Source organism: Vipera berus, assembly GCF_964194415.1.
Source record: "Vipera berus genome assembly, chromosome: 2".
Classification (NCBI taxonomy): Eukaryota; Metazoa; Chordata; class Lepidosauria; order Squamata; family Viperidae; genus Vipera; species Vipera berus.
The window spans coordinates 51,588,037-51,645,655 of NC_138203.1; the positions used below are offsets into that span (position 1 = coordinate 51,588,037).

At 39.5% G+C, this 57,619-nt stretch overlaps 1 protein-coding gene across 1 annotated transcript; it reads left to right on the forward strand.

Moving 5' to 3' along the window:
• Positions 1-12,880: 12,880 nt before the first annotated feature.
• LVRN (laeverin) lies at positions 12,881-57,228 on the forward strand (the record flags this gene model as incomplete). Its single annotated transcript, XM_081319818.1, has 20 exons — positions 12,881-13,521; positions 22,402-22,544; positions 24,809-24,984; positions 25,498-25,624; positions 28,023-28,177; positions 30,857-30,970; positions 31,861-31,998; positions 32,252-32,317; positions 32,396-32,461; positions 34,993-35,153; positions 37,401-37,474; positions 38,249-38,388; positions 39,377-39,432; positions 42,219-42,372; positions 45,947-46,041; positions 48,526-48,633; positions 49,434-49,604; positions 50,684-50,815; positions 54,608-54,662; positions 56,669-57,228. The coding sequence occupies 20 exons, from the start codon at positions 12,881-12,883 to the stop codon at positions 56,813-56,815; spliced, it is 2,919 nt and encodes a 972-aa protein (XP_081175944.1). The 3' UTR covers positions 56,816-57,228.
• Positions 57,229-57,619: the final 391 nt, after the last annotated feature.

Here is a 57,619-nt window from a genome sequence, read left to right on the forward strand (position 1 = left end):
GCATTTAATAACTGAAAACATTTGTACATTTTTTCATTTAAACAATATAAAAGTAAAGTGTATACAGATCCAGCCATAATAAGTGAGGAAGAGAGAATTCTAGTATGGCTCAGAAAAAGAGATGTAGAAATTCTGTACCAGAATTAACTATTTAGGATGAAACTTCTGCCCGTGATACCTTATATGTGAGACTTGTATGGACAACTATGTGTCAGAACTTTTATTGCTAGCTATTGAAGTGTGGGAAATGAAAAAAGGGGAAGGGATAAAAAAATCTTGCAATGCACATTTTTATAATCAATTTCCATTTCCTAGCCATTTACTATGGGCTGTCAATTTGCGTTTAGTTTCTGTTTTCTGCCTTCGTATTCCTTTTCATTATTTGTCCCCTATCTGTGTCACATCCTAATGTCCCAATCTTTACCATGCTATTACCCGAGTCACCCCAGTTGCTTACAAACATTTGAAACACTTACCCCAAGATATCTGAGTTGCCTATTTATTACAGTTTTGGAGAGCTATAAAAAACATGCCTCTTGGGAAAGATATTTTGGGGGTGAGTATGCTCATGCTACCTGGATGGTGATGCATAATTAGTTATCAGTGTATTAATAGAAGTTTGTTTTTAAATTTCTGATATTAATAGTCTAGTTCATTCAGAGTCTGCAGAAATAGAGAAGCTATAACAATATATAACTCTAAGGAAACTCCAATTGAAAGATCTCCATAAAAATCAAAATCATTGGATTTTAATGAAGTATGAGTTGGTTATATTAAATTGAGTTAGATGGGTAGTTCAAGGTGTTAGTTATGACGTACAAAGCCCTTCATGGCATGGGTCCGGATTACCTACGGCAACACCTGCGACCGGCGTCAACGTCCCTCCGTCCAGTGCGCTCCCACAGAGAGGGCCTCCTCAGGGTGCCGCCGATCAAAGAATGCCGATTGGCGACCCCCAGGGGGAGAGCGTTCTCTGTGGGCGTGCCAGACCTTTGGAACAGCTTACTGGTTGAGCTCCGGACGGCCCCCGACCTTCGCTCCTTCCGGCGCGATCTTAAAACATTCTTTTTCGAAGAAGCTGGCCTGGTCTGACGGGATGGGGTTGGGTTTTTTAAAATTAGTTTTTAACTTAATATGTATTGATTTTATGGGCATGATGTTTAATTGGTTTTTAATGGTTTTTTAATTTTTGTATCTGATTTTTATTGTGTATTGCCCTGTTCACCGCCCTGAGTCCTTCGGGAGAAGGGCGGTATAGAAATCAAATTATTAAATTAAATTAAATTAAATTAGTGTTTGCCCTGTCCTCCCAACAGTGGTCCATCTAATAATCAAAGCTGCTTGAGTGCAAAGCAGACTGAAATTGGTCTGCAGAATCCATCTGGATATTTTCTCAGCTTGAATTATTATACTGATGACAACTATGAATTTTGGCATCCAGAAGTCAAATGCCCTCTCTAGCAGACACACATATACAGTGTAAAACCTTTATTTGCCTTTTGGTCTTTGGCCCTGGATGATCTAGATAAATTTTGTATTTTTCTTTAGTTCTCCTAGCATCAATCACCTTTTCCTTTTCCTATTTTATATGGATTATTTCATTTTATGAAATACAGGGTACTAATGTTTTTAAAAATGAAGTTTTGAGGAAAGGACTTTTATTTGGTTAGCAATTACACATTGCTCATCTTAGTTAAGAAATGAAGATCTTGTTTTTGAATCCGAATACAGTGGGTTAGGACGCTGAGCTTGTCGATCAGAAGGTCGGCAGTTTGGTGGGTCAAATCCCGAGTGCCGCGTAGCAGAGTGAGTGCCTGTTACTCGTCCCAGCTTCTGCCAACCTAGCAGTTCAAAAGCACGTAAAAATGCAAGTAGAAAAATAGGGACCACTACGGTGGGAAGGTAACAGTGTTCCATGCGCTTTTGGCGTCTAGTCATGCCGGCCACATGACCACGGAGATGTCCTCGGACAAGCACTGGCTCTTCGGCTTTGAAACGGAGATGAGCACCGGCCCCTAGAGTTGGAAACAACTAACACGCATGTGCGGGGGAACCTTTACCTTTACCTTAACTTTGGAAGAAATCAAAGTTGTAACAACTACAAAAGTTTCTGAATGTTTGCAATTGCTCTAGGTAACTGGCTCTAGATAAGCCTAAGCTGCAGCATATACAGATGAGGTTTGCGTATTAGACTACATCCCATTTTGATTTAACTAAAGTTTATTAAATAAATCACAGTGATTGGATTCTGGAATATGCCCTAAAGCAGTGATGGCAAACCTTTTAGAGAACGAGTGCCCAAACTGCCAGCCAAAACCCCCTTACGTATCGTCGGGTGCCGGGTGCGCATGGCCCATTGGGTGGGCGTGGCTGCGGTGGTAACGGCAGACTGGGTGGGACTAAAAAGTTCAATCAATCAACTCCAACTTTGCAAGATCTTTTTTTTCCCCACGAGAAGTTGAAGTTGATTGATTGACCTTTTTTTTTTTGCACGCAGCAGCGGAGGCCTAAAGCGAAAAGGTTTTATAAAACCCAGCTGAAGGCCTAGGAGTGAGGCAACACCGTGGGTGCCCACAGAGAGGGCTCTGTGTGCCACCTGTGGCACATGTGCCATAGGTTTGCCACCACGGCCCTAAAGCAAACAAATTGCATTATGGCTAAACATGTACAAACCCGTCAAGATGTTTTTCTAATTTCTCTTATTTTGCTACATCTGAGCCCCCTGTTCTAAAATATAGCCAGCCATTTTCTGAAGTTAAATTATATTTCAATGAAATACTTCTTGATCCATCCCACATTTTTACTCTTAGTTTTTTTCATGAATTCTATCACTTAGTGGGTGGTCAAAAATTACAAACCTGACCTAAACAACTTCATTTGTCAAACAGAAACACAACACCCACTTTCTATGGTTTCCTTTTCCTAGTTACAAAATAATTACAATTGCTTTTCTCTGTAAAACTAAACTTTTGAGCATGTGCCTGCTGCCCATATTTGGCAAAGAGAAATACACACACACACACACACACACAAATTGTATGAGCATATTTAAACCCCTTATTTTAATATTGCGAACTATTAAAACTGTTTATTTTCCTTTTATAAATGCAAGTTAGAAAGATATGATAGCTTGTGTTTATTGGATTAGGGCCAAAAACCAGACCTGGAAAGCAGGAGATGCCTGGATTTATAGATGCTCTGAGACTCTTAAATACTGTCATTTTTCTAGTTCATCTTTGACCTAGTTCAAATATTATGTATGTTTAATCATTTCAGTGTGTCCATATGTAGAAGTACTTTTACATGCAATCCAAATGTGTATTTGCAGGTGCCAATTTCATTTAATAATGTTATGCATGTAGGATTTCCTGACCTTCCATTACAGACTACTTTTTGGTGTCAGAGTTATGCTCCAGGACTTCTAGCTTGTGAAAATGGAAACATATGTTTCAATTTCAAAAGGAGAACACTCTTGTATAGTCAGCTAACGAGCATCCTTTTCCAGAAACTGCTCGTTTTCTACAGCTTAATATTTAATGTAGTAAATATTTGCAAACAATAGTTCAAAATTGCAGGATTCAATTTTGGGAAGAGGTGGCACAGTGGTAAGAATGCAGTATTGCAGGCTAATTCTGCTGACTGCCAGCAGTTCAATTCACACCAGCTGGGATATCTCCCTTGGATGATTCCCCAGATACCTCCTTAGATGTCAGCAAAGGGGAGGTTGAGTCCATTCCTGGCATGTCAGGAACTGAGTTGATTGATGATTCTGAATGGCTGTCCGGAAGGCATTTGGCTGAGGCTCCAGCTGGGGAAAGCTTACGGCAGCAGACAGCCAGCAAAGAGGAGGAAGGGAAACTGCCTTCTGCACCTGATCCAAGAAGTCGTAGGGCAGAGAAAAGGTAGGAGCAGAGAAGGTCAGACAGACTATCTGAGAGGAGAAAGCCCCGCCTTCTTGATGGGCTGCACTGGAAGCTGGCTTTTTATCACAGCATACAGATGGAGGCGTTGCTGGGAATAACATGTTTGTTTTCTAACTGTGTGTTTGGTTGTCGTGATTCCTGCTCAACTCTGTATTGACATCATGTTGGAATTGAACAGTGCCTTGGAGACAACTTTTTTTTTTCCCCGTGAACTCTCTTATGTCTGGATTTAGGTTTTGTCTAGTGGATTTAAGTTTGTCTGGTGGAGTTACTTGAGCAACTTGCAAGTGCCTTGTGGACTATTGGGCATTGCTCTGTAAACTAACCTTGGTCTGCTTGTGGCTGGACTTGATTGGGACAGTTCTGGGTTTTTGGTGAATGGAATTGCTGGGGAATATTAATAAACTCACTAAAGCACAGTTATGTGTATGTGTGAGTGAGCGGGGCAACACACTGTCTCAAGGTTGACTCAGCCTTCCATCCTTCAAAGGTCGGTAAAATGAGGACCCAGAATGTTGAGGGCAATAGGCTGACTCTGTAATCCACTTAAAGAGGGCTGTAAAGCACTGTGAAGCGGTGCTATTATGCTATTGCTATTGCGATCCTCTACCACACATTCTGGTAGAGAAAAGTTCCCTGAGGATGGGTTCCAGCATGAGTCGGAAAGCTCAGAAGACTAAACCTCTAGTCCTAGTGACTGATCCAGATTGGATCCTGCAACATTATCCTGGGACACGTATATTTGCCTTCATTTGTGAGTTCAAAATTACCTGCAAATCGGTATTGGCTCTCCCTAGGAAAGAGTGATGGACCAGCTGAACCAACCTTCTCCATGTTTCTTCTCTGGATGACCCTGCCTGTTGCTAAGCAGAGAATAGTAGGTGATAAGCAGATCTGATGCTTAATTAAAAGACTAGAAGAAACCTTAACTGCAAGTGCTTTAAAGTGCAACAATGGAGCATTTCAAAAGTCAATAGATAAGACTAGATAAGTCTTAGATTTATGCAATACAAGCAGGTTTGTTATCTTTCAAACCTCTGTAGTCCAGATGCTGAAGCAACATAAAGCATTATGGGAATATAACAGTTGGCTAGTGATATCAGAATATATGGCTTTCTTTTGCTGTTGAAGTATATTTAATTAACTGAATAAGCATTCCTGATTCCTGAATATCCCAGTATAGCATGACATTTAGCTGGGGCTGTGATTAGATATTCAGAAACTTGTGACTTTGTTTGCCTAATGTAGTGGGTATAAAACAAAAATAGCTCACCCAAGGATAGTGTGTGCTGCTTTGGCGATTACTCCCTTACACCCTTCTTTGCACATAAATAAAGCTTTAAAAATGTTTCCACCTCTGGTATGTTTTGATTGGGCCCGGTGCACTCCTCCAGTGCTCCTGGGATAACAAAAGGAGATATTTTTCTTGGCACTAACCTGCATAATACTTAAACAGTTTCTAGGGGGCAATAAAAATGGCTTCCCTTGATGCTGTACTCTCTAAAACCCTGAACATTATGATTGTTTTGACTAAGGAACCCAATTCAACCTCTTGGTTGCTCTTTTTTTGTATCTTTTCCAATTCTGCAGTGTATTCTTGAAGAAGCCGCAATCATAGCTGTACAAAGTTTTGCAAATTAGTTGTTTTGGAAATGTGAATATTAGCAGCGTGTATTTATTTACATAATCATTTATATATCTGCTGTCAAATTTGTAGCTTGTTTACAATTATAAAACATAGTAAGTTAAACCACAATTAAACTCTCAGGATTGCATTCCATCTAATTGGTTTTTTGTTTATCTAAAGCCTTGCAAAGGAACAGAATTTTACAGCCTTTTAAAATGTTAACATTATAGGGACATTCTGACTTCAGGAAACAAGCTGGCCTCCGGTCTACCTCCCTCCAGCCTGGTTGCTTGGCCGGTTGGTACCTATAGTGCTCTAGCTCAGAGGCCCCCAACCTTTTGGGCACCAGCGACTGGCTCCATGGAAAGAGTATTTTCTGTGGACCAGAGGGAGTGTGATTTTGTGTGCTGCCTGCAACTCGTGGATGGGGCTTTCCTTGTTTGTGCGTACCAGTTGCTGGCATGCTGCAGACCTGTACTGGTCCACAGACTGGGAGTTGGGGACCCCTGCTCTAGCCTAGCGGGCATACACTGGGTAGGCAGATTTTTCACCCAAAGAAGGCAGTCCCACAACTAGTGAGGACACAAACAATAAGGGGCATTATAGGTAACTGTAGAGATTGAAGAAGGGTTAGGCCAACTTTACATTTAAAAATAATTTACTTAAGCTGCTGATGCTGAATAAGGATAAAATGAAGGAGCTTGAATTCACCCTATCCATTTCTACCTGATGGATTTTATTAGAACAGTTGAGGTTTACAATGTGACTGAAATTAACTCAAATGAATGAGGTAAAAGTATAGAATACGTTTCCTCAAAATCACAGTTCATCTTGCTCTTTGTTATCAGAACTAAAGGCATAAGGTTTTTATAATCAGACACAAATTCACAAAATGTTTAATTAAAAATAAGTATGTTCTCAATCCAAACCCAAATGTTACCTTTAAATTATGTTCATAAAATGGATAATTAGGAGGCATGGTACATTTTACAAATTATGCACATCTTGCTAAAATATCCTTACTGCATGCATTCTAAAACTGTCTTTTAGTTGAATGCTATCATTTACAAGAAATATTTGATAAATACAACTAATATTTCAAATGGATTTTTTCCTCAGAAAATTTGCATCCCCATTTGCTGAGGGCAGATGTTTGCTTAGTTCTCATTTTCCCAACTCATTTTAGTCTATTTTGCCTTATGTCAGAAATAATGCCTACTTTTCCAAACATAGATAAGTTTGTAAACAGTATTTCTGGTATTCTTGTTGTTAGTCAAGCATTAATAGAAATGTTTAGTGTATAGGTAATTGGTAAGGTTAATCCCCCTTCTTAAAAATTGGAGCTCCTGTTGGTTACCATCATCTTTATGTATCAGTAAGGATTGACTGAAAAAGTTAAATAAGGAAGTTAGAACAGTAATCTACCACTCTCTACTGAATTTTAGAGTTCCACTGAGCCAGATTCCAACTGCTTCAATTCTTTTCACTTGTGCCATGAACAATAATAATAAGGCCAGTTGAGGAGGGACTTTGAGATTATGGGCAGGTTATGTATCACTAGAGATGATGCTCAATAAGTTGTAAACATGTTTGTACCATTCTTGGATGACACCAATTGCTCTCCTGCCCAGAATCACTTTATGGATCTGAATTGACAACAAGATGCCAAAACCGAGAATTTTTCTTTTTCTCATATGTTATCAAAGTCTTCCAAATGGGTCTTCTGCGCCATGAGCTTCTTTTTAAATAGAGTCTATCAGTTGCCCTGTATTTCCTGTCCAAGCCTCCAAGAAAAAAAGAGGACAAATAACTGGAAAAGCATTACATAAATCACAATCCATGTCTGGCAGCACAAAATATATCTCCCAAGCACCTCTTGGCTCTGTAGCCCAGCCATACCTACTTCTACTTACCTGCCTAGTGGAGAAGAAGCTCATGATTTACGATCCAGTGTTCTGATAAAAAGGCTCATGTAATATCACACCATTTCTGGAGGAAAGGGAGAGAGGGGCATTGTTTTCCATTGGAGAAAAGGGAGAGAGGGGCATTGTTTTCCCAAAATGGTTGGATTCATTATCCCTGTTCACCAAATTGTTACTTTTTTTTAACGGTGCAGAAGAAAGGAGAAATCATCTGGTGTTCTATTTTCCATGTCTTATGTACTCATTACATAATTCCAAGGCTGGAATAACAAAAGACCATTTCCTTTGGGGCTCTCCATGCTAATTATCCACAGCATTGCTTCTAGTGGCTCTGGAAAGTGCTTGCCTTTTGATACATAATGTAAATTGTTCCCTACTGTTCTTGTCTTCTCCCTGTTCTTGCCTGCCTTTCATCATGTTCTCCAGTTAACTGTTCTTTTGTTGACGTTTAATAATAAATAAACATCAAGCAATATTTTTGCCAGCTGAACTGAGTGGTGTGTAAGATTGTTCAGATCGAGATATGGGGATTGACTTAGAATACACTGATTGAAAACTAAACTCGCATTTGCTGCCAATGAAAGGAAAGAAGAGCATGACCAACAAAAAGTGGATAGATTTGGCAATGGTGGTAATGGATTCAACATTGGTAGACCTGAAGGGCTATATTGGGGACAGATTAACCTGGAAAATGTATATGTTCAGTGAAAATTGTCATGAATTCTTGGCATAGAGGTTTTTCAAAATTCAAAGCCTTTCTTAGTGATGGTGCTATAACATCCTGTAAGTGCCAACAAGTGTTCTAGTCCACATGATTATAATGTAGTAGAAGAATCTTAGTGAGCAATAGCAGAAGCAACATACCTAAAAGGAACAGTGTTCTGTATTTATTCATTATATTGGTTTATAATATCTCTTCCATCCGTCTTACACCAACAATTATATTCATGTTAAGCATATACAGGCAAGGCCTATATAAACTGATTTCAATGTTAACTGGTTCACCCATTTCTAAATTCTGCCTTAGTTTACCTTTAACGATTGTTTTCCATTTAAAATCATAAATTGAGATCAACTTTTGAGATTTTTTTAAAAGAGAAATTTACAACTGAATCCTGTATGTTTTTCATTTTGGGGCTCTGAAGCAAAAGTAGCAAATGAGAGACTGAAAAAATATGCAATGACAGCAATATGACTCACAGAAGAATTCTTACATATAAAAGTATCTCATATGAAAGTATTCTCATCATGCAATGGAACAACCATTCTGTATAGCCTATGGTGTTATTTGGGTATCTGTAAACAAACAGCTTTAGAGCTCTGTAGAAAAATTTACTAAAAGTCCTTTTCTGGTGACCCAGATGACTTCCTGTTACTTCTGCTGTGTCTTTTCTTTAATTAGTCAAATGATGCTAGTCAGGAGTAGACTTTTTGTTGCAGTGAACTCTAGAGCAGGATTTATTTATTTATTTATTTTATTTAGTTATATTTATATACCGCCCTATTCCCTGAGGACTCAGGGCGGTTTACAGGGAATTAAAAATCCAAAATACAAAAATTAAGAACCAAATTAAAAATATTAAATTAACCCTGTAGTCAGTTAAAAAGAACCCCAAATTAAAAATTCCTCCTCAGTCTGGGCCCGATGTTAAACCTTAGCAAACTTTAAGACTTATGAACTTCAACTTCCAGAATTCCCCAGCCAGCTAAGTCTTAAAAGTTTTGAAAGATGCCAAGGTTGAATATCTCTGCTGTAGAGAATTTGCAAGAATTACAATTAGATGCAGCCCCAGTTAACAACACAGACTTGCTTAAACAATAATAACTCTTTATCTGCATTAATTCTTCCAACCACTGAATAGTTGGAGCCATATGTATATCTTTCCAATACTGAACAGTATGTCTTTTGGTTATAAGTACAGAAATAGCCTTTTTGGTGTCAACTCCATGTGATAGAGATAAGTTTCAAATGGATTCAAAGATCCAAAAATATTAAATCTCAAAATTAAGTTAATTAAATCTCAAAATTAAGTTAATGCATTCAATAACTTCTTTTCCAAACTGAACGATTTATTTAAATGAAAGTGTTGATTGCAGTGAATTGATTTCACTGCATTTCCAACTTCATAAATGGAATGAAGTCATTTCTAAAACATTTTTTGTTAAAAAAAGATGTAATCTAAAAATCTATTGAAATTTTTGTTTTTAAATACCTCATTTTATTGGTTAAGTAAAACATGCAAATAAAAAAGGATAGATAGATAGATGGATAGATTTTGAGAAAAAATTAAAAGCAGACCAAAAGTTAAAGGATTTAAACAAATTTCTGGTAGGCATTCCTTTTTTTCCTCCCTGCCCCCTTCCTTGCTACTTGAATATTTTTATACTTTACCGTGGACATTACTACTCGTTTCTGTTTGGATTGTTTGAATTATTTTAAAAAACATTTTTCCTCAAAACCAAATTCTAAATGTGTGTTGTCTTGCTGAATGCAAACAAATTCTATTTGAATTTGGGTAGATTCACGATTTTTGCCACTATCTTAATAAATTACGATGTCTTTTATTTATGTTCCCTGACATCATATCTAATAAAATATTAGTGGCTTTAATTCAAATTTCATTTTCAGAATTTTCTGAGTATTTTGATATAAGGGATAACTGCAACAAATAATAGTTTCCATTTGTTGATGTCTGTCTGTAAATATATGCCCAGTATGTTTTTGTTTCTTTCTTTAGCTTTTTTTACTCTTTTAAAAATAATTCTATGCATTTTTCTTTTTTTCCTGTTTTAATTAATAAAAATAAATATTGAAAAATAATAACAATAACTCTATACATTATAGCCTACACTGCATCACAACCCTAATCTATTATATTGGCATATTTATTTACCTTGGTGGCTTTCATATGCAAGAAAATTAAAATTGTAATCACAAATAGGAATATTTGATATTTCTGACCTTACTGGCAACTATGGATAAACCACTGGCTATGAGTACTTTGGGAACAGATGTTACTGATGCTTAACACTGTAATTACAGTTAAGTCTCTGACCATATCAGCCACAACTATTTTCTGTACCTCTGTTCTTTTCAGCTGGTCTGTGTGTCATCTCCAACTGCTATCATGAGCAATTGCTATAAAAGTGTGAGTTCCTTCTTTGTTTTGGTTGTTCACTTACACTCTAGTTTTTGTTAGTATGGTCATATTGATGTCATTAGTATGGTGATATTGATGTCATTGGAAATATCTCTGATCAGTTTGAACTTTCATTCACCATAACTAAAAATGATCTGCCTTAAATGATCCTGCAAAGTCTATATGAATTATTTGCCACATCAAAGTATACCATTTACACAGATAAAGTACTACTTTTTCCATCTTCGGGCAATATAAATAGTCTAAACAACTAATTGCAAACATTTAATTGGTTGGTCTATGCGTGGTCATCAAGCAAATTACAAGTTGGTGTCTTCATCTTTAATACTTCAAGATGTTGGACCTCCAGCACTTCACCTTGGTCCCCACATAACGCTGCCACTGTCAACGGTAAGTTCTCTATGTCACTGATAGTTAAAGATAAAGATTTCTTCTGTCTGGTCTGTCTGATTCTAGGCGGCAGTGCTCATTTCAGCTGAAGGACCCAGCATTGTCCAAAGACAACTCCATAGTCATGTGGCCAGCATGGCTATACACCAATGGCACATGGAACACTCTTATCTTCACATTGAAGTGGTACCTATTTATCTACTTGAATTTGCATGCTTTCAAGGAGCTGGAGCAAGGACAGGAGCTCACCCCGTTGCGCAGTATTTGCGTCTCAAACCATTCAACACCACTCCATAAACTGAGATTTTTACAAGGGATTTAAACTCTTTGGGATTGATGTGTTGACTTTAGTCTTGGATCTCTCCTAGTTTCTTTAAATTATCCCAGCTGGAATGCAAAGATTCCTTTGAAAATGTCAAAGGAAACCCAATATCACCTCGATTTCTCATAATGTTTAAATATACAGCTAAAGCACAATATTAGGCATTGTAGTTGGGAACAGAATTGGAATGAATGATTTTTAATGAAAAGATGTTTAGAATGAAGTCCTTAGGATTCATTTTGGGACCAATATTTTTAAAATTGTTCATAATTGGTTAGGGTTAGTAAGTAAGGTGAAAGCTAATACAATCTCTCTACATTGGTTGAATTAATTTTAAAATAGGGAATGCTGTTCAATGTAAGCAAATGGAGACACAAAAAGAAATTGAAATGACTTGTACATATTTAGTAGACAGGTATTGATTGGGAAAGGTTTTGAGAGGTGCAATGGATGTGGTTGCTGCTACTGTTACAAACAGGAAGAAGTTGAATATTCTGGAATACAATAATTCTATGATAATTGGTATATAGTGTACAGTTCCAGTGATTACACCACCAAGCAATAAAAGCTTTAGAGAATTAAAGCATTCTGAATCATCCTTCTATCTAAACTTATGACCTTCCTGATACATATGAATGGTCATTTGCAAAACACTAAATGCTGGATTAGACTATCTTTTAGCCTGGAGAGGCAGGGCCCTTTTTATGTTCTTAAGGAATGACTAGGTTTGGATGTTCTGCCAGAAAATGGCCTTGGAATGCAGACAATAGAGTAGTTGCCAGTTTGACAAACAGCCATACTTTGGGGTGAAGCACAAAATATTTGGACATTCATATATTTTTAACTCTTTTTCTTCCAAGAAACTTGTTGAAAAGTTCACCAGACAGGATATTTGCTAGTCCTTCTGGTAAAAGTGAAGAGGTTATTTGTGAGCACAATACCCAATTGGATGCCAAAAAAAATAAACAAATGGCTGTCCAGTCTCTTCTTAAAAACTTCCAGTGTTGGAGCATTCACCACCTCTGGAGGCAGGTTGTTCCACTGGTTAATTGTTCTAACTGTCAGGAAGTTTCTCCTTAGTTCTAGGTTGCTTCTCTCCTTGACTAGTTTTCATCCGTTGCTTCTTCTCCTGCTTTCCGGTGCTTTGGAGAATAGCTTGGCTCCCTCTTCTTTGTGGCAGCCCCTGAGATGTTGGAACACTACTATCATGTCGGTCTTGAAGCGGGATGCAGCCTGTCGTCTGGCCATTTCGGGAGCCCAGCTCTGCACTGAACCGAACCGAACTGCATACTTCATTGGCCAAGTGGGGTTGCCGACTCCTCCGGTCCTAGCCCGAGCCGCCGCTGCCGCCCCCCACCCCCCACTTCTCTGAGGCTTCGCGAAAGCGACGCTCCACCTCTACCCCTCCTCCTCCCTCCTTCCCTCCCTCCCTCCTTCCTTCCTTCCTTCCTTCCCCCTCCCGCTCTTATTTCGCCCCCCGCGTCTTCAGGCGCAGCTCTTCGCTCTTTCCCGCGGAGGGGAAGCCGGGCGTCGAGATGGGCGCCAAACTGCGCTCCGGCTTCTACCTGGGAAAGAAGTTGGCGCTGCTGCTGGCGCTGCTCCCGGCCGCCCTGCTCTTGGCGCTCCTGGCGCTCCTGGCGCTGGCCATCCTCTACGGGCGTTGCGCCTGGGCACCGAAGGAACCCGAGCAGCTGCTCCCGGCCGTTCCGACCAAGCCCGGGTCCAACGCCAGCGCGGAGTCCGCGGCTCGGCCCTCGGGGCCCTGGGATCAGCAGCGCTTGCCCCGCCACGTCGCGCCGATCCACTACTCGCTCCTGCTCTGGCCCCACCTGGCGCCCGGCCTGCCCGAGCCCCGCACGCACTCGGGACAGGTGAACGTCACGGTGCGGTGCCACCAAGCCACCTCCACGGTGCTCCTGCACAGCGCCGAGCTGACTTACCGGGGCGCTTCGGTGTGGGGCCCGCTGGAGGAGGCGCCCGCCAACACCAGCCGCAGCATCCCGCTGGGGGAGGTGTGGGTGGCCCCCGAGAACCAATACCTGGTGCTGGAACTGCTGGAGACCCTGAGAGCCGGCAGCCTCTACGAGCTGCGGTTCGCCTTTCAGGGGAAGATTCAGCTGGGGCCGGACTACTCCGGCCTCTTCCTGAACACCTACGAGGACGAAGGCGAGAGCAGGTAGGTCGGTTCCCGAGGAGGCCGCTTGCTCAGACCCTGAGCCGACTGGAGGCTTATCACAGGGCTGGTGAGAACTCGCTCCCTGTAATCCTCCTCCTGCAAAGAAAGGCAAAAGACACATCTAGGGAGTTATTCTAAGCAAGGCCACCGTCCCATAATCATCACGCAGATAAATAACAATTTCTTTAAGGAAAGGGATGCCCTGTTCCGAAATAGAATGAAAGGAATTTTGGTGACAATGCATCCAGCTGGTTGGCCCAGATGATGACCTGTTTTTAAATTGTAAAGGGTATTAAGTAACACTTCTGTGGTCAGCTGATATTCCCTGGAGTTGCCCAGGACCTTTCATAGCTGCTGCACTGTTGGCTAGTTCTTGTTCTTTACTGGGGGGGGGGGGAAGGGGGGGAAAGAGATACAGGGTGAGACAGTGGTGCAGTTTGATCATACAGGGACTGAATTTAATGCATGTATGGTCCAGCCAGCTGTATTGCTTCTCCTGTGAAGCACCCAATTTAGAACATTGAGAACATAGAACACAGAATAATAGAGTTTGAAGGGACCTCAGAGGTCTTCTAGTCCAACTCCCTGCTTCTAGGTTGCTTCTCCCCTTGGTTAGTTTCTGTCCATTGTTTGTTGACTTGCCTTTTGGTGCTTTGGAAAATCGATTGACCTGCTCATCTTTGTAGGAACCCCTCAGATTCAAGGTGCTGCTGATGACCTATAAAGCCCTAAATGGCTTGGGTCCAGACTATCTAAGGCAGGGGTGTCAAACTCAATTTCATTGAGGGCCGCATCAACATTGCGGTTGCCCTCAAGGGGCCGGGTGGGTATGGCCAGGGTGGGTGTGGCCTACTGGGTGGGCGTGGCTAGAGTGTGTATGGCCTACTGGGTGGGCATGGCCAGCTCTACAACGTTCACATCAAGGGTGCCTATGGGGGCCTGGGCAGGAGTGGGACAGATCTGAGGGTCTCTGGCAGAAGGAGCATCTCTGGGCCAGGGCCAAGGAGTGAGGGCCGTTCCCTCACTGTTTCCAGGATGGCTTCGCGGGCCACATGAAACCACTTCGCGGGCCGGATCTGGCCCCCGGGCCTTGTGTTTGACATGTCTGATCTAAGGGAACACCTGCTGCCGGCATCAACTTCCCATCGTCCTGTGCGCTCCCACAGGGTACCGCCGGTTAAGGAATGCCGGCGGGTTATTCCCAGGGGGAGGGCATTCTCTGTGGCTGCGCCGGCCCTATGGAACCAACTACCCACGAAACTTAGGACTGCCCCCGACCTTCGTTCATTTCGCCGGGACCTGAAAACCTGGCTCTTTGAGCTGTCTGGCCCAGACTGAGGGGTTTTTAATTTTTAATTGGATTTTAGATTTTAATTTTTAGGGCTTAAATTTAATTAATTGTTTTAACTGATTTTAATTTTTGTATTTTATGTTTTAATTGCTTGTAAACCGCCCTGAGTCCTACGGGAATAGGGCGGTATATAAGCTAAATAAATAAATAAATAAATAAATAAATAAATAAATAAATAAATAAATAAATAAATAAATAAATAAATATTGGAACAGTGCTATTTTATTGTGAGTTGGGGAGATGTTTGGTAAAATTGATTAAAATGAAAAAAATGGGCATGCTTGAATGTGCTTTTTAAAACTTGTCAGCACTTTTCTAGATAAAAAGTGAGAGTTGCTAGAAAAAAAATAAGCTTTGTAGAGCTGAGGCAATTTTTGCACTGTCAGTTTGAAACAATCTCAAAATTTCCAATGGAAAGAGTACATAAAAGAGGCATGGATTACTCTCCTACCCTTCTGTAGTTGACTACTGTCTGTTCTGCCAGTAGGATGTAAGGTGGCTATCTCAGCTTTCTTCTCCCTCAGATCCTCTGCTTTTTGCACCCTAGTGCCCCTACTTTTCTGTCTTAATGTAGCTGCTTGGTGATTTCTGCTGCCATTGCCACATGGTAGTCACATGGCTCTTTTTACCTTATGTTTTCCCACATAACCCTGGAATGTGAGACAGGCTGTGCCATTACTGAAGAATAAAGCAAAAAAATAAATAAATAAATAGAGAAAAATAAAGTGGATAAAAATGAAACAAATTCTCTAGTGTAAGGCATGTGACAAGGCAGTCACCACCCTTTCTCTTTTAGAAAGACATTATTTTCAAAATGATTTATTTTGTTAGATTTTTATCCTACTTATTCTATAAGTAACTCAAAGTGGAGAGTTTATCTAACATTCCCCCCTCCTCTTATTTTTCCCACAACCACAATCCTGTGAGGTGAGTTGGGCTGAGAGACAGTGACTGGCGTAAAATCGCCCAGCCATTTTTTTTTCAAAAGCCTCAAGTGGGACTAGAACTCAGAGTTTCTTGGTTTCTTAACCACTGCATTGTTTATAAAGAAGAAAGGAATGTAAAAATAATTAATCTTGTTGTAAGGATTGCATGTTTCTGTTGGAGGAAACAAACTTGTAACAAGCTCTGCAAAATCACAGATAACATTTCAGAATAATCTCCTATAGAACGTAAGACAAGAGAGGCTTGGGGCAAATTACAGTCTGGGATGGTGGATCTGTTAGTAGGAAAGGAGCACGGCAACACTTGGCAAGATGCATCAAACCTGAAGTCAAGAGGGTTGTTATTTATTTGCACAAGGTGAGCATTCTTTTTATTTGAAAACTTGTTGAAATTAAAATAAATCGGCTTTCTTTTTTTTGTAATGCCCTTGACCACGGGTCGGCAACCCGCGGGTCCGGAGCCGCATGCGGCTCTTTGAGCCGTCTCCTGCAGCTCCCAGCCGCCCGGTGCGCGCGCACCTCTCCAAATGGAGAGTGGCACCGCCCGTTTGGAGAGGTGCGTGCGCACCTCCCCGAATGGGCGGAGGTGCGCGCGCACCTCCCCAAACCTTTGGAGAGGTGCACGCGTACCTCTGCGCGAACGGGCCACGGTGTCGCTCTTTGAGGAAGCTGCCGCGGCCCGTCTGCAAAGCTGCCGAAAGCGGCAGCTTTGCAGATGGGCCACAGCAGCTTTCTCGAAGAGCGACGCCACTGCCCATTCCGAGAGGTGCGCGCGCACCTCCCCGAATGGGCGGAGCTGCGCACGCACCTCCCCGAATGGGCGGAGCTGCGCGCGCACCTCCCCAAACCTTTGGAGAGGTGCGCGCGTACCTCCGCGCGAACGGGCCGCGGCGTTGCTCTTTGAGGAAGCTGCCGCGGCCCGTCTGCAAAGCTGCCGAAAGCGGCAGCTTTGCAGATGGGCCACGGCAGCTTTCTCGAAGAGCGATGCCGCTGCCCATTCCGAGAGGTGCGCGCGCGCGGCAGCTTTGCAGACGGGCCGTCGCCGTCGGGCAACCGGGAACCGGTTCCATCTCACTTTAAAAAAAATGGCAACTGCGTGCGTCCGCGCATGCGCAAAAACATTTTGCGCATGCGCAAAATGTTTTTTGCGCATGCGCGTGCATGGACACACGCACACGGCTCCCAGTTTTTTAAATTTGTGATGGAACCGGTTCCCGGTGGCTCTTTTCCTTTTTTAGGTTGCCGACCCCTGCCCTTGACAATCCTTGTTCTTTTATATTTCTGAGCAAGTCAGACATAAGGCCAAATCCTCTCTTCACTTGGCAGTATGTTTGCTGTCCAAATACCAGGATGTTTTGAAACATGCTAATAACTAATCCACTCTTTCCTATCCTGGCACTCTCTAACTCATGTGCATCTGTTTATTCTTTTTTGGAATTGTCATCTGACACATCTGGAAAACACTAGGTTGGACCAGGCTCACCCTTTACTTAATTGAACAAATAGAAATTGTGAAGTATTATAGGTGGGGCTCACATATTCTGCTAAGTATGGTGTGTGGACTAATCTGCAGTTGACTGGATTCACATGTAGTGCTAATACATAACAGAAATTGGTAACTTTTTTGCAGCCAAAAGTAATACAGGTTCTCCCTATCTAACAACGAATCCTTTTTATCAACTTTGTGTATGTTTAGCAACTGTTTGTGATGGTGCTGAAAAAGTCACAATTGTTGCAGCATCCCTAGAGCCATGTGATTGAGATGTCAATGCTGCAAACATTGACATGTTTTTGCACTGACAATGTAAGAGACAGCCTTTTGTTTAAACTGCTTCACTTTGAATCTTGAAGGGAGGGAATTTTTCTAACGTCTATTTTGAGAAGATAAGAAGCCCGGTACAGAATGGGAGGAGAGACCTCATATGTGAAACTAATTGGATAACGTGATTTATGACGTGTAGATAAGGGCGGGGATTGTGTGTGTGTTACTATGGGTTTGGGGGGGGGAGGAGATTTCAGATTCTGGCATCCCTCCATGAGTGCCGATGTTTTGTTTTATTACTAAGACTTTTTAGATAAATAATATGCCTGCAATTTGTTTGATTTGTATTATTCATCGGAACCATGACATGAGCTTTGAATACTTCACAACTGGCAGGCATTTCCCACCACTGCAGCATCTTGCAGTCATATGATTGCCATTTTCGACCTTTGCAGCTTCTCACAAGCAGAATCAATGAAAAAGCTGGCCGTAAAATTGCCAGTTATGATCATGTGATGTTTCGCTTTATGACCATGTCACCAAGCAATGGACTTGCTGGTCCCAAATGTGGCAGTTAAGTGAGGACTACCTGTACTTTTCCCTCCCCCCACCCTGAAAACTGAGGACCACAATATAGATCAAATCATACTGTACACAGTATATGGAAGGGAGTTGGTGTTTTGAAGGAATTTTGTGGGGATGAGAGAGAGAGAGAGAGAGAGAGAGAGAGAGAGAGAGAGAGAGAGAGAGAGAGAGAGAGAGAGAGAGAGAGAGAGAGATTCCTCCTGTAATTTAATCAGTGAAATTGCCATGCTTCAGAACTCCAGATGTATACAAGTCACTTCCTATATTAAATTATCAGACAACCCTTTAAGATGCATTTAAAACTGGCTAAGCATAAACTGTAACACAAACCACAAGGAATATGGAATATATTGTGATGGAAAAATAATGAAAAGAAGCTAGAAATTCTCTTAACCTCCCCTCCCCCCCCCCTCTCCCACTTGCATAGATAAAATAAGATCAGCTTGAGGCTGCTGTAAGATCCAAGAACAGTGAAGTTTCTGCTGTCCCTAGAGCCCCTTGAATGCTATCGCAGCAAAAACCACGAGGAAGCCCTAATCCCTTCACATACAGATTTGTGTGGGGCGGAGGGCAGCCTCCGTGAAGAAACTTTGCTAACAAGTTGAGAAACGGCGGGCGTTCCACGCTAATCCGGCGCGCGAGTTGCCTGCTGATCTCCCCGTTCCTGAGGGACTCCAATTGGAATCCCTCAGCTCGCCTGTCGTGAGGGCGAGGCTTTGGTTATACAATAGCAAAATAACTTTTGTTTTCTTTGTTTAACGCGAATCTCCCCCAAATCTTGTTCATGAATCAGATCTCTTAGATTTCCCATCTCTCAATCCCAAAGAATTTCTTCTATTGGTCGGGGGTTCCTGTTTCTTGGAAAGAATAAAAAATTGCAATAAGTGTGCTTCCTTTATTTGGCAAATTTCCATGACATCTTTATCCATAAAGTTCGTTCTCTCTCTCTCTCTCTCTCTCTCTCTCTCTCTCTCTCTCTCTCTCTCTCTCTCTCTCTCTCTCTCTCTCTCTCTCTCTCTCTCTCTCTCTCTCTCTCTCTAATTTATGACTAAAGAGAAAGTAAAAATAAGAATGAAAAATTGGGGCATGTATTTTTTTTAAGCCTTTGTCCCTGACTGTACATTTCCCCACTTTTTGTATTGGAATTAAGATTGAAAAGTGAGGATTTTCAGTTAAACAAAACAAGTAGGTATATTTAGCCTGATTCCATATGCTTTAAAGCAGAAGTCCCCAACCTTTTGGGCACCAGGGACCGGTTCCGTAGAGAGAGGTTTTTCCATGGACAGGAGGGTGCGTGGTTTTGTGTGCTGCCTGCATCTTGTGGATGGGACTTTGCTTGTTTGTGCAGACCAGTTGCTGGCATCCCACAGCCCAGTGCTGGTCCATAGACCGGGGGTTGGGGACCCCTGCTTTAAAGCACCTCAGCTTACCATTCACCTAAAGAGAAATAGCATTTTTGAAACCAAGAAGGACTCTTCATTCCTTTAGAATAATTTTTACTGAAACTAAGGGTTAACAAATATGCTTTGAGAAGTAGCATTCATAATGCCAAATACAAGGGCATGTGCTTGATACAGTATTTCAGCAGGTCAGATGGTAACTCCCCTGGCACTTTATTTGTATAATGTTTCATGCCACCCACCATTAAAATCTTCAAAATTATGGAGGGTGAAACTTAGTATGGAACATGTTCCTTTCTTTGGGTGGTAAATTAGACTTGAAGTGGCAAGTTGGGGGAGACAGGTGCATTCCCGTCTCCAACATGGGAAAGAACAGGCTGAAGCTGAATAGTGCCAAGTTAGATGCACTGTTTGTCCATCAATGTTCTGCATCAACTCCTATGAGAGTTCCTACCTCTAGGTAGGCAGGAAGGGAAGCAGGAAAGCATCACTTCTGAAGGAATCGGGTTATGATCTGAGGATCCTTCTGGATTCATGGTTTTTGATGTAACAGATAAAAGCCTATATAAAAAGGCCTTTGGTTGGTATAAAATTTATATCCTTACCTGGTTCCCATCATTGAAATATATACTGTGGGCCCTGCAACCATTACCTTTTTACAGTTTTGACCAATAAACTATACCTAGAGGACTACCTGCTCTATCCTGAATCACTACAACCTATTAGATCATATATGAAAAAAATACTTCTAGTGGCCATCATTCATCAATCAATGAAATCTCTGAGGAAGATATAGAAAATGATCCAAAGAAATTTTAACCTGTGCAGGGTTATGTTCTGTTTTATTTATTTTTCTTATTTCACTGTTATAAAGTTTTGTTTTATGTTCTTAATTTTATCATGGCTATCTTAAATTTTCTGCAATTTAAGCCTCTGAGAGGCTTTGAACAAATGCATTCCATAATTACATATTAGAATAATATTTCTTTCTTTTATAGCTCAGAAGATGTTAAGTATGTGTGAATCTTATTTTGGGAGATTGTAGGAGAAGAGCTATATTAGTCTATGGTGGGAAAAATTTGGAAATCCAGTAGCACCAATTTTGACTAATGCTTTTGTTGTGTATGCCACCTGAACACCAGGTGGCATCAGTCAGGCAATCTGATTGGTCAACCTGTCCGGCGGGAAATATAGGACACCGGGTTGGGTGTCACCTGTTTGGCGGGAGAATAGAGCCAGTGGGTTGGCTGACTGTGGGGATATGGGTATCATTATAAGAGGGCACCTGGGGGGAAAGTTCCTCAGTTCCATCTTGTAACCAATAAAGACATATACTCTGAGTGCCGTCTCCTGGTCATTGCACATGTCACCCACTACTTAACAGCTTTCTATTAAAAAATTCGTGACCTGCTGTTCACTTGATAAGATGCACAGAATGGCTAGCCCATGAGTGTCAAACTCAGCACTCTTTTTGCATTGCTGGCAATGGGGTGGGTGTGGCTTCGGTATGATGAAACTGGCCTGTGGGCCGGCAGTTTGACACCCCTGGATGTAGGATTCATTTGAGGTGAAGTGGAGAATTGGGGGAACAGGAGGGAAAATAGGTTGGTTATGCGGATGCAGGGTACATGTGAGACAGATTATAAACACCTTATAAATTAATAATTGTGTAAAAAAAACCCCCACTGTGTTTGTTGAGACCTTCTGAGATTTCCTGAACTCCTATACTTTTTGAGTTTCTTGCTTAACAATATTGTTAAAGCCTCACTTTTCTAGACTTTGAGGTCTGCTATGGAGGATCCTGGAAATTCGAAATACTCCAATTTTGCTCTTGCTTTGAGTCCTGATGTCAAGCTTGTGTTCATTAGATCTTTTGTGCAAAATCTGGTCTACTTGTCTTATGTTGAACCCAGAGGAGCATTGCTGGCAGATGATAGTGGATATGACATTTGGAGGAAGAACATTTGAAGGCACCTCTAACTTTGTGTATATGGTTGCTGGGGCCTGTGATCGTGCTGTTGCTGTAGATCAGGGGTGTCAAACTGTCAGCCCATGGGCTGGATGCGCCATGCAGAAGCTGTGCCCACCCCATTGCCAGCAATGGCAAAACTGTCCAGATACATTGCATGATGTCACGTGGCATCACGAGTTTAACAAGTTTGCTATAGATGTAGGGGCAAAGTAGATATCTGGGTTTCTTGCAGTGTCTGGTTCCCACCCTGGCATCATTCCCAACCTGTTGCTCCTTGTTGCTTAGGAGGATCAGTTTCAAGTATGGGCCTGCCAGCCATTGCCTAAGAAAGTTTTCAGTATTGTCTGTAGCTTAATCATGCATTTGAATGCCTTGAGTTGTGATTGGTGATAATCAGTGATGTTTTGCTGTTGCTGTTTCTGTGATCTGTCTTTTAATATGTCCTTCCTAGGAATTATCTCGTTTGACTGCTTTCACTATTGGATTTGATGGTGGGTGATCAAACCCTGGTTTAATTTAATCATTGATCATCTCGGTTAAGTGAGTCAGAACAAATGTGGTTGTAGTGTAAAGCCCAAATATAGATGGTAGATTAGGTAATTTGTACTGAATGGAAGCTGGAAGCAAGTAGGAAGCTGAATGGAAGCTGGATGGCAATCTGTAAGTTTCTTGTATATTGTGATGTTTATGTCCCATGTATCACTTTATGATGACATCAAGGATTTAAGGCCATGTGTACATAACTTCATTTGGTACTGGATTGGATTAGAGCAGCACCATCTTGAAGGTATCAGTGCAAATATCTGGTTTTGCTTGCATGATTGTTTTAAAATGATTCAACTGAATTCTATTTGTATTCTAATTAGGTGGATGATTGTTTCACAGCTACAACCAACAGCTGCAAGATATGTTTACCCATGCTTTGATGAACCTGCAATGAAAGCTACCTTTAATATCAGCATTATTCACCATCCCAGCTATGTGGCACTTTCCAATATGCCAGCTTTAGGTAATTAATATAAATAAAGTCTTATTTGAGCACAGCTCCTGCTGGTTTCATGAACATACAATTTTGTAGCTTTCTTAGTAGCGGTAGGGAAGTGTTAACACTGTGCAGTATTCTTCTGAAATGTTTTTTTCCACTTCATGTTTGGACTATAGTTATGGAAAATCCTGATCATCTCCCATCCAATTACTAATTAAGTCCATTCTTGTTTAGCTTCCAAAGCCAAACAAGATGCCAATATTATGTTACGCAGGTTGTAGCAACAATAGTATCATAGTTAAACAGTAAGATGCTTTGAATATGTAAAATCTGAATTCCACCACATTGAAAACTGAACTATTTACTCAGCTCCTATATTTCCCCCCCCCCCACTTTATTTTCATGTGCTTTGCTTGCCCAGTGTTTAACAGCAATCACATCTGGAACAAATATAAATTTAATAAATTCAAATTCAAATTCAAACAAATTCTATCTCAATGAATTCTGTTATAAATACCAAAGAAACTGTGTGGCTATCCAATCAAGTAGCACTAGATTGGAAAATTAAATATCCTTCCAACTTGACATTGCTTATAGCAAGTGTTTCCTGCTATTATGCTGGAAATATACATTTATAAATACAATAATATTTATTCTCAGAATAATTTTGGTAGAAAATAGAAGCTAGATTTACATAGTATCTACAACACAGGAAGCCCTTTCATATACGATTCTGATTCACTAGCATCTCTTGCAGATGTTTCAAGTTGGTTGTCTATTTGTTTTTTCCTCTAAGAAGATGAAGGCTGCATTCATGAGAGATGGCGATAGGGGAGTCAGCTTTCATGTTATCCTCATGTCAGCCATGAGGTTGGGCATGGTGAGAGAGAGTGATTGATCCAGAATCACTTAGTGAGGTTCCATGGCTGATGGCGGATTGGAATGTCACTACCTGTATACCTTTATACCAGGGGTCCCCAGCCCCCAGTCCATGGACCAGTATCGGGCTGCGGTATGCCAGTAACCAGGCCACACAAACAAGCAAAGCCCCATCTGCGGGATGCAGGCAGCACACGAAACCACGCCCCCTCAGTCTGTGGAAAAACCTCTCTCCTCCGGTCCCTTGTGTCCAAAGGGTTGGGGACCTCTGCTTTATACCAAAGGTGCTGACTTGAGAAATATGTTTATGAAGGAGGCTAGAAATTGCATTGCAGAGTTTGGGCAGACTATTAATTATCCTAAGGTGTGGATTTCAATTTTAAATCTTCTGTGCTTTGAAAAAAAAGAATATTGGTATGTTATTGGTAGAAGCAAATATATTGTGCCTATCTTTCCCATCAGCATACTGTCAGAGTCCTTACCAGCCCTGGTTCCACAAATGATAAATGATGGTCAACAAGGTAGCTGGCTAGGCAGGAACATTCTGACCAGTGTTTATTGACGGCAAATAACAACAAATAAAGTCAGCACTGGGAGTGACTTGCTCCCAGTGCCTTATATACAGGCAATCCCCTCAGCTCCACCCCCCATCCAACCTGCCAGCATCCAGCGTCCGTCCCTAAAACCAGCATAGCTGGCCTCCGCCTCCCCCCTCCAGCGCCGTCTCCAGCAGTCCAGCATGCAGCCAGGAGCCTCAGCTGCTTGGAGGTCAGGCATTCCCAAGCAAAGGGGAATTCCCCTCCCTTTCCCTTCCCTGAAGAGGCAAGTATGATGGAAGCAGGCAACTTTTTTTGTAATTGCACTTATTGGGCTTTTGAAATTTTAAGGTATTTCAGGCTTAGCTCATTACTTTGACTGACTTTATTTTTAAAAGATGCTGTTCCCCCTCCCCCCCTTCCATAACTGCTGAAAATCTTGTTGCTGAACTTGATAACCATGGTTTTGGGATTGTTGGGAGTGGAGGCAAAATTAGTGCTAGGAGGACCTGACATGGGCTGTGGATTCCTCAATTCTGCAATGCAATATGAAGCATATGGAAAGTAATAAACTACAGTTTATTTATGTATTTTATATATATAGTGGACATAAGAGCCACTTTGATGTAGAGATTAAGATTTAGATTAGAAACTAAAAGATAAATTCTAGACTTAAAACCAGCTGGGGGACTTTGGGCGAGTCACTTTTTCTCGAACCTGGGAGGAAGAACCCTGCGTAAACCATTTCTGAAAAATCTTGCAAAGTACCGTAATTGGGGATTCATCCAGGCAGTCACCAGGAGCCAAAAAGTGACTTGAAGGTACAAAAAAAAAGCTAATATATATTTGGATTGCTTCTTTATTTTTAAATAGATGCATCTGAGTATAAAGATGTGAACGACAGTGCACTGAGTGCTTTGATGAATGAAACTACACCAATTAACTGGACTATCACAACATTTGAAACAACACTGAAAATGTCTACATATATTACTGCTTTTGTGGTCTGTAAGTTTGATTATGTCACCACAACTGAAAGAGGCAATCAGGTAAATAAACGTCTTGAGGTTACATTATACTAACAGTATGGGTTTGCATTTGTGATTAAGTTTTGTGTTACACCAGACATTCCTAAATTTAATTGATTCAGTAACATATAAATGGCATCGATCAGTGAGAAGCACAATGCAATTAAATTAAAAACTGTATGAACTCAGCCATTGTAGTTTGCAAACCTTAATATGTAACTTACTGTTATGTGAAACCAATCAACAGTTGTTTTTATTTATTCATTTATATGTATATATTTATCAAATTTGCATGCTTGCTGACTCCCTACAACTCTGGTTGTGTCACAATAGTTAAGGAAACTGCAATGCTAACCAAATAATAATAGGTAGATAAAAAAACCAAATCCAGTCTAAACATCTGGCTGGCAGTATGACAAAACTAAAAGGTATTAGAAGATATGTGTACACTGTAAGACAGACAGATACACTAAAGGAAAAGTTGAGCTAATTATGGACTTGATTCTTACTATCTGAAATACTTTTTTCTAATAGATACGTGTTTGGGCTCGGAAGGATGCTATTCAAAAAGGATATGCTAATTATGCTTTAAATATCACAGGGCCAATATTTTCATTTCTGGAAGACTTACTAAACATCAGTTATCCTCTTTCAAAAACAGGTATGCTAGCTTGTTAACTTTTAAAAATGTTTAAAAGACTATTGAGACTTGCAAGCATAGTAGCTTCAAAAATGCTGTTGTATCTTATTTCTGGTCTTAATTTAGTAATTTGTAATGTAACTGTTGTAAAACTGCATTTCTAGTGTTCAGAAAGTCATTGGTTCTTTGGCAATTAACATTTTGATGCATACCATATTTTATTATATTGTATTTGGAATATTTATACTTCGCTTTTCTGTTTAAAAATGGCTAGAATGACTTACAATAGATCACACAAAGATTTTTCAAACGGGCACAAGCCCCTGTGGCAGAAGTCCCCAACCCCTGGCCTATGGTGGGCTAGCGCACACATGTGAAGCTGCATTGGTGAAAGAGATGCATGCGCAAAAGCATCCTCTCTCTCCCCTTTCCGTCTCCGCTGTCTGCCAAGCCGGAAAGGTTGGAAACTGCTGGCCTATGGGATCATCTCCAAATCTGAGGGAATTTGCATATTTCTGGGTTAACATAAGGCATAAAAGATGGCCAGATGGGGCAGCAACTGCAGTTCTGCTCATCAAAAAAGGCTCTGCTGAAAGATGGAGGTGAAATACCAAGCCTTCATGTAATAATCTGCATTTTATGGAGTACTGTACTCTTATCCAGGGGTTCATAATCTTGGCAATTTTAAGATGTGTGACTTTAACTCCCAGAATTTCCCAGCTAGCCACCCTGCAGCTCCCATCTTGCTACAGTTACTGTTACATTTCAATGCATTTTAGTTCCAGCTGAACTTTATTTGGGGATTTTTTAAATACTGCTCTGGATACAGCTGCTTATTATTAAGGGAATATTTTGTTTTGTTTTTGTTTGAGGCTATAAGCTGCCCAGAATCCTTTGGGGTTGGGTTATAAGTACTATAGAATAAATAACAAAACAAAACAAAACAAAAAATAAAATAAAATAAATGCCCAGTTTCTGGGATTCATGTTCTCAATGTCTTTAGGGGACTAAATACTATGGAAACCCTGTGATAATAAATATCAAATTATAACATGTAGATTCTTGTAGATGCTATATATTGTTTACAATGTCAGCCCTTTGAGATAGGCTAGGTCAAGAAAAATATACAACAGGATTCCAGGAATCTAGTAAGGTAGAATAATAGAAGTTTGAAAGCCTGCCCAAGTTTGTCCCATCTTATATGAAACAAAATCAAGGCATTATTTTTAGTGTCTTTCTCGTGCTTTCCTGTTTTTCAGGGCTGTAATTTTTTTTGAAAGTTGCCTCTTAATGGCTTGCTAATTAGCACTTATAGTAGCAAAAGCAATTAGACTTATATACCTCTCCGTAGTGCTTTACAGCACACTCTGAGTGGTTTACAAATGTCAGCATATTGCCCCAACAATCTGGGTCCTCATTTTATCAGCCTTAGAAAGATGGAAGGCTGAGTCAACCCTGAGCCGGTCAGGATTGAACTCCTGGCAATGGGCAGAGTTAGTTTGCAATACTGCAATACTGCATTCTAGCCACTACGCTCCCACAACTCTTCTCCTTTCCTATCCATAAGGTCAGTTCCATATTCCTTTCCATAGATTTACTGCCTGGATTTGTACAGAAAGAAGATTCTGAATTTGGTATTCCTTGTGTTCATTCAAAAGGGGTCATTTTAGATTGTTATGAATGAATAATGCTCTGTTATCAGATGCAGAGTATATACTTTGTGTGTAGATAAGATTCAATCCTAGATTGAATCTTTGGCATCCCTGAAAAGGCTTGGGGAGGTTTTGGGTTGAAATGTTGCTGAGAGAATTAGTAACTTCAGCTCTTATGTGAATACATGTAAGACAGGGTTTTCCAACCGGGGGTGCTTGCAACCCCTGGGGGTGCAAGATGATATTCCAGAGAGTGCAAAAACTTGGTTTTTCAAAATTATAGTATATGCATCATTCGTTGCCATTATTTTGACTTTTGTAAGGGTTGCGAGAATATATCAGGAGTGTTCTAGGGGTGCACGGTATAAAAAAGGTTGGGAACCACTGATGTAAGACATTCTTCTAATTTCCTGTGTAAATCTTAATGTGACTAGTTTGATTTTGACTTAGAACTATGTGTGGACCTAGCATTGTGGTTTATTAATCCTGCTTTGTGGTTTATCACTAGTTTTGATGAGCCCTCTAGACATTGTTGAACATACTCACTTGACATAATATGTGATTCTTGCTAGAGATAATAAAATAAACATATTTGAAATAGAAATTGGGTAAATTACATGAAAGTAGCATTTGTAGATCTAAATGAATGATACTATTAATCCTGAGTATCTTGGGAAGTATGTGATATGTAAAAAGGGTTTATAGTATGTAATTATGTTAAGAATTAAATTGTTAAAATGACTCTTTTCCTATTCAAATTCCATTAGATTTTGTTGCAGTACCTCTTATGAATCACGGTGCAATGGAAAACTGGGGACTAATGATTTTCCATGAAATATCTTTATTGAGTAATCCAGAAGATAACTATATATCAAATAAAATGCAGATTTGCCAAGTTGTTGCTCATGAGATAGCACACCAGGTATGCAGTAAAATATCCTGTACAATATTTTCATTCATCATTACAATCAAAATGTTACTTCCTAATTACAGATAGTCTTCTATTTGCAACTATTTGTTTAGGTCAGGGATCCCCAACCCCCAGACCGTGGACCGAGACCGGTCCTCAGCATGTCAACAAGCGGGCCGCACAAACAAGCAAAGCTCCATCCTTGGGATGCAGGCAGTATTCCAAACCACACCCCCTCTAGTTTGCGGAAAAACCTTTCTCCATGGCACCGGTCCCTGGTGCCCAAAAGGTTGGGGACCTCTGGTTTAGGTGACTGTTGAAAATACAACAGCACTGAAAAAGTCACTTATGGCCGTTTTTCACATTTATCATTGTTGCAGCATCTTCATGTGATCAGAACTTGGGTGCTTGCCAACTGGTATTTATTTATGACAGTTACACTGTCCCTGGGTCATGTGATCACCATATGTAACCTTTCCAGAGGGCTTCTGACAAGCAAAGTCAATGGGGGAAGCTTTACAATCGCCTGATTCACTTAACTGTTAAGTGATTCACTTAACAACTATGGGGGAAAAATTGTAAAATGAAGCGCAACTCACAACAGCTGTGTTCCTTAGCAATGGAAATTTTAGGCTCAACACATCTGGAGAGTAATAGATTGGGGAATGCTGATCAAGCAATATAAACTGGTGCTTCTCAGCCTCTGCAATTTTTTTGATGTGTGAGTTCTAATTCCCAGATTTTCTAGTACACTGGGGAATCCTGGGAGTTGAAGTCCACACATCTTAAAGTTGCTGACATTGAGAAACACTGCCTTAAACATTAATCAGGAAAAACATTATGCTTGAAGGAGAGAAGGATTCTACAAGAAGGAGAAAAGCAGCTTCAAAGCTAGTTTTAAAAATATTTGCTTGTATTAACAGTCTTATAATAAACTGTATTATGTATCGTAACATACAACTAAGATCAAAGTATATTAAATAAGAGGCCAAAACAGAAATAAATATAATATTAACATTCAAAACAATAATATAAAACTAAAATAACAGCAATCAAAAAACCTGGTTGTCAGTAAATAGTTGAAAAATACCTCTAAAGCAGAGGTCTCCAACCCCTGGTCAGTGGACTGACACTGGTCCAGGGCATGCCAGAAACTGGGCTTTGCAAACAAGTGAAGCCCCATCCATGGGATGCAGGCAGCCCATGAAACCACGTTCCCTCCAGTCCGTGGAAAAATCTCTCTCCATGGAACAGGTCTCTGGTGCCCAAGGTTGGGGGCGATTGCTCTAAATAATTAATGAAACTATTAAAAATGTATTGTCTTGATACGGATACAACAAATAAAATAGTCTAGTATTTTCACTGAGATAATTTTGGTATTTTTTATTGTTCCCTAGAAAAGGATCATTGATATGTGGTAGATTGCAATAAACAACACTTTGCTTTCTATGAAGCACTTAGATACGTTGTGTAGCATGCAGGCAACAATAGCTGGAAAAGTGGAAGGACTGTTGATCATTAAGAGAGGGAGCCTTTTTTTCTCTTATGATTTCTTCATCCCAAACTTATTAAGAAGTTATAACAAGCACAGGGTACCAATATGAATCTGATTTTTAAAAAAGCTATATAATTGAAGAATAAATGAAGTATGGAATAGATCAGGACTGTATTTGTAGGAACAAAGAAATGAAACATTACCATATGGAAATTTAGTCTTAAGTCAGTCTTTCTTCAAGACACTAAGAAACCATTAAAATATAAATTCTAATCATTATTATTATTATTATTATTATTATTAATTAATAATAATAATAATAATAATAATAATAATAATAATAATAATAATAATAATAATAATAATAATAATACAATACAATAAAAAAATCAAAACCAAAATGATTTCTATTTCTTTCAGATTAAGTAAAGAAGATCCTATATAAAATTAGATACAGGATTAATTCCTTGGGTGCTGTTAACCTCCCTATGTTTTTTATATAAAAACTACCAGAAGTAGCATTTGAAGAAATGTATGTAAGAATATAGAAATAGCAACCTGAATGGTGTGGTGGCCTAGTGGCGAATACACTTACCTTTCACTTGGAAGGTTGTGAGTTCAATTCTAAGTAGCGACAGCTGTTTGTCTCCTAGGGCGCACAGAAAAAATATCTGCTGCAAACTGGGTGTGGTGTCAGGAAGGGCATCCAGCAAGTAAATGCTCAGCTCCTTCCAGTCACCCCAGCTCTACTCTGAGTTAAGGGATTACAGGGTCTTAAAAAGGGAGAGTTGAAATAGCAGTTTGGGGAGGAAGTGGAAGCAATTCTTGTCCTGACTGTAATTAATTTATCTTGTCAGTCATGGTCTAGAAACTGCCAGAACTAATAATTACATAACAGAAAATGAGCACATTCATAGATACTAGTAGTTTTGCATTTATGGAATCCTTTGAAATAGTTGCATTGTATTATGTAATAAAAACTTAGATTTCTGTTTCTTTAACTCCCTATTTTAATCCTTATGGCATCTTTAATATATTTTCTAAAACTCCTGTCAATCTATAGATATTGTACCACTCCTTTGTGACAAGTTGTGCCCATTAAGTAAAATCATGAACTGCTCTCTTGCCAGATGAATGAGAACAGCAGTTGAAAGAATGCATTTAAAGACTCTTCTTCCCCTCCTTCCTATTTTAAGTGGTTTGGAAACCTAGTTACCATGGATTGGTGGAACGACTTATGGCTTAATGAGGGATTTGCAACTTACTTTGAATATCTAGGTCTAGACTACATTGAACATATCATGCCACTGGTAGGTGTGAATTAAACCAACCTTTCCTGTGTATCTTTCATTCAAACTCTGCCTTTACTTTTAAGTGCTTTTAATGAAAACTATGTAATACAGGCTCTAAGCTTGGAGAGATCTCTGTATCCAGACTATTTTATCTACTATTATATGAAATGGTGAATCCCTCCTCATGAGAGGTTTTCAAACATCAGCTGAATGGCCAATATTGTAGTTGAATCTGTATTGAGGAGGGAATTGGATTAACTTCTTTCCAAATTTGTAATTCTATAAGTATGAGTTCTGTCACACTTTCTCCCTATTTCTCTTATTTCTGAATTGCTAGTGTTATGTGAGTCCTTATCTGCAGCCTGGTACAATGCAGACATAGGCTTATTATGCCTAACCTAGTTTTGTAAACTTTACCAATTTGCATGTGAATTTTTGCACTAAGTACCATGACTGGTTGCTTATCAAGTTATTTATATTCCTCCTCCTCCTCCTCCTCCTCCTCCTCCTCCTCCTCCTCCTCCTCCTCCTCCTCCTCCTCCTCCTCCTCCTTGTCTTAACTCACACATATTCTGTCTATACACACTGCTATTTATTAAGTGCTGTAAACCAGACTGGAACTAATTTATGCTTCTTGTTTACTAGAGATCAGCATGAAGACTTTACTAGATGGTATAATAGGTTCAGTGAATAAGTTGATCGATTAAGATGGATAGAATTAACATTTATGCTTCCTTTCTGTATAAATTTTAAGTTTAAGCAAGTTTTTTTGAGTTTTTTTGAGTGGGAACAAGATTAATGATGTTAGAAAGGGGAGTAGGGAGAGCTAAATATGTTTATGAATGTTAACATAGAATTCTAAATTTGGGTTTGCATAAGTAAAATTAACATTTTATGGTTATTTGCAGGATAAACTCTTTAGCAAGCAGCTTGTACTACCTATGTTGGCTAAAGAAAATCATGCATTAAATAAGTCTGTATCAGATACAGAAACCAGTCGAACAGATTCATTATTAGGTCTGTTCAATACAGTAACGTACGATAAGGTAAATCATACATTATTATAAATTTCATATATGATTCATAAATAGATGGAATGGAAGAATATTTTTACAGTGCATGAGAAAATTAAATTATTCTCTGTGTTATAAGATTTTGTAATCTGTATGAAAGTGAAACAATTTTGATTATAGTACCTACCGTCTTCATTCAGTGTATGTATTTAAATTATTTTGAATATAATGTAAGTAAACATCTTCCCAAGTTTATTAATGTTTTCTCTCTATGCATCTATTTTAGGGGGCTTCTATCATTCGGATGCTTTCCAAATTTATGACTGAAGGATTATTTATCAAAGCACTGAATGTAAGTTTAGAAAATATCTTTACATTACATTCTGTTGAAAATTTTACAAACAATAATCATGTTCTTGTTTTACTGCAGTCATATCTGAGTGCATTTTCCTTCTCTAATGCTGTCCAAGATGATCTGTGGAATCACATTCAAAAGGTGATTAAATTTATAATGCATTTGCTAGACTTTTGATTTTAATAAATTGGGAATTGTTGGCTGTAAGTAAAAGGGATTAAAACTTCGGTCATGACCATTGTATATGGCTGCTTTATTCTCTGAAGTCAGCAGCACCAACTGTTGCTGACAGTTCTTCTTGAAACCCTTGGTTTTTAGATCTGGCCTATGTCTGGACAGTTGTTGTTCATGGTCTTTTTAATGAGGCAATTGTATAGCTAAGTTAAAATGAGTTTGTCAATATTTGTCCAGACATTTATTTCTCTTTGGTATAATCCCCAGCTTCTGCAGGCAGCCATGTAGTCCAGCCAGAAAGCAAAAAAAAAAAATGTATGAAGTAAAGAGCAACCCTGTGGCAGATATCTGCTATAATTTAAGACATAGGGGATATAACTACCCATAGGAAGAAAAATGCTCATTTGTATCAGATAGCAGCTGCTATTTCCATGTGACTGAAATAGGTAGATGAATTTTGCTACCTAACATGGATAGGAAAAAAATGGTATTAGAGAAAATTAGAAAATTCTGGGGAAGTTAATTCTGTCAGGGCATAATGAGGAGTTTAGTTCCAATCTCATTATCCATACTCAAAAGAGAGAGAGAGAGAGTAGGGGAGGGGGAGGGGGAGGGAGGAGGGAGAAGTTATGGCTGATTTTTTTCTGGGGCTTTGTAGAAAACAAAAGTTTTTGGATTTTCTTCTTAGCCATTTCTTCATCTTCTACGACCCTGCTGAATTTTAGAAGAAAGTTCCTTCAAGCCTCTTATTAAAATGATCACTTTTGTAAGAGTAAGGAACACATGTCTGCCATGTGGCAATAAGATTTATGTTCCTCTGATAATTTCTCCTTATGATGTGCAGTGCATTCATTGTTGTATTGGGGGTGGGTGGGGGTGGGGTAGAGCAGACTATACTGACTTTACCCATGTTTTGCCCTCCCAGCCTTAGCATTGCACACATATTAGTTCCTGGAGTGTTTATATTGTATTAGATATGAATAATAATATGAAAGCCTGTTTTTAAGCTTTGAGACTCACAAAGACCCTCAATTATTTTTCTAGGATTTCTTTTGCTGGTATACCAATAAAGGAGAATATTTGTAGCTCGGGGTTAAAATAAGAGATCCTTGGTACTCTGAGTTTGGTTGTTTTCTTGCAGATATTTCATTACTCAAACTAGGTAACATTATTTATTTATTTATTTATTTATTTATTTATTTATTTATTTATTTATTTATTTATTTATTTATATTTAAATTTATATACCGCCCTATTCCCATAGGACTCAGGGCAGTTTACAGGGAAAATTAAAAGTTAAAATACAATCATATACAATTAAAAACGATTAAAACTAAGATTAAATTAATCCCAGCGCATTATCACAGGAAAACAATCAAGCTCAGAGAGCATCATTTTATGTGTGTAACAGATAGGGAAATGCTCAGTTTTGATAAGCTGTGCAGTGTTGTGTATGGAAGTGTTGTATATGTATATGGTTGTATATACCTTTGACTTGCACAACAATGATTGAAAATTTACAGAGCTTGGATAGTGTCTGAGAGTGGTTTGTAATTGGATTAATCCTTGTTTCTGATTACTGGTTAGTAACTATAATAGTGTTTTTGTATAATAATTACAAGGTGGAACCACGTTAATCAGAAACACAGATACATAGTTACTTTAAACTGATTTACAGAAATATCCTATTAGTTTATTCATGTTTATCTGATTTGAATCCTGCTTTTCAAAGTGTCAGAATCTTTCTCCAAATCTTACAACATCAACTTTATGTTGTTGCTGGGTAGAGAGAGCGTGCTATGTCACCCAATGAGTTTCTGCAATTAAATATGGAACTTATCGTCATACTGAAGCAGCACAGTTATATTGAAGCATATAATTTGCCTGCATCACATTGGCCCTTAAATATCCCTTTTTGTGCCTCTAATAAATTGGTACCAATTCATTTGATTGGTAGCAAATGAAGAATATGTCCTTGTAACTATGCATTACAATTAACACAGAGCTTGAGTTCTTTATTATTAAGCAAGATAGAAGTCTGAGTCACAATGGAATTTCAGAACCTTGGATAGTTCCAATAATCAACTATCCTCAAATAATATATTGAGCAGATTTAGATTACCTTATCAAGATTATGTTCCTTTTTTGAAGATCAAAATGTTGATCTTCTGATTTGGAGATTAGCTTTTTATAAACTTTCCATCAATATTTTGTGTGATGCTTGCAGTTCTGCAGAAAGTCTGAACCTCTGCCAGTACCTAAGAAGATTCTTGCTTAAGGGTGCTTTCTTTGACCGGATTCCAACTGATAGCCGTTGATTCAGCATTAATTCAGCACCTTCACTGCTTGCATATTGCAAGAGGCATGGTTGATGAAAACTGATCTGCAATGTGGACTTGATCTCTGTTGGGATCTGAGTGATTTGTGTTACTTGAAAGTTTCTCTATATATGTATTTAACATAACAACTGTATTTTAATCCTGAATTTTTTTTGGAAGGTAATAGATGAGCAAAATGACTTCCAGTTGCCAGCATCAGTAAAAATAATAATGGATTCTTGGACCTACCAGAAGGGCTTTCCACTCCTGACAGTAGATTTCTCAACTGGCAATATTAGCCAGGAACCACTTTTTGCTGAAAAAAAAGAGCACAACTCAGAGTACGTGTTTTTCAAAAAAAGTAATAATAACAATATAAAGACTTTAAACAGAGACTTAGTGGTGTAAAAATAGGGTGCAAATACTAATTGATGTGTTTGGTGCCATTCCAAAAAATTTGGAAAAGTATTTGAACACAATAGCAATGGATAGAATCTCAGTTTATATCAATTACAAAGGTTGTATTAGTGTGCGTGTGTTGTAGATAGACAGACAGATGGACAGATAAACATATATTAGTTATCTTAGATCCTTAGGAAAAATCCAATAGTCAAAATTACTAAATCAGTCAAAACTGTCTGGTAAACCATATGTAAATACAGATGATAGTATGAATTTTTTTAAATATATGGTCTGCAGGTTTTCACAATAGAAATAAATTCAGTTAGCACACTTTCCCAGTACAAACTATTCTTTTCTTTGAGCACAATTTGTTGTTTCTGCAGCTCCCAAATCTGCAAACTATGATTTGTGCTTACCCTCTGGAACAAAGTTTGTTTCTTAGACTTTACTTATAAATGCCAAAATGAATCTTACATTGCATCTGATTAAATAACCTTCATTGTCTTTTTTTTTTTACTGTGGGCACATTGGAACACATTAAAAATGAAATTTAGTTCCTTGCTCTCAAAGTGTACACATACATAACACACATTTAAACATGCTATATACAACATTTGTATAAACTGACACCATTACATATAAATAACATATAAATATTAATCACTGTCTATCTTGAATACATAACAGAAAGAGGAAGCTTTAGAGTTCACAAGGTTAATACTGTATGGAACAAAACTATAAGTGAATCTGGATGTTCTGCTTCTGAGCAGGAACATGGGACACTTGGCTATTCAGCTGATTTTTTTATTGTACAAACTATAAATTGGAGAACCACCCAAACTGGGCCAATTCATTATGCTTTAATCTGTACTAAGTTATTAGAAATAAAATAAAGAATTAGAAATAAAGTAAATAATGAAGTTAAGAACAAGGACTTAATCTGAGGCTTATAGTATCTATAATAACATTTATTTATTTATTTTTTAGAAAACATAAGAGTAAATATCCTTCAGCTGTCAGTCCATGTTGTGGAATGCTTATTACTATTACAGTCCTCATTTTCAGCAGCTTGCATTGAATGTGTAAATATTTATATGAGAATATAATCAAATATCAGTCAGCCAAGATGGGCTTAAAGAAGTTACAAAACAAGTTTTCTAATCTTCTAGACAGAACTATAGCACTTTTTAACAAATAAAAAAGTAAAGGTAAAGGTTCCCCTGCACATGCATGCTAGTCGTTTCCGACTCTAGGGGCTGGTGCTCATCTCTTTCAAAGCTGAAGAGCCAGCGCTTGTCCAAGGACGTCTCCGTGGTCATGTGGCTGGCATGACTAGATGCCAAAGGCGCACGGAACGCTGTTACCTTCCCACCATAGTGGTCCCTATTTTTCTACTTGCATTTTTATGTGCTTTCGAACTGCTAGGTTGGCAGAAGCTGGGACGAGTAACAGGCGCTCACTCTGTTACGCGGCACTCGGGATTCAACCCGCCAAACTGCCGACCTTCTGATTGACAAGCTCAGCGTCCTAACCCACTGAGCCACCGCGTCCCTTCTTTTAACAAATACATGCACACAAATATAAAGCAGCTTATATTGTTGGGTTGAAACCTGGAAAAAGCTGACAATAGTAGATTTCTCTCAGCTGTGTCATTGGAATGCAGCATGTACTCAACTGAAAAAGAGTTAAAATCACATAGTAGAACTTGCTTATCTTTGAAATGTGCCTTTTCCATGAGAATAGGTTCTCTTGGAATCAACACTATTTATTTCCATACAAGGAATATGACTTATAAAAGAGAAACTTTTGAAAAGGGAAATCCATGAGCATCATTATGCATTCTAGTTGTCAGGTATAGAAAGTGAATATTTCTTATATACTTATAGACATTACCATATTAGAGGTGAGACAGTCCCATACATATTATATTAGGCTTAAATGTAGATGACATCCATGTAATTCAAGTATGCATAAACGTTCCAATTCAGAACTGCACAGTGGAGTGTGAGTAATGCAGCTTTTAGGCATAAACAGATTTTGCATTGCACATTTGAACTATAATATTTTCCAAAAAAAGAGAGTTTTTCTCTAAGAATTTTTTTTCTTAATTTATGTAATAGCATTTGAATGGTATTTTACTTCAGTTTATGGATTAATTATCAACTGTTGTTTTTTTTATTAAGTAGCACATGGATTATTCCTATTTCTTGGATAAGAAATGGAAGATTACAACCTTTAGTATGGCTTGATAAACGTAGTAGTAAGTATGTTTTCCTGAATTTAAGAAAGTCTTTACTGTCAGCAATATATGATTCTGAACATTTGAAAGAAGCAAATTGTAGCCGAAGTATCTAATGATGAGTTATTGTAATTTCCTCTGCTTTCTATATTGGTTCTTTAACAGAAGATTTGGGGGGGTGAGGTAGCAGGAATAATTAACAATAATTAATAGAATGGCAATAATTAATAGAATTAATAGTTTGATTAAAAATCATTGAGGCTCCTGATAGAAAAGAAACTGGAAAGCAGGTGAGAAGAGAATTAAACTGGTGATTAGGAAGGCAGTTTAAGAGAGTAAAGCTTAATTTAGGATAGATATAGTGAATCTCTGTCCTATGGTGTTGGTGCAACCAAAGTACTCTAGCAGTTCTGTCCTTTTCTTACCAAAAGCCAATTCTACCAACTTAGGCTAGGAAAAGTGAAAAAGTGAAAATGAATGCTGCAATCAGCAAATCAATTTATTATACTTTTACATCTTTCAAAAGAGGGAAAAGAATTTCAGTACTCTAAACAGATCCAAATATTTCAGTGTGACATGATTATGAAAAATGTCGTATCAATGACTTTTATCAATGTTATGGTTTTGAGAACTATGCAGCATATGTGTGGGCAACATGATAAGCTGCACTTGGTATACTTGCTTCTTTTTTTACATTGGAAATTATGCAACATGTCATCATGAGCATATGTAGGTTTTCAGAAGGGCACTGTTAAAAAAATTGTGCTAAGTTTTCTTCCTTTCATGTGTTTACAGAAATATTTCCTGAAATGAAAATATCAGATTCAGAACACGATTGGATTGTTTTAAATGTGAACCTGAGTGCTTACTATAGAATCAACTATGGTCAAAAGTATTGGAGAAGATTGGCCAAAGTGCTTGAAGATGATCCAAAGGTACGGTAGCTTTTATCATGATTATGTAGATGATTATTATAAGAATGATTATGTTGGTCTACAGTGCAGCATTTTCTTAAAGCAGTTTGAATCATGATTTTCCTTCATGGTGCTCCATCGCTGGAGGTTTTTAAGAAGAGATTGGACAACCACTTGTCTGAAATGGTACAGGGTCTCCTGTTTCAGCAGGGGTTTGAACTAGAAGCTCCAATATCTTTTCCAATTCTGGTATTCTGTTATTTAGCTAATTCTGGTCATAGAGAGAATCATATTCCTATAGTGGATGAGGCTAGAGGTAATTCTTGAAATGTCTAGGAATTTTAGGAGTCAAAGAGCACAAACATTTGCAAGGTTTTACTCTTAGTCTCCATTCCTACACAAAAATGTCAGCTTTTGGTATGTATTAAATCCATATTCTAAAATGTAATAAAGAATATATTCTCTTCCAAAATGTCTTACGTGAAATTCAGAAGAATGTAGTCCTGATAGAGATCACTATATATAATTTATGGATTGAGGACATGAATGAAGGTAGTGTATTGTTTAATATAACCGTGGATTTGGCTTCCTACCTATCTGTAGTGGGAAGGAAACAGAAATGAAATGAAATGAAACAGAAAAAAGCACAGAAGTATTCTGATGGGTTTAACACACCCATTTTAATTATATTGTTCCAGCATATCAAGGTCTCAGAAGTCTGGCATGTTTATCTTAGAGGAATGAGGAAATGGATAGCCTATATTCTTTGTGCATGAATATAATTTAGAAATTCCACCAATTGATAAGGTTTGGAGATATTTGTGAATTACTAGCAATATTACTATTTCAAATTAGAACCTGTCGTATATTTTTTTGAAGTCATCTTGAATAGCAGATCAATATAATAAATGTTTTTAGGAGTTTGAAGAAGTATTGCAGATACTTTGAACTACTATAAATATGAAGACAACTGCTTTAAATAAACTATAATACATGGGTATCTTTGCAGGCTATTCCTTCTGTCAGCAGATTACAGTTAATGGAAGATGCTTTTCATTTGATTTGGTAAGCTATGCACTGTAGTAGATTTCTCTACACTTATAATTGAGTTCTGCATTTATTCTGCATCTGATCCCTTTTTTAAGAAACATCTAATACATTTTTCTATACACTTTCTTCTTGCACCATCTTTGAATGTAATTTAAGTGCAGGTACCTCAATGTACCACATTCGCTGGATCCTTTGATCTACTGGATTAATCAACAAGAGTTGAGGAAAGAAATAAGGCATGGATTTTAAACTAATACATATTGCAGGGTCTGTAACACACTGTAACACCTTTCCTAGCCTTGGTGACTAGAGAACTCTGTACAATGAAAGGATCTCTTAATGCAGCACCCTCCCAAACCTTTGGGGCACCAGAGACCTGTTCTGTGGAGAGAGATTTTTCTGCAGACTGGGGGGGACGTGGTTTCACACGCTGCCTGCATCCTTTTGATGGGGCTTCTCTTGTTTGTGTGGCCTGGTTTTTAACATGCCGCAGCCCTGTGCTGGTGCACTGACCGGGGGTTGAGGGCCCATGTCTTAATGCATTCCCTTTCCCTTAACTTAGTTCCTGAACCAGTGTGAATCCACAAGCAGAAGAGGTGCATGGCAATGTGAACTGACTTCTACTAGCCATCTGCAATTTCTTCCTCCCACTTTACTTAGGTAATTGCATCTGTGCATAGGAAAGGTTGGGCAATAACATTGGTTCTACAGAAATATTTGAAAGCAACACACGTGTGAGATGATGTATAGGGCTACTAGACACCACTTATTCACAAATATATTCTTGCATAAATATTAGGAACGCATAGGAGAAAGGAAAAAGACATCTTGAACAAGGTTGCTGGGAACAAGGGAGGTTTGTCATTATCCCTTCTGCTACACAGTAAAGTTTTTTCACTATAAATAGGTAGCAGGAGCCTATGGTTGAAAATAGGTCATAAGCTCTGGGGAAGAGGACAGAACTGCTACCGTTCCTTGGGCAGCAGAAAGAGTGACAAAGAGCAATGGTTGGCCAGTTTTCTTCACCCTTACATTGAATGGCCTTTTGCTTGATCACACCCAATGTACATGTTTACAATACATTCCAGGCTGCTTATTGTAGGGATAGATCCTTCATAATTCAGTCCCTTTACCCTTCAGCCTGTGATGCTGTGTAATGCAGTCCCGAGAATCTATACTCAAATGTAAATCTCATTTAGGACTTTCTGCTGAAAGTATTTAAGACTGCAGCCTTGGCCATGCACGTGCCTCTCTTGCCAATCATTCTTACTGGCATTTTTAAATCTGCATTCCAAATATGTACTTTCTATCCTGCCTCTATCCTGTTTCTTGCTCCTGTCCTTTTTCTGCTCCAGCTCTGGCCTCAGACCACCTGCCTTCTCTGGCCTCAGCCTACTTCCTGATCCAGCTCACGTCCTCGCCATTCATAAGCTTTTGAACGGTGAGTATATCTTGAATTCTGCCAGTATTTTCTTCTCCCTGGCTACTGACTCAGAAGCAAATTAAAGACAAAATTAAGAGGTATTTCAAGATGGACAAGTCCTGAACTAATAAAATATCCTGTGTTCTTTTTCTATCTTTTCCTCTTTAATTGCTTTTATGCTGAATATCCCAACTTGGGAAAGGCTGTGATAAATAATGATACTTGGACATCTCTAAATTCTGAACACGGAAACTGCCTAATACACATTTCCTCTGTAAAGACCTTTAGTGTCACTATGGTTTTGAAACCAATTTAAACCATTTCAGATGCAATGCATATATGAAGTGGTGGTCTGTGTGGCATCCTCATGTTGAGAGCAGTTAAGTGCTAAGCTTGTAAGCCGCCCTGAGTCTTCGGAGAAGGGCGGGATATAAATGTAATAAAATAAAATAAATAAATAAATAAAAAGTAAGTTGGGAAGGTGCTTTGCAGAATTTCTTACATGATTTTATTTACAAAGGAATATTGTGTCAATAGTAAGGTTATAAACTACAAGCAATTGTTTTATTTCTGCAATCTATATATTTTTCATTTGTGCTTTTGTTTTTCTTGTTCCAAGTGCTGCTGCTTTACCCCAGGTCTTCATCATAATATTTTTATATGCCTTAATTTTTGCAGTTCAATAATCTGATTCATCCCAAAGGTTTTCTAACGTAGCAAGCATTGGGGAAAAAAAGTAGAACGGTACAAGATTGAGTCCAAAACGTGTCAGCCCTCTTAGTTTTAAAACTCCGTTTTTAAAAGACAATTCTCAGGTAGAGGTTTTGATGGGTTTTAAAGTCAATGAAACCATATTGTCTAAAAGGAATATTCATTTCAACTTCTTTCAGTTGACATAGTATGGAAAGTTAGCTTTGTATGCGTTTGTGTGTTTTAAGGCCTTTTTTCTCAAATGTCATTTCTTTGGTTGATCATAATATTGTTGAAGCTCTAACCATGTACTTATAAATGCACCCTTTTTCAGGATTTAAAAACTCTCCTAAGCTATGGTAGGACTGGCAATCTCTGCTAATTACTAAATTTTCAGACAGGAGTACAAATATTGATACCTTCCAAAGTGAACTATATATGTTACTCCTACCAAACAGCTTTTTTTTGTTTCTTTCATGTCACTGCTCTTATTCATCTGTTCTTGTGTATATGTGTATGGATTCTGTTTTACAAACTTTACAACTCCATGTAATACTTGTTCATGATTAATATTTATAGTAGGTTTGTCTGTAGGATTCTAAATATGCTATTCATGTAAAAGAATATTATTGAGATTTATTGAAAAATATTTGAGAACCACACATTAAATATGAATTGTTTTATATAGGTCTAATCACACTGGATATGAGACTCCACTGTATTTGACAAAATACCTTGAAAAAGAAGATGATTTAACAGTGTGGAACATGGCATTGCAAGTACTGGGCATTTTCGACAGGGATTTTCTTCAGAGAGATCCTGAATTATACCCAGTTTTAAAGGTAACAGAAGTGGATGCTGAAATTGACTATATTCAGCCTAAATATTCTCAACACACTAAGGAAGGAAAGAAACTAAGTTTTTGATCTGTTCTGTTCTGGAGCATTTTGCAAAATGTTACAAGCTAACAATTGGATTCTGATAAAAATTATACAATCAGAAGCTCTGTGTGCGTACATCTTTTTTTAAAAAAATGACCCTGTAGTCCTTTAATTTGGGTTAGAGTCAGGGTGACTGTGTGAAGCTGAGCATTTATTGGCTGGATGCCCTTCCTGATGCCTATGTGGAGATTGCAGCAAATATTTTTTTCTTTGTGCCCTATGAGAGAAACATCTACTGCTATCTAGGATTGAACTCCCAACCTTCTGAGTGGGAGGCGAGCGTCTTCACCACTAGACCATTCCCCCATCACATATACCGTATATACTTGAGTATAAGCCGAATTTTTCAGCCCACTTTTTGGGCTGAAAAATTCCACTTCGGCTTATACTCCAGTCAACAAAAAAACTTACCGAGGACTTGTGCGCGGCCGAGGCTTTGGTGCTTCCGGGATCGCCCGCACCTCTCCCAAGCCACCGCCGTCCGAGACCTGCCGAAGTTTGGGGAGGTTTGGGGAGGTGCGCGCGCACCTCTCCAAACTCCGCGCCTTGCCTGCCTGCTTCTTTCCGCAGCGGAAAGAAGCAGGCAGGCAGGGCGCGGAGGAACGGAGACTTGCCGACGTTTGGGGAGGTTTGGGTGCCTCCCCAAACCTCGGCAGGTCTCCGTTCCTCCGCGCAGACCTGCCGACGTTTGGGGAGGTTTGGGCGCCTCCCCAAACCTCCCCAAACCTCGGCAGGTCTCCGTTCCTCCTGCCGACCTTTGGGGAGGTTTGGGCGCCTCCCCAAACCTCCCCAAACCTCGGCAGGTCTCCGTTCCTCCTGCCGACCTTTGGGGAGGTTTGGGCGCCTCCCCAAACCTCGGCAGGTCTCCGTTCCTCCTGCCGACCTTTGGGGAGGTTTGGGCGCCTCCCCAAACCTCGGCAGGTCTCCGTTCCTCCGCGCAGACCTGCCGACGTTTGGGGAGGTTTGGGCGCCTCCCCAAACCTCCCCAAACCTCGGCAGGTCTCCGTTCCTGTTTGGGGAGGTTTGGGCGCCTCCCCAAACCTCCCCAAACCTCGGCAGGTCTCCGTTCTTCCTGCCGACCTTTGGGGAGGTTTGGGCGCCTCCCCAAACGTCCCCAAACCTCGGCAGGTCTCCGTTCCTGTTTGGGGAGGTTTGGGCGCCTCCCCAAACCTCCCCAAACTTCGGCAGGTCTCCGTTCCTCCGCGCAGACCTGCCGACCTTTGGGGAGGTTTGGGCGCCTCCCCAAACCTCCCCAAACCTCGGCAGGTCTCCGTTCCTGTTTGGGGAGGTTTGGGCGCCTCCCCAAACCTCCCCAAACCTCGGCAGGTCTCCGTTCCTCCGCGCAGACCTGCCGACCTTTGGGGAGGTTTGGGCGCCTCCCCAAACGTCCCCAAACCTCGGCAGGTCTCCGTTCCTGTTTGGGGAGGTTTGGGCGCCTCCCCAAACCTCCCCAAACCTCGGCAGGTCTCCGTTCCTCCGCGCAGACCTGCCGACCTTTGGGGAGGTTTGGGCGCCTCCCCAAACGTCCCCAAACCTCGGCAGGTCTCCGTTCCTGTTTGGGGAGGTTTGGGCGCCTCCCCAAACCTCCCCAAACCTCGGCAGGTCTCCGTTCCTCCGCGCAGACCTGCCGACCTTTGGGGAGGTTTGGGCGCCTCCCCAAACGTCCCCAAAAGTCGGCAGGTCTCCGTTCCTCCTGCCGACCTTTGGGGAGGTTTGGGCGCCTCCCCAAACCTCCCCAAACCTCGGCAGGTCTCCGTTCTTCCTGCCGACCTTTGGGGAGGTTTGGGCGCCTCCCCAAACCTCCCCAAACGTCGGCAGGTCTGCGCGGAGGAACGGAGACCTGCCGAGGTTTGGGGAGGTTTGGGGAGGCGCCCAAACCTCCCCAAACAGGAACGGAGACCTGCCGAGGTTTGGGGAGGTTTGGGGAGGCGCCCAAACCTCCCCAAAGATCGGCAGGTCTGCGCGGAGGAACGGAGACCTGCCGAGGTTTGGGGAGGCGCCCAAACCTCCCCAAAGGTCGGCAGGAAGAACGGAGACCTGCCGAGGTTTGGGGAGGTTTGGGGAGGCGCCCAAACCTCCCCAAAGGTCGGCAGGAGGAACGGAGACCTGCCGAGGTTTGGGGAGGTTTGGGGAGGCGCCCAAACCTCCCCAAAGGTCGGCAGGAGGAACGGAGACCTGCCGAGGTTTGGGGAGGCGCCCAAACCTCCCCAAAGGTCGGCAGGAGGAACGGAGACCTGCCGAGGTTTGGGGAGGTTTGGGGAGGCGCCCAAACCTCCCCAAAGGTCGGCAGGAGGAACGGAGACCTGCCGAGGTTTGGGGAGGTTTGGGGAGGCGCCCAAACCTCCCCAAAGGTCGGCAGGAGGAACGGAGACCTGCCGAGGTTTGGGGAGGTTTGGGGAGGCGCCCAAACCTCCCCAAAGGTCGGCAGGAGGAACGGAGACCTGCCGAGGTTTGGGGAGGCGCCCAAACCTCCCCAAAGGTCGGCAGGAGGAACGGAGACCTGCCGAGGTTTGGGGAGGCGCCCAAACCTCCCCAAAGGTCGGCAGGAGGAACGGAGACCTGCCGAGGTTTGGGGAGGTTTGGGGAGGCGCCCAAACCTCCCAAAAGGTCGGCAGGAGGAACGGAGACCTGCCGAGGTTTGGGGAGGCGCCCAAACCTCCCCAAAGGTCGGCAGGTCTGCGCGGAGGAACGGAGACCTGCAGAGGTTTGGGGAGGCGCCCAAACCTCCCCAAAGGTCGGCAGGAGGAACGGAGACCTGCCGAGGTTTGGGGAGGCGCCCAAACCTCCCCAAAGGTCGGCAGGAGGAACGGAGACCTGCCGAGGTTTGGGGAGGTTTGGGGAGGCGCCCAAACCTCCCCAAAGGTCGGCAGGAGGAACGGAGACCTGCCGAGGTTTGGGGAGGTTTGGGGAGGCGCCCAAACCTCCCCAAAGGTCGGCAGGAGGAACGGAGACCTGCCGACGTTTGGGGAGGCGCCCAAACCTCCCCAAAGGTCGGCAGGAGGAACGGAGACCTGCCGACGAGCCGCGGCCACACAGGGTATTCCTGTGTATTCAGGCTTGCAAAATGGCGGATCGAGCCTCTGCTGGCGGCAGAGGCTTGCAGAACGGCGGATCGGCTTATACTCGAGTCAATAACTTTTTCCAGTTTTTGGGGGTGAAATTGGGGGTCTCGGCTTATACTCGAGTCGGCTTATACTCAAGTATATACGGTATATTCTCCTTAATTCAAGTACAGGAAATGGAGGTACATTTGGAGAATATAAAAATTATTTTTCTTTGAGAGAAGTAGAATGGGAAAGTATCTTTATAACAAGAAATATCAAACCTATAGTTAGGAAATAAGTTTAATAGGACTGACCATAATTTCTCAAAAAATGTGTTCTTTCCATATTTTGAGGATTTGATTTGTCACTGGTCAAGAATCAGTGTCTTTTCCCAATTATAAAATAATGATGTCTTTTTCTTTTCTTTAAAGCAATACTTACTACCACGAATAACACCAATATATCATCGCTATGCAAATCTTCTTCGTGAGAATCCTAAAGCATTGGCTATGAAGCCACTCACCAAGTAAGTCTTAAATATGATTAAAATATTGAAGAATTTGTTGTTAAATACAAAGTAATAATGAGTTTCACTGATATTGGAGAAATTCCTTTCCAATTAAAATGTTCAAATAAATATAATTTATATACTTCATACTAAATATTTCCTGTGTAATACCTACACACCGCTCTCTTATTTTTCAGAAAATAGCCACATAGTGTTGTCATCAAATTGTCTTCAAACATGTTTTTAGTTCATGCTTAAATCAGGGATTAACATTTCTTTTAGTTACTTATATTTTAGTGCTTTTAAAATAACAGAAAAAGAAAAGGAATAAAACATAAAAATAATGCAGATACATATATTCTCAAAAAAGATCCAGTGCATAAAAAGCTCCTTTTAAAAAAAATGAAAGAAAAAAACCAGACACCCCTCTCCCCCTGAACTATAATACGAGGGCAATTCAGAAATAAACCTCCATTTGGTTATCAATGACAGACTCACAGATACAGAGATACAGAGCTTTTATTATGTACATTAGAGCTACAGAGCTTTTATTATGCACATTAGAAAACTACAACATTACATTGTTGTAGTGGTGTTGGTTCATGATAACACTTGCCCACGCACCACTAGATGCACCCAAGAACTTTTGAAGCAGTTCCGTTGGGATGTTTTGATCAACCCTCCCCAATAGCCCTGATTTGGTGCCGAGTGACTACTACTAAGGAATTTCAAACCTTGTAAGACATTATGACATGCCTCAATTTGAATGGCGATTTATGTCAAAAAGCAATGTAATGTTGTAGTTTTCTTATGTGTATATTAAATGTTCTGTATCTACAAGTGTCTGTCATCGATAACCAAAGGGAGATTTATTTCTGAATTGCCCTCGTATATCATTATAACAGGTACAATTCTATATATTCTTATTTAGTATAGGCATTATTCACGTACATGTATATTTATTTCTAATACAATGGAATAAACTATCTTTGGTGTTTAAACTTTTGTGTTTGTATAAATGAGTTCCAGATTTCATTATACAAATAAAGTTCTCCATACAAAGTCTACATCTATGGACAATCCATTCAAAGATGACAAGTGTAATCAGGTCATCAGCCCACCGAATAAATGGGGCCATGGATTTATCATTCCAAAGCTGCAATATCAGTCTTTTGGGCATAGTAAGGCATAAAGAATCCACTTACATTGTCCAGTTGTCAGATTCCATGTAATATGTATGAAATTCAAGAAAATATTGCCTTCTGAAAATTTTAACTTTTGTCACAGTCATATTTATATAATCCACTACTTTCTCCTCAAATTTAGTAAGTGTAGAACATTGTAAAAACATGCATTTTAAAGAAGCATTGTCCATATAACATTTTCAACAAAAGCTGACTATCCAAGCGTAATGGGGTTAATAGATTTTTTGATGGGCAGAGTCTGACACTTTTTTAAAAAAAAAATCAGAATTGTACACATAGGCGGAATCAGTAATTTATAGATTTCCCCCCTTCCAGATTTTGGTGGTTTTTTTTTCTTTTTAATTTTGCAGGGTTAGGGATATCTTTATTCTTTTAACCAAATGTATCTTTTCCTTGTGTCAAAATGGCAGGAAATTATACTTGTCAGTAAGGGTTGGAGAGAGGTTCAGGCAGAGCAAAAAGCATTTAGTCCAAGGGCCACCCACTGTTTATATCTTACCGCTGTTTATATATATGTGTGTGTGTTGAACTGTGTGTAATAGTGTATTACTATGTTGCAGGGATTGAATCCTTTTAGTCTCTTTCCTTATTAAGAGCTCTTTTATTGTGTTTGTGATCCTCGTTTGTATAAATGGATGATTAATCATGTAATAAACAGTGTATATATTTATTTAATTCAATTTACATGTACCTGAGTCCAAACTGAGTCGGAGTGGCTTACAATAAAGTAAGGAATAATAACACTCTACAAAACAAAACAGAACTGATCATACCAAAAAAGTAATGTTTTATTTATTTTGTGTTGCTTTTAAAATGACAAAAAAAAGAAATACAAAATACAAAATTAATTATGATAAAATACTATTTTAACTGGTAGAGGACAGGAAGGCCTGGAGGAACATTGTCCATAGGGTCGCGATGGGTCGGACACGACTTCGCAACTAACAACAACAACAACAACAACTATTTTAACTTTTTTCAAAAAGCACTTTCTCTGTATTTTTCCTTTTCTTTGACAATGTCTGTATTTTTGTCATAACAAAAAAATAAAATAAAAAGTTAACGAAGGAGGAGGAAAAATCAATAAAATCCACCTTCATGATAAAAGGCAGAGATAGTAACTCATCAATTTTCCAAATTATTTATTCAGTCAAGACCAGAGAAAATGCACTACAAATATGACCTTGCAAACAAGCCCAGGTACTAAAATGTATGCATTAAATAGTATTGATTCTTTGATGTAATGCATTGTATTTAATAGATTTCTCTTTCTTTCTCATTTTTATTATTTTTGGAGATGTGATGTAGAAGGAATTCTTAGAACAGCATGCTGGTTTGGGCTTCGCGACTGTTTAAACCTAGCTTCTGAATTCTTCAACAAGTGGATGAACAATTCCAAACATGAGTAAATAGAATTTATCATCTCATCCTTGATATAAAATCTGCTCTTTTTCCACAAAACATGTCTAAAGCTATGTAAATACCAGACAGTGATTGTAAAAATAAGCACCAAATGTACAGAGAAGAAAAACAAAAACAAAGTATTGGGACAGAGCAGAAGTAATAAATCCTAACTAAAATACCAATAAACCATATGGGTAGAAGCTGAAAAACAACATTGCATGCTTTAGGGCAGGAGTGTCAAACTCAATTTCACTGAGGGCCGCATCAGCATTGCAGTTGCCCTCCGGGGGCCGGGTGGCTATGGCCTGGGTGGGTGTGGCCTACTGGGTGGCCGTGGCTAGAGTGCATATGGCCTACTGGGTGGGCATGGCCAGCTCTACATCGTTCACATCAAGGGTGCCTATGGGGGCCTGGGCAGGAGTGGGACAGATCTGAGGGTCTCTGGTAGAAGGAGGGTCTCTGGGCCAGGACCAAGGCAGTGGGGGCCATTCCCTCACTGTTTCCAGGATGGCTTCACGGGCCACATGAAACCACTTCGCGGGCCGGATCCGGCCCCCGGGCCTTGTGTTTGACATGTCTGCTTTAGGGATTCTATCATTTAACAACACAGGGATAGAAAATGCAACTTATAATGCATATGAAAGTAAATTTATTTTGTGCAAGAAGTGTCTAATTGGGTATGGTAGATGACTACTATTGGAACAACTGAAAATATAGAATGCTCTCTATTTAGGATTATATTAATCAGAAAGACTAGTTTCATCTCTTTATATTAACAGGTTGTTTCATTTATAATTGCAGGGTTCCTGTTTGTTTTAGTTCAGCTATTTGTTGCTATGGCATTTGGATGGGAAATGAGGAAGAATGGGAATTTTTATGGAAAATTTTTAAAAAGAATGAGACTGAAGATGCATACAGATCCAATATATTCTTTGCCTTGAGCTGCACTCGCATGCCATGGTTACTTCAGAGGTGATTTAATTGATGTTTGCACTGACTGAAAAAATAAATAATGATTTCACAAGCCAGAGGCAATAGCAACATTACATAGTTCATTCACTTCTTGCTAGATATGGACAGCGATTAAGTTCATGATTGTATAATTATTTATTCTTTTTTTAAAAAAAGTTGCAAACATGAAAGTTTGCTTAATAGTTGAATGCTGTCTATGTTTAACATCCCTTTCTCTTGATAAAACACAAAACTACAAAAAATGCTGCATGGTAAGGTTGGAGTTCCATTTTTCAAATTCCTTTGTTCATTTCTTTGATCCTAAGATCACTTTTCTGAATAAAGTTACTTTACATACACCTAGAAATTCTCACTTTTGCACATTGTTCAAGAATTTATTTTCAGATGATTAAATTGGCAAAACCAAAATATTTTTTAAAATCATGTTTCCAAGATAAATGTTAGAAATGTAACAAACATTAACAAATTCATGTAACAAATCTCACAATTGGTCTTATCTGCATTCTTCTGTGCATTTCTTTGATTGTCTTTCTTACAGAAAACTGAATCTTATTGTTTGACTGAAAATAGAAGTCTGACTATAGCAGTATTTTTCAACCTTGGGAGCTTTAGGGATGCTGACTGGAGGATTCTGGCAATCCATACATCTTAAAATTGCCAAGGTTGAAAAACACTAGACTATAATTTTAAAAGTTCTGAAATCAGGGTCCTTGTCTATCTCCTCAGTTGTTTGTGTTTTTAGAAGAAACTATCTGCAGCGCTGTTCCATAATGGGGGTGACTGTAATGGTTGATATGTTTTTAAAGGAAAAACATTTTTAATGACTTTGTGAATGTCTCAAAGCTTTGGTGGGTCATGCACTTAGTTGTTCAAGACATAATACAAGCTTTGTCTGAAGTTTCCAAATGTAACATTATCAAAACGTATCTGTAATTCCTATAACAATGGTAACTTTGTATATCCCCCCATTCTTTCCATTATTTATAAAAGATCCCATTTATAATTGTACGTTTAGTAGTGTTTTAGAAATGAATGTTCTTCTTACAAATGTGATTTATTGTGAATAAACCTCTGTGCAGATACTTGCATTATATCCACAATGATGAGATGAATCCACCAATTATCACAGCCAAAGCAATTTGGAATGTGGCCAAGAATGAGATTGGATATTTGACAGCATGGACATTTGTATCAGAAAATCTTCCCATTAGGTAATGACAGTCAAGTTCTATATCTTTGGGGTTGGGGGAGAATATTTGTCCTGAAATATTTTATTCCATTATGCATGAACAACAGAATTAGACATCAACATTAAGTAACAAAAAAACTGCTCCCTTATTTATTTATTTTAGAAAATCTGTTGTTGTAAGCAGCAACACTCTGGTATAAATCCAGAAAAATTCTTCTATATATCCATTTATACTGGGACTGTAAACTCACAGAAAGCTGGGAAGTAATTTTTATTAATTTCTTTTTTATGCAACCTGAACCAGTTCTAAACTGGTTATTCTTTTGTTCTCCTATTAGCATTCCATCAGCTGAAATCTAGATGTTCTTAGGCTCACTAGATTTACTGAGAAAGAATTGGATCAGATCCAGTGTGAACTTTTCATATAGATGTTTGTTTATTTAGAAAATTTATATAGCTGCCCATCTTAACTTGTTGTTGTTAGTTGCAAAGTCATGTCCGACCCATCAGGACCCTATAGACAACATTCCTCCAGGCTTTCCTGTCCTCTACCATCTTCTGGAGTACATTTAAGCTCACGCCTACTGCTTCAGTAACTCCATCCAGCCACCTCATTCTCTGTCGTCCCCTTCTTCTATTGCCCTCAATCTTTCCCAGCATTAGGCTCTTCTCCAGTGAGTCCTTCCTTCTCATTAGGTGGCCAAAGTATTTGAGTTTTAGCTTCAGGATCTGGCCGCCTAAAGAGCAGTCAGGGTTGATCTCCTCTAGGACTGACCGGTTTGATCGCCTTGCAGTCGAAGGGACTCGCAGGAGTCTTCTCCAGCACCAGAGTTCAAAGGCCTCAATTCTTTGGCACTCAGCCTTTTTTATGGTCCAACTTTCACTGCCATACGTTGCAACTGGGAAGACCATAGCCTTGACTATACGCACTTTTGTTGACAGGGTGATGTCTCTGCTTTTTTAGTGTGCTGTCTAGATTTGCCACTGCTTTCCTCCCCAGGAGCAAGCGTCTTTTAATTTCTTGGCTACAGTCCCCATCTGCAGTGATCTTGGAGCCCAGGAAAATAAAATCTGTCACTACCTCCATTTCTTCCCCATCTATTTGCCAGGAATTGAGAGGGCCGAATGCCATGATCTTGGTTTTCTTAATGTTTAGTTTCAACCCAACTTTTGCACTCTCCTTCTTCACTCGCAACAAGAGACTCTTCAGTTCCTCTTCACTTTCTGCCATTAGAGTGGTATCATCTGCATATCTTAGGTTGTTGATGTTTCTTCCGGCAATCTTAATTCCAGCTTTTGATTCATCTAGCCCTGCCTTTCTCATGATGTGCTCTTCATATAAGTTAAATAGGCAAGGCGACAGTATACAGCATTGCTGGACTCCTTTCCCAATTTGGAACCAATCAGTGGTTCCGTGTCCAGTTCTCACTGTTGCTTCTTGGCCCGCATATAGGATTCTCAAGAGACAAATAAGATGGTCTGGTACACCCATCTATTTAAGGACTTGCCACCGTTTGTTATGATCCACACAATCAAAGGCTTTAGCATAGTCAATGAAGCAGAAGTAGATGTTTTTCTGGAACTCTCTAGGTTTCTCCATGATCCAGCGTATGTTGGCAATTTGATCTCTAGTTCCTCTGCCTCTTCGAAATCCTGCCTGTACTTCTGGTAGTTCTCGATCCACATACTGCTGAAGTCTAGCTTGTAGGATTTTAAACATAACTTTACTAGCATGAGAAATGAGTGCAATGGTGCGATAGTTTGAACGTTCTTTGACACTGCCTTTCTTTGGAATTGGAATGTAAACTGATCTTTTCCAATCCTGTGGCCACTGTTCAGTTTTCCAAATTTGCTGGCAAATTGAGTGTAGCACTTTTACTGCATCGTCTTTTAAGATTTTGAATAGCTCAGCTGGAATACTGTCACCTCCACTAGCTTTGTTGTTGCTCAGCTTTTCTAAGGCCCACTTCACTTCACATTCTAGGATGTCTGGCTCGAGGTCAGTGACCACCTCATTGTGGTTATCAGGGACATTAAGCTCATTCTTGTATAGTTCTTCTGTGTAATTTTGCCACCTCTTCTTAATCTCTTCTGCCTCTGTTAGGTCCCTGCCATTTTGGTCCTTTATCATGCCCATTTTTGCATTGAACATTCCCTTCATCTCTCCAATTTTCTTGAAAAGATCTCTGGTTCTCCCTATTCTATTGTTTTCTTTTATTTCTTTGCACTGTTCATTTAAGAAGGCATTCTTATCTCTTCTAGCTATTCTCTGGAATTCTGCATTCAATTGGGCGTATCTTTCTTTTTCTCCCTTGCCTTTTGCTTCCCTCCTTTCCTCAGCTATTTGCAAAGCTTCCTCAGACAGCCATTTTGCTTTCTTGCATTTCTTTTTCTTTGGGATGGTTTTGGTTGCTACCTGTTGCACAATGTTGCGAACCTCTGTCCATAGTTCTTCAGGCACTCTGTCTATCAGATCTAATTCCTTAAATCGATTTGTCACCTCTACTGTATATTCAACAGGGATATGATTTAATTCATACCTGAGTGGCCTAGTGCTTTTCCCTACTTTCTTCAGTTTAAGCCTAAACTTTGCAATGAGAAGCTCATGGTCTGAGCCACAGTCAGCTCCTGGTCTTGTTTTTACTGACTGTATAGAGCTTCTCCATCTTTGGCTGCAGAGCATATAGTCAATCTGATTTCTGTGTTGACCGTCTGGTGATGTCTATGTGTAGAGCTCTTGGGTTGTTGGAAAAGAGTGTTTGCTATGACCATCGTATTCTCTTGACAAAATTCTATCAGCCTGTGCCCTGCTTCATTTTGTACTCCAAGGCCAAACTTGCCTGTTATTCCGGTTATCTTTTGGCTTCCTACTTTAGCACTCCAATCCCCCATGATGATAAGGACATCATTTTTTGGTGTTAGTTCTATAAGGTGCTGTAGGGCTTCATAGAACCGGTCAATTTCATCTTCTTCAGCACCGGTGGTTGGGGCATAGACTTGGACTACTGTGATATTGAATGGTTTGCCTTGGATTCAAACTGAGATCATTCTGTCATTTTGAGGATTGTATCCCAGTATTGCTTTTCCTACTCTTTTATGGACTATGAAGGCTACTCCATTTCTTCTGAGGGATTCTTGCCCGCAGTTGTATACCTGGTCATCTGAATTAAATTCACCCATTCCTGTCCATTTTAGTTCGCTGATACCTAAGATGTCGATGTTCAGTCTTGTCATCTCTTGTTTGACCACATCCAGCTTGCCTTGATTCATGGATCTTACATTCCAGGTTCCTATGGAGAAAAAAATCTTTACAGTATCGGACTTTCCTTTCACCACAGCTGAGCGTCCTTTTGGCTTTGGCCCAGTCACTTCATTCTTTCTGGCACTACTAGTACTAGCCCTCTGCTCTTCCCCAGTAGCATATTGGACGCCTTACGACCTGAGGGGCTCATCTTCCAGCATCATATCGTTTTGCCTTTTGGTACTGTCCATAGGGTTTTCATGGCAAAGATACTGGAGTGGGTTGCCATTTCCTTCTCCAGTGGATCACGTTTTGTCAGAACTCTCTGCTATGCCCTGTCCGTCTTGGGTGGCCCTGCACGGCATAGCTCATAGCTTCATTGAATTACGCAAGCCCCTTCGCCACGACAAGGCAGTAATCCATGAAGGGGAATCTTAACTACATAACCCTAAATCAACCTGTTTTAACAGTTCAATTTTATTCTTTCACTGAAAGGTGAAAATATTGCAGCATAAACTGAGCATCTTTTCAAAAATTTTCCTTTATAAAAAGTAACAATGCTCTTTGTCACAGGTTCACACTGGATGTTCTCATAACCACTGTCACTACTGACATTCAAATGCAAATGGTAAGTAGAATATGAAAATATAGCCTAATGAGGTAACAAAAAGTATTTGCCCTGAAATGGAATAGTTCAATTATTTTTATGCCAAAGGCTGTACTTAGCATTTGAATGACAGGCTGGGGCCATATTACCCTAAAATAGAAGCCACTTTGGTATAGTGGTTAAGCTGCTGGTCTTCAGGAGATAGTGAGTTCTAGATCTCCCTTAGACATGAAAGCCAACTGGGTAACTTTGGATCACACATTATCTCTCAGACCAAGTCACTTTACAGAGTTGTGGGGAAAATAAGAGAAGGAAGATTACTGTATGTTTGCTGATACAAAATAAAAGTGGGATAAAAATCTAATGATCTATAAATAAAACACAATCATAACAGCATAACATTGAAGAGATTTTAGAAGCCAACTATGCAATTCCATGCTCAGTGCAGAATTTGCTAAAGCATTAATTGGCTAGCTGGCTACCATGCTTCAATTTGAAGACCTCCACTGGAAGTAAACATACCACTTTGTAAGGCAAGCTATTTCAGTGGCTGACTCTTAATGTCAAGAAATTCCATCTGTGATCTTGAATGAAATTATTTTCCTTTAGCTTTAGCTCATTGGCTGTGGTCCTGATATTTGGGCAAACATACAAGTCAGTTACCTTCTTTGTATCACAAAACTATTATTATCTGCTCCAGCTTCTTGCCATTGTGTTAATTGTTCTTCATTATTTCCAGCCCCCTTATTATCTTCCTCTGAACTTGTTCCAATTTGCTGATGTTCTTTTTAGACTGCAGTGTCCAGAAAAGGACCTAATATTTCATGTGGGAATTGACCAGGGCAGAATAAAGGGGTCAATTACTTTCTGAGATCTGGATTCTACTCCCAGTTCTTAAATAGCAATAAGAAACTTAACACATATTCATTTTGCAGTCTACTACTATATTGATAGTTTATATATTGGATTTTCATCCTGCCTTTATTATTTTTATAAAAAATTCAAGGTGGCAAATCTACAAAATACTCTTTTCCCCTCCTATTTGCCCCACATTCACAACCCTGTGAGGTGATTTGGGTTGAGAGAGAATGATTGTCCCAAGGTCATCCAGCCGGTTATTTATGTCCAAGGAAGGGTCCCAATTTCTAGCCTGATGCCTTAACCACTAGCCCAATACCTGGTGTATAAATCTGGGGTGTCTGAATGTCCACCTAATACTTAGAGGAGATACTTTCTGTGGGCAGCTTTTATTTCTATAAGATATCCCCATTTGAATTTTTCTCTAACTTACTATGTGAAATCCCATCCCCTTATACTTTATGTGGCATTTAGAAGCAGTTTTGGGTTGCTAGGGAAGGAGAAAATGGAAAGCAAGCTTGTTAGAACTTTTCCCAGTGAAATGTCTCCTGTACCTTTGCCCCCAAAATTATTAAGAACAAGAGTTAAGCCATTTCCATTTATATATTTGATTTGTATAATCACTTGTGTGATGATGACGATGTTATCCATTCAGTTGTGTCTGACTCTTGGTCATTCCATGGGCCAGGTCTCTCCACATCTTCCAATCTTGCACTACTTCTTTGAGTTTTTCCAGCCAGACCATAGAAAAACAATACAATACTCAAATAAAAACAATTATGTAAATACAATGAATACAATAATCAAATAAAAACAATTATGTAGATACAATGATTGCAAAATATAAACCAATCATTATTAAAAATTAAAGGATATTAAAAGGATATACAAACCAGTGGCATGGGAGAATGAATAGTGGACCTATCTTAGGATGTTATTGGTTTCCTGGGACCCAAGCTTGGTGATATAACCAGGTTTGGAAGAACTTTTGGAATATTGACAAGAATGGCAGTTACTTGACTTTCCATTTATCTGTGTGTGTGCAGTTCCTTCTACTCTATAAAGAAAAGGATTACGGTATCTGATATGCATTTCATTATGTTAAATTATGTCATAAAATACACTGCTTAGATTAACACTTGCCCTTATTACTCTTTGCTTTGTTTTAGATACAGGTTTTGCTTAATAATACCCTTGAACCAGAAGAAAAGGTAGTGGCTACAGACATAATGCTGAACGAAATATCTGAAAACGAAAAAAGAAAAAAAACAATGACCAAAAAAATCATGTGGTTAAAGGAAAATATGGACAATTAAAAGTTTAAAAAAGATATGTTCTTAGCAATTAAAATTTCATGGGTTATTTTGGGTATACATAAAATTGTTTTCCTGTGCAAGCAATAAAATACCATTTGGCGGAAAGCAAAGTACTGGTATTAAATAAATTATGTTTTCTCCTAGGAGTACAAAATTTCTACAAAAACATGTGCATATTTTGTGGAATTCTTCCTCCGTAAGAATGCACTTCCAAATGCTATGTAAAAGGAACTTCAAGGAATATTATATATTAAGGAGATTGAACAAAGGAAATTTTTTATGTTTGAAATGAACTGAAAGCTAGATTACTCTGTTGTTCTCTGATGTGCCTTAGGAAATGGGACTCAAACACTTTCAGAACTATAGCTTTTTTTTCCAATGAAAATGATGACAATAAAATATAAACATTTCATTATAAGAATATATCACCTGAAAATGTTTTTCTCTGTAGTGAGCTATAAAAGGTATATGTTTTTAATATATATATATATATATATATATATATATATATATATATATATATATATATATATATATATACACACACATATACATATACATATACATATACATACATACATACATACATACATACATATATATATATATATATACATATATATATATATATATATATATATATATATATATATATATATATATATATATATATGGATCTTTGGTTATTCGGGTTTTTCCCCGCGTAGAACTAAAGGTGTAGGGGCGACGTTTCGACGGAATCCCATCCGTCATCATCAGGCTGGTGGCTTCTGCTTCCTTCTTCTGGGAGAAGCATGTGGCTGT